Source organism: Tiliqua scincoides, chromosome 2, assembly GCF_035046505.1.
Source record: "Tiliqua scincoides isolate rTilSci1 chromosome 2, rTilSci1.hap2, whole genome shotgun sequence".
NCBI lineage: Eukaryota > Metazoa > Chordata > Lepidosauria > Squamata > Scincidae > Tiliqua > Tiliqua scincoides.
The window spans coordinates 212,249,067-212,321,155 of record NC_089822.1 but is presented as its reverse complement, the minus strand read 5'-3'; the positions used below and the strand labels follow the sequence as shown (position 1 = coordinate 212,321,155).

Here is a 72,089-nt window from a genome sequence, read left to right as displayed (position 1 = left end):
TTTAACAATGATAGTAAATGGGATTTACTCCTGGGTAAGTGTGGGTAGGGTTGCAGCCTAGGATTGTTAAAAATGTTTCTGCTTGATGATATCACTTCTGCTCATGACATCGCTTCTGGTGTGTCCCAACAGATTCTCATTCTAAAAAGTGGGTCCCAGTGCTAAATGTCTGAGAACCACTGCTCTATATGTAAAGAATATTGATTATATTAGTAATCCCTATGAATCTGATGGCCCAGTCCTATCCTTTCCTCCCTGTCCCATCTCACTCTGTTCTGACCCTTCCCTCGCTCCATTTTCCACCCACCCCCTCCTGATCTCTGATCTCTGCAGAAGCGCGCATGGCCTCTGGGAAACCCAGTGCCTCGGGAACAAAGTGCCAGGGAAGGCACAGCGAGTTTAGCATCTGTGCGAGTTCAGCAGCAGGACGAGGAAGCCAGGGCCCCAGATACCGACCTTTCTCTTCCCTTGAGAAGAGGGCTGCTAACCAATGTAGGGCTTTTAAATGCCCCTAAACAAAAACAAACAAAATAAAAAAGATATGCAGTCAGACAGCCAGCAGCAAGGTTGGAGCTATCCAGTGTTTTGCAACATGTATGACTATATGCCTCTGGGGCATAAGTCATGGGTGTGTCCTTGGTGCAAGGAGCTCCAGGGACACAGGGAACACATCCGCTGTCTTGAAGCCTTGGTGGCCGACCTGGAGAAGCAGAGGCAGGCAGAGAAGGGCCATGGGGAGACTTCTGGGGACGATCAGGCTTTGTCCCAACCTTAGGCATGCAGCTCCTCAGCTGCCTGGGTGAAAAGTCTCAGGGCTGGAGGACGTCATCCTGGAGAGGACGGAAACAATTCCCTAGGGGGAACCCCTTCTCCAGGGGATGGGGCCGTATCCGAACACACTCAGGATACTCCTTGGTGGGAGGGGGGTCGGGGGCTTCTTGTAGTGGGGGATTCGATTATTAGAAACATAGAGAGGGGGGTTTGTGACGGATCTGAGGACCGCATGGCAACTTGCCTGCCTGGTGCAATGGTTGTGGGCATCACTTCTTGTCTAGACAGGCTGATAGTGCTGGGGAAGAGGTAGTGGTTGTGGTGCATGTCGGCACCAACGACATGGGCAAGTGTAGTCGGGAGGTCCTGGAGGCCAAATTTAGGCTATTAGGTAGGAAGTTGAAAGCCAGGACCTCAAAGGTAGCGTTCTCTGAAATGCTGCCTGTTCCACGTGTAGGGCCAGCTAGGCAGGCGGAGATCAGGGGTCTCAATGCGTGGATGAGACAGTGGTATAGGGAGAAGGGGTTTAGATTTGTTAGGCACTGGGGAACGTTTTGGGACAAGCGAGGCCTGTACAAGAGGGACGGGCTTCACTTGAACCAGAATGGAACCAGACTGCTGGTGCATAACATTAAAAAGGTGGCAGAGCAGCTTTTAAACTGATCCCTGGGGGAAAGCCGACAGGAGCCGAGGGGCATCCAGTTCGGGACTCCTCATCCCTATGGGATGAAGATGGGGAGGTTAGAGAACAACAAGACAAAGGCAGAGTAGGAGAAGAAATTGGGAATGGTAGCGTGATGGGGTGTGATAGATGGTTTGGCACAATGACAGGATTCAGGGATAGGGATAAAGGAGCAAATAAGCAGCCCATCCTGGGGCATTCCATGTACAAATGCTTTTATGCAAATACCCGAAGTCTCTGAGCAAAGATGGGAGAACTGGAATGTCTGGTGACAAGGGAAAACATTGACATAGTGGGCATAACGGAAACCTGGTGGAATGCAGAGAATCAGTGGGATACCGCAATCCCAGGCTATAAACTCTACAGGAGGGACAGGGAGGGGTGGGTTGGAGGTGGGGTGGCCCTTTATGTTAAGGAAGGGATAGAATCCAGCAAAGTAGAGATTGAAGGTGGGTCTGACTCCATAGAATCTCTATGGGTTAAATTACCAGGCCTGAGGAGTGATGAAATACTGGGGGCGTACTATCGTCCTCCAGATCAGAAACCGGAAGGGGACCTTGAAATGAGGAAACAGATCAGGGAGGTGACAAGCAGGGACAGGGTTGTAATCATGGGGGACTTCAATTATCCTCATATTGACTGGGTCAATTTGTGTTCTGGTCACGAAAAGGAGACCGGATTCCTTGACAGGCTAAATGACTGTGCCTTAGAGTAGCTAGTCATGGAGCCCACCAGAGGACAGGTGACTCCGGATTTAATATTGTGCGGTACGCAGGACCTGGTTAGAGATGTCAATGTTACTGAGCCATTGGGGAACAGTGATCATGCTACAGTCTGTTTCGACATGCATGTCGGGGGAAGAATACCGGGCAAATCTCTCACAAAAACCCTTGACTTCTGACGAGTGGACTTCCCTCAAATGAGGAGACTGGTTAGAAGGAGGTTGAGAGGGAAGGTAAAAAGAGTCCAATCTCTCCAGAGTGCATGGAGGTTGCTCAAATCAACAGTAATAGAGGCCCAGAGGAAGTGTATACCACAAAGGAAGAAGGGCTCGACTAAGTCCAGGAGGGTGCCCGCATGGCTAACCAGCCAAGTTAGAGAGGCCGTAAAGGGCAAGGAAGCTTCCTTCTGTAAATGGAAGTCTTGCCCTAATGAGGAGAATAAAAAGGAACATAAACTGTGGCAAAAGAAATGTAAGAAGATGATACGGGAGGCCAAGAGAGACTATGAGGAATGCATGGCCAGCAGCATTAAGGGGAATAATAAAAGCTTCTACAAATATGTTAGAAACAGGAAACCCGCCAGAGAAGCTGTTGGCCCTCTGGATGGTGAGGGAGGGAAAGGGGAGATAAAAGGAGTCTTAGAGATGGCAGAGATATTAAATGAGTTCTTTGCATCTGTCTTCACTGCAGAAGACCTCAGGCAGATACCGCTGCCCGAATGGCCCCTCCTGACCAAGGAATTAAGTCAGATAGAGGTTAAAAGAGAAGATGTTTCAGACCTCATTGATAAATTAAATAAGTCACCGGGCCCTGATGGCATCCACCCAAGAGTTATTAAGGAATTGAAGAATGAAGTTGCTGATCTCTTGACTAAAATATACAACTTGTCCCTCAAAACGGCCACAGTGCCAGAGGATTGGAGGATAGCAAATGTCACGCCGATCTTTAAAAAGGGAAAGATGGGGGACCCAGGAAACTATAGGCCAGTCAGCCTAACATCTATACTGGGTAAGATGGTGGAATGCCTCATCAAAGATAGAATCTCAAAACACATAGACGAACAAGCCTTGCTGAGGGAGAACCAGCATGGCTTCCGTAAGGGTAAGTCTTGCGTCACAAACCTTTTAGAATTCTTTGGAAAGGTCAACAGGCATGTGGATGCGGGAGAACCTATAGACATATATCTGGACTTTCAGAAGGCGTTTGACACGGTCCCTCACCAAAGGCTACTGAAAAAACTCCACAGTCAGGGAATTAGAGGGCAGATCCTCTCATGGACTGAGATCTGGTTAAAGACCAGGAAACAGAGAGTGGGTGTCAATAGGCAATTTTCACAATGGAGAGATGTGAAAAGCGGTGTGCCCCAAGGATCTGTACCGGGACTGGTGCTTTTCAACCTCTTCATAAATGACCTGGAGACAGGGGTGAGCAGTGAGGTGGCTAAGTTTGCAGACGACACCAAACTTTTCTGAGTGGTTAAGACAGAAGTGGTTGTGAGGAGCTCCAAAAGTATCTCTCCAAACAGGCAGAATGGGCAGCAAAATGACAGATGCATTTCAATGTAAGTTAGTGTAAGGTCATGCACATTGGGGCAAAAAATCAACACATATAGACTAATGGGTTCTGAGCTGTCTGTAACAGATCAGGAGAGAGATCTTGGGGTGGTGGTGGACAAGTCAATGAAAGTGTTGACCCAATGAGCAGCGGCAGTAAAGAAGGCCAATTCTATGCTTGGGATCATTAGAAAAGGTATTGAGAACAAAACAGGAGGGACAGGCAGGGGTGTGTTGGAGGTGGGGTGGCCATTTATGTTAAGGAAGGGGTAGAATCCAGCAAAGTAGAGATTGAAGGTGGGTCTGACTCCACCGTAGAATCTCTGTGGGTTAAATTACCAGGCCTGTGCAGTGATGTAATACTGGGGGCGTACTATCGTCCTCCAGACCAGAAATTGGACAGGGACCTTGAAATGAGAAAACATATCAGGGAGGTGACAAGGAGGGACAGGGTTGTAATCATGGGGGACTTCAATTATCCTCTTATTGACTGAGTCAATTTGTGTTCTGGTCACGAAAAGGAGGCAGGATTCCTTGACATGCTAAATGACTGTGGCTTAGAGCAGCTAGTCATGGAGCCCACCAGTGGACAGGTGACTCTGGATTTAATACTGTGCGGTACACAGGACCTGGTTAGACATGTCAATGTTATGGAGCCATTGGGGAACAGTGATCATGCTGCGATCCGCTTCAACATGCACATCAGGGGAAGAATACCGGGCAAATCTCTCACAAAAACCCTTGACTTCCGACGAGCGGACTTCCCTCAAATGAGGAGGCTGGTTAGAAGGAGGTTGAAAGGGAAGGTTAAAAAGAGTCCAATCTCTCCAGAGTGCATGGAGGTTGCTCAAATCAACAGTAATAGAGGCCCAGAGGAAGTGTATACCGCAAAGGAAGAAGGCTCCACTAAGTCCAGGAGAGTGCCCGCATGGCTAACCAGCCAAGTTAGAGAGGCTGTGAAGGGCAAGGAAGCTTCCTTCAGTAAATGGAAGTCTTGCCCTAATGAGGAGAATAAAAAGGAAGATAAACTGTGGCAAAAGAAATGTAAGGAGGTGATACGGGAGGCCAAGAGAGACTATGAAGAACACATGGCCAGCAGCATTAAGGGGAATAATAAAAGCTTCTTCAAATATGTTAGAAGCAGGAAACCCGCCAGAGAAGCAGTTGGCCCTCTGGATGGTGAGGGAGGGAAAGAGGAGATAAAAGGAGACTTAGAGATGGCAGAGAAATTGAATGAGTTCTTTGCATCTGTCTTCACGGCAGAAGACCTCGGGCAGATACAGCTGCCAGAACGGCCCCTCCTGACCAAGGAATTAAGTCAGACAGAGGTTAAAAGAGAAGATTTTTCAGACCTCATTGATAAATTAAAGATCAATAAGTCACCAGACCCTGATGGCATCCACCCAAGAGTTATTAAGGAATTGAAGAATGGTTGCTGATCTCTTGACTAAAATATGCAACTTGTCCCTCAAAAAGGCCATAGTGCCAGAAGATTGGAGGATAGCAAATGTCATGCCGATCTTTAAAAAGGGAAAGAGGGGGAACCCAGGAAACTATAGGCCGGTCAGCCTAACATCCATACCGGGTAAGATGGTGGAATGCCTCATCAAAGATAGAATCTCAAAACACATAGACGAACAAGCCTTGCTGAGGGAGAACCAGCATGGCTTCTGTAAAGGTCTGTCTTGCCTCACAAAACTTTTAGAATTCTTTGGAAAGGTCAACAGGCATGTGGATGCGGGAGAACCCTTGGACATTATATAACTGGATTTTCAGAAGGCTTTCGACACGGTCCCTCACCAAAGGCTACTGAAAAAACTCCACAGTCAGGGAATTAGAGGGCAGGTCCTCTCCTGGATTGAGACCTAGTTGAAGACCAAGAAACAGGGAGTGGGTGTCAATGGGCAATTTTCACAATGGAGAGATGTGAAAAGCGGTGCGTCCCAAGGATCTGTCCTGGGACTGGTGCTTTTCAACCTCTTCATAAATGACCTGGAGACAGGGTTGAGCAGTGAGGTGGCTAAGTTTGCAGATGACACCAACTTTTCCGAGTGGTGAAGACCAGAAGTGATTGTGAGGAGCTCCAGAAGGATCTCTCCAGACTGACAGAATGGGCAGCAAAATGGCAGATGCGCTTCAATGTCAGTAAGTGTAAAGTCATGCACATTGGGGCAAAAAATCAACACATATAGGCTGATGGGTTCTGAGCTGTCTGTGACAGATTAGGAGAGAGATCTTGGGGTGGTGATGGACAAGTTGATGAATGTGACAACCCAATGTGCGGCGGCAGTAAAGAAGGCCAGTTCTATGCTGGGGATCATTAGAAAAGGTATTGAGAACAAAATGGCTAATATTATAATGCTGTTGTACAAATCGATGGTAAGGCCACACCTGGAGTATTGTGTCCAGTTCTGGTCGCCGCATCTCAAAAAGGACATAGTGGAAATGGAGAAGGTGCAAAAGAGGGCAACTAAGATGATTGCTGGGCTGGGGCACCTTCCTTATGAGGAAAGGCTACAGCGTTTGGGCCTCTTCAGCCTAGAAAAGAGACGCCTGAGGGGGCACATAATTGAGACATACAAAATTATGCATGGGAAGGATAAAGTGGATAGAGAGATGCTGTTTACACTCTCACGTAACACCAGAACCAGGGGACATCCACTAAAATTGAGTGTTGGGAGAGTTAGGACAGAGAAAAGAAAATATTTCTTTACTCAGCGTTTGGTTGGTCTGTGAAACTCCTTGCCACAGGATGTGGTGATGGCATCTGGCCTGGATGCCTTTAAAAGGGGATTGGACAAGTTTCTGGAGAAAAAATCCATTATGGGTTTCAAGCCATGCTGTCTATGTGCAACCTCCTGATTTTAGAAATGGGCTATGTCAGATGCAAGGAAGGGCACCACAATGCAGGTCTCTTGTTATCAGGTGTGCTCCCTGGGGCATTTGGTGAGCTGCTGTGAGATACAGGAAGCTGGACTAGTTGGGCCTATGGCCTGATCCAGTGGGGCTGTTCTTATGTTCTTATGGGTGACCAGATACAATGGCGGAGAGAGTACCTCTACTTTTAAGCATTGTATAGAAGAGGGAATTTTGGCAGGTACCGTTTTGTAAACCCTTCCATGCTGACCTGCACCTTCCAAATTCCCTCCTTTATACAATGGTTAAAGGTAGAGGCACTCTGTCCTTTTTTTATCAGGTTGCCCTGTCTGCTCTGCTTCCCTTTGGCCTCCTGTGTTCTTCCTGGCACTGAGGGATGTATGATTTATTGAACAACAATGAAGTCTGGAAAAGCTGTTATATCTGAATGGACTCAGAAGATACCACATAATGAAAATGTTATATTGTATGATAATGGGGAGCTGACATTTTTCTGAACTTGATAGGATGTAGATTATGATCATCTCCACTTTATCATAATTTTGAAGGCTATCAGCTTATACCACCTGTTCCTATTGCAGTTTTTCTCCAAATGCAACTAATTCTGGTAGTATATGAATATTAAAGTAAAGCAAAGTGCATTGTTTTAAATGGCCATCTATTTAGTATAAATACTATTTATACTATTTAGTATAAGTATGACATAAAAATATCCTGCCAATTAAAAAAAAAAAAATCTGGCTTTCGTTTTTATTATTATTATCATTTTTCAGCAAAAAGGTTCATGTGGTTTACAGAAAGAATCAAATAAATAAATGGTCCTCTGCCCAAAGGGCTCACAATCTAAAAGTGATACAGAAGAAACACCAAGAACAGCCACTAGAAAAGACGCTGTGCTGGGGTGAAGAGGAACAGTTACTCTTCCCCTAGCTCAGCGGTTCTCAAACCCTCTGGGAGAGTTTAAGCTGCAGTAATTCCTTGCAGGGGTAGAAGCAGCGATTGCGTCACTAAGGGGGCTGCAGGAACTGGCATGCACTTACCAGTTCCTTCTGCAGCCTCCTAGGAGTTCAGGGACCCCTGCACGACCATCTGCAGAGCTCCCTGAAGCTTAGAAAGTTAAAGTGGAGCGATCGCGCCCCACCTACGCAAAACCGGAAGTGGAGCACGATCACTTCACTTTCACTTTTTAAGCTTAGGGGAGCCCTGCGGAGGGTTGTGCAGTGCTCCCTGCAGCCCTGGGAGGCTGCTGCAGGGACTGGTAAGTGCATGCCAGTCCCTGCACCCCCCCCCCAGTGACGTGATTCTGGGGATCGCATCGCTGCCTCTCCCCTGCCCCTACCACTTAAGGGGGCAGAGGCCAGGGCCCTCAGGCTGGGGCATCACAATGCCCTAGTTTGAGAAGCCCTGCCCTAACTAAATATACAATTAGCAACACTTGAAAAAGTGCCTCTTTGCCAGTTAGCAGGGAATATCATATGAGAACTAAAATGAGATTGCACTTCAGGTGTGCTAATATAGGACCCAATCCTATCCTACTTTCCAGCACTGGTGCAGCTGTGCCAATGGGGCATGCACTGCATCCTGCGGTAGAGGTGCAGACATGGAGGCCTCCTCCAGGTAAGGGAATGTTTGTTCCCTTTCCTCGGGGCTGCATTGTGGCTGCACCAGCACTGGAAAGCTGGATAGGATTGGACCCATGTTCATTTAAATACAATTTTTTGCTGATATACAGTCATCTGAGTTCTGAAAGTTAATCCAATAATTTAAAAAATGACTATCTATAGAAGGAGATCAGGTGTTCAAAATTTCCTGGCTCCATTATCTTCTTGAATATGTAATTTAATTTTCTAAAATATTCTTAATTCACCATGGATTAGTAAATTCCAAAGAACCCATCAATAATACAGTAATAACTCTAATCTAGAAATCTAACAGTGTACAACTTTTCCTTTATAGTCTTAAAGGAAAGGGTTCTCTTAAAGGCCTAGAGATGAGTCCATGTTGTCTTACAGCCCAATCATATTGACAGGCAGCACCACTGGCCCATGTGCTGCTCCAGCAATGGCAGTTGCGAACATGCTGAAAGGGGAGGGGTCCCCCCTCCCAGGCCTTGGAGCCCAACATGGGTCTCCTTAGTTCAGTGCCAGTGATTGAGCTGGCGTATATCTGAGTAGACCCATCGGAGCTGTTGGGGCCCAGCATGGGGTAAGGGAACTGAAGTTCCTTTACCCCAAGGAGACTTCCAACTGCATCCCTGGCCCCACAGGATACAGCAGTGGCCATTTCTGCACCACTGTATCCATGGGGCAGCCCAATAGGTTTGGGCTGTTTGTTTCCATAGCATTCCCCCTCTATATTTCTGGAAGAGCATTGCTAACTAAATTGATATTGTGAGCATAGGCTGTGAGAAATAAAGTAACACTGTGAGGTTTTGTATTTATGAGAATAGGAGGTTGAGCCCACTATTTAATGTATTGTTAACTGAGCATGGCAATTATTTCTCTCATTTTAGCTACAGCTCTTCATTGGCTTATTACTCAGAAGTCATATTCTGCATTCTTCTGCTCATGTTCTTTTTCTAGCTACTAAAATAAAGACCACTGATTGTAGAAGTTAATGGGATTGTTAACTGATATGTTGGAATGATGGTATCCAATTTTGAAATGGAGGGGTGCTATGTTTTGTATCTGTGCAATTGTTAACAGATAAAACAAAATATTCTAATATATAAAAGTAATGTTACAAAATGAGGTTAGGTTGTCTGATTTCATTTGGCCTGACCACGAACAGGAACTGAAAAGCAATTAAATGAGACTATTACCTTTTCAGCTACCAATTCAAGTTTAACCCAAATTTCGTTTTTCTTTTCTTTTGATCCTCAGACTTCAATCCAAACCTCTGGGTTTAAATGGGATTTCATTTTGAAATGAAAGCAGTTTAAATGGAAACAAGAAATCCCCACCTCCTGCCAAATTGGGAATTTAAAACTGTGTGCAGTTGAAGTGTCTAGCAATCTCTATAAGTTTCTGGCATGAAGTGATAAGGACAAACAATCAGTAAGCTTGCTCTGAAGGTAGGAGATAAACCAAAGAATTGCCTTTCATCTCACTTCAAAAAGTAGGAGCTCAAGATAAGTTTTTTACATTTTGCAAGAGGTCAATAGGTAAAAACCAGCCTTCTTTTGCTTTGCATGCTGATTGAATTTCATTAATATATTGACAAAGCAACATACATTTCTTTTTTCACAAGTTATTTTTAACACACACTGTTTTTCATAGAGCTTACAGCTGCCACAATCTCTGTGAGCTAAGCTTCTGTAATAAAAGGGTAGTTTAAAAAAATTAACATTATTGAATATGGCAGTTCTGAACCTTCTTTCTCCAAAATAGCCTTGATGAAAAGAGCAAATCTAGAGTAAGGACTATTCTTCCATTCAGCTGCCAGTGTGAGTACTAAGACAAGCTCCTAATGTTTGAGAAGCCATGTGTTTAGACTAACTTTAATTAATGCTACTAAAACTAAAAAGTAAGGGTTTGGACAGTGTGGTTAAAAAAATCCAAATGTTGCAGGGAGTTTATTTATAATAATGGCTATCCACCTGGCTAAGCATTTCTATGGTGTATATTTTTAGCTGCCATCATGCCAACGTGATGTCAAGATTATACAGTATTTTGTTATCCAGGTTATTACCATCCTGAGATTTTTACTGGAGGCAGGAGGTGGCTTGTGAAAAAAAAAAATTAGGGTCTATTTGTTGACCATGATTATCTCATGGCATTGGTGCATAGGGCTTTGCCTTAAGAATGCATTTCAAGGTATGGATAAGAAAATGCACTTATTCCAAATGGACAATTGAAATAAGGATAACAATACAAAAATATATAAATTCTGTGATATCCAATTGGCAGCAAATCCTACAAAGGATTTAGCAGCCAACTGGTGTTTGTTTAATTTTTCTTAAATATAATCATGTTAGTAAAACCTAACACACCCCCACACCCACACACACATGTATAAAAGGAAAGACAGGATCCAGTGCATGCCATTGCCACCTGATGCAGCCTCCCTAACCATTTGGCAACTCCCTGCTCACTCTACAGCTTTACCTGCCCCAGAAGCTGTGGATAGATCCAGCAACAGATGGGGAGCACACCTCCTGCAGCAGCACTCCCAAATGGCTGCCAATGGAGTGCTCTGAAGCATGCCTTTGGAACTGCAACGGAAGGCATCTATCTCCGGACCAGATCAGACGGAAAGCTCTTCAACCTCTCCAGACTGAGAGCAAAGTCCAAAGTTCAGCTGAAATGTCTGCGTGACTTCCTCTTTGCTGACGATGCAGCTGTCACTACCCACTCTGCCAAAGATCTCCAGCAGCTCATGGATCATTTTAGCAAGGCCTGCCAAGATTTTGGACTGACAATCAGCCTGAAGAAAACACAGGTCATGGTTCAGGATGTGGACTCACCTCCCTGCATTACAATCTCTGCGCATGAACTGGAGGTTGTCCATGACTTTGTGTACCTTGGCTCAATGATCTCCGACACTCTTTCTCTTGATACCGAGCTAAACAAATGCATCGGTAAAGCAGCTACCATGTTTTCCAGACTCACAAAGAGAGTCTGGTCCAACAAGAAACTGACGGAACATACCAAGATCCAGGTCTACAGAGCTTGCGTCCTGAGTACTCTTCTGTTCTGCAGCAAGTCATGGACTCTGCACACAACAGGAGAGGAAACTGAACGCTTTCCACATGCGCTGCCTCCGACGCATGGCCTTTCCCAGTTTGAAGAGACACTTGGCCAACAGACTGAGGCTAAGAGGCAAAGAAGGAAGGCCCATAGCCAGGGAGACAGACCAGGGACAGACTGCACTTGCTCCCGGTGTGGAAGGGATTGTCACTCCCGGATTGGCCTTTTCAGCCACACTAGACACTGTGCCAGAACGACCATTCAGAGCACGATACCATAGTCTTTCGAGACTGAAGGTTGCCAACTACTAGTGCCTCTCCATGACCAGAATAAGATATCCTGGAACTTCTAAATTCAGGATGTTTTTTGGAAAGAGGGAAATTTGGAAGAACCCTAAAATTATCTCACATGCTCCTTCAATAACAAGTTAGCCCACAGGAGAACATTGTATAGCAGTGGGTCCCAGAAACTTTTAGCACTGGGACTCACTTTTTAGAATGAGAATCTGTCAGGACCCACCAGAAGTGATGTCATGACTGGAAGTGATATCATCAAGCCAGAAAATTTTTAACAATTTTAGGCTGCAATCCTACCCACACTTTCCCAGGAGTAAGTCCCATTTACTATTATTATTAAAAGCATATTCAGAGTAGCCTGTTAAAGTACAGATCTGTAGCATTTCCCCAATGCTGTCATATACCATGATAGCATCAAGTCTAATATATTAAAAATAAAATATTGAAATGGATGGGGACCCACATGAAATTGGCTCATGACCCACCTAGTGGGTCCTGACCCACAGTCTGAGAAACATTGTTTTACAGAATTAGTTCAGATTTGGTCTTCGGCAAGTCTTCAGAAGAATGGCAATTCTGTACTTGTGGGACCATCACCAAAAATGTCTCTCACATGCTGATCAAAGTACATACATGTTACAATTTGAATTGCACTCTGAAAATCTTACAAGTAATCCAAGCACCCACACACAGGCAAGGCTGGGTGCATAACCTGATATGCTACTGAGTAACAAATACAGTGTATAAAATTGATACAGTAGATGCAACAGCAGATTCAATATACCAGCTCCTCAGCAAAGCCTAACTAACGATTTACTTAGACACATTCAATATATAATCCCACTCAGATAGAAGGCACCAGCAATAGAAGTACAATAAAATATTTACAAAGAATCACAGATGAAGCATATCACAGATGAACTCTCAGGCAGCTTGCAATTCTGTTTTGGATAATGTCAACACCTTCCCTGTATATGTCTCTGTGGAAGATCACAATATGAGCAACCTTTCATCTGAGGTTCATCAAATGAAGTAGATTGCTCAAAAGGACCACCTCCTAGCAAAGAAACAGTGGATTCAGGGCCTAATCCTTCCCAGGATCGATGAAGCCACAATGCAGCCCTGAAGTATGAGAATAAATGTTCCCTCACCTTGAGGAAGACCCAGTGACAACCCCTCCACTGCAAGATACAGTGCATGCCTTGTTAGCACAGCTGCATCAGTGCTATAAAGACAAATAGGACTGGGCCCTCAGTGTCCATCTGCAGCTCTGGCGTTGGTATTCTGGCAACTGGAGAAGTTATTTCAACCATTCCTGCTTGGGTTATCCCGGAGATCTGTAGCTGATCAATGTGCCAGGGTCAAATTTCATCAGTGGGCAATATACCTAGACAGTATAAGACAAGGGACCTGACTAGTTCTGGACAACAGCAGGATGCTATTTGTTTAGTTCCCTGCAATCACAGACCAACACCTTCTGGCACACTTGTAGATGCCAAGGCATGCTTCTGCTCATGAACAACATTGCTGGTGACTGACTAGTGGTGGCATGTGTTCCATTATGATATACCAGTTGGAAGCATGCCCATTTTTGTTGCAAGGAGTTTTAGTTGACATTGATTTCAGAGATCACTTTGAAGTTTGCACAAATCTTTCCATCAAGCCATTAGCGGATGTGCAAGTATGGTGCAGACATGATGCCCTGAATGCTGCTGCAGTGCATGAAATCCTGGAATTTGTCAAAGGTACCATTTTTATGATGGTAAACTGTGGACCATTGTCATTGACGACCTGCTTTGGCAAACCTGGGCAAACAAGCTCGAAGAATTGTAATTATTTGGGAAGTAGTAATAGATTTCATGCAAAAAACAAACAAAAAAACCTCAGGGTATTGTGAATGGGCATCCACAACTAATAGGAACTATTAATTATTCCACCACTGTTAGCAACACCCACAACTGTTAGAAACACCTGTTCCAAAAATTGGACCTGCTAAGTAAATGTGAAAACATTGCCAAGGAGAAAATGGCCACTCCAACTGATGTAGACATGCAGCCTTGGGCTGATGCTGTATTTGCTGACACCCAAAATTTGCAAATTGTTCTATTTGCTGATCAAGTCCTGGTCACCACACAAAACTTCTTGCCAGGGTCTTCATTTTTTTTTTACTACCCCAAGATGTCCCAAAGGAAGCTCTTCCAAAATGTAAGAGCAGAATTTGGAAGGTATGGTGACCCGGACACCTCATATTACACAGGTCTGATGTATCATATGCTTACTTTGATGACTGTAAAAAGGGACAAAATGAAGGTCGTCAGTATATTTCCAGCCTTTGAGTGTGACTTCATGTACCTGGGCAAATATTAGACTCTCCCTTGGTTTCCCATTCAGTCTTACTGTACACAGTTAGGACACACTCAAGCTGGAACAGACTGAGAAAGTGAACAGATTCCTGAGCTGCTACAGGTAAATATGTGGCCATCTGCATTTGTATATACCACTATCTTCTTGTGTGTTCAGTGTCAGAAATGTAGCCACCCAGGAGAAGAGCTCAGCACTGCATATGAGCTGCAGCCTGTGTGGACTCGGAATAGAAAGCAGGAGCTTATCAGTGATAAGAGTGAATTTTCTTCCATTCAGATACTAATCAAATTTCTTCACATCCTTCACTAGACAGAACTCTTCCAAATCTATTTGCCAATAATTGCATTCTGCTGCCGACAAGAGATTTGGAAGCAAATGCTATTGGTCTCTCCTAACAGTCAGGCATTATATGAAATAGTGCTGCTCCTATTCCATGTAGGGAAGCATCCCATGCTAACATGACGTGCAAGAATGGATCAAAGTGTGTGAACACACTGTCACATGTTACCAATTTCTTCATAGGCCCTACAGCCAAATCCAGTTTTGACCCTTCTGTAAAAAACTGTTCAGGGGATGCAATACACTTTCCAAGTTGAGCACAAGTCAACTATACTACTTAACAAAAACATGGTTCAGTCCTATCCTCTGCCATCCACTGGTGCAGCCACACCAAAACTGGGCATGCTGTATCCAGTGGGAGGGGGGCAGCAGATTGGGAGTTGAAAGGGGATTTAAATCACCTTACCCTTCCATAAGCCTCCTGCTCTGCAATGGGTCTCCTCCTTTGCAAGTCAAGTCCAAAGAGAGAAAGGGGGTGGAGATAGGATCTGGTGCATGACATTGCCATTGGATCCACCCTCTCCAGCAGCCTTCTTGTTTCTCACCCCTTCCACCCAGTTTCATCCACTCCCCACACCCATTCTGCCCTACCCCTGCCATCTGCAGGTGGCTGGTGCTCTAGTGACACATGCAGGAAGGTTCCTGCCATCACAATGGCAGTGTGCTGAGTAGTGTGCTGTTGGAAGGCACTTTATAGCAGCTTTTCAGAAGCTACCACCAGCGGAGCACATGTTCTACTGGCAGCTTCAGCCCATAGGATTGGGCTGAGAAGGGATGATCTAAGTCAGTGATTCTCAAACTGGTGGGTTGTGAGGGGAACTGGAAGAGAGCTATTCTCCCTTAAGGGAAGTGGCCCAGAAAAGCTGCTACCCCTTCCTAAGGCCTCTGGAAGGACTTAAAACTTCTGATTTTCAGCCAAAAAAGTCACTTCCAGTTTATCGCACAGGCTTCCCTGCCCTTGGAAGACCTTCCAAAGGCCTTTAATCATCACTTCTAGTTTTTGGTCAAAGACCTTCTGAGGGTCACGGAGGCTGCACATGGCCTCTCCGGCCCACAGAATGCCTCCAGGGGAGGCAGTGGACGTCTCTCAGGGTGGCATGGCTGGGGTGGGCTAGTGGCACCCCCCAGCCGTTCCACCTGGGGTCACTTTCACCAGCAGATCTGCTGCTGTAAAGTGACCAATAGAACTGGGCTGTCCATTGCAGCAAAAGTAAAAAATAATCATGAAAAACATTCAAATTTAGCAAATATATTTTGTGTATTCTTTAATAGAATACAGTCAATTTCAGTAGATACTTGACATGAAATTTTCATTAGGCAGGTGTACCTATGTACACACCCATGAACTCCTTAGAGGAAGAGTATAAAAATATGAAAAATGAATAAATATATTTACCTGCCTACTGTGGATTTCACTTTATCCATCTGATGAAGTGGACTGTAGTCCACAAAAGCTTGTGCTGAAATAAATGCACAGTATTAGTCCTTAAGATGCTACAAGACTTTTTGTTATTTTTGGAACAAAGGTACAAAGATCCCAGTGACCTCTCTACCTACTTTCTCATACGTCATCTTATGCTATGGTCCATCTTTGGTATCTCAACTGAAGGCAGGAGACAGCGAAAAACTACAAAAAAAGCCAATAGTTCACTACTCAAGGCCTTGTCTGAAGTTACTCGGTTACTCCAGTATTACTGGCATATAAATCCTTATGTTTGAAGATGCTGCAGGCTTAATATATTTGAAGATTTTATGTTTTGGAAAGTAATGGCAACATTCTTCCCACATTATATGTGTGATATACAATTACTTTGTATACTGTTGCAATGTAGCAATTGTGTCTTTGAGTAAATTTGTGTCTTACAGAAAAGATGAAAAATACAGTACATTATGAAATGATATACAGTTTTTTTAAAAAATCAATTAATTTATTATTTGAAGCATCAAGTACAACATTCTGTAATTAGAACAAAAGGAATCTATTTAAGATGACCATATAAATATGTTCTTCATTTTCCACATTACTCTTTTTTCCAAGTTCAAAAGACATTGGCGCTCCAGCAAAAAAAAACTAATCACTTACTGAAGACCCATTTTTCCCATAAACCCACAAGACTTCCCAAAACATTCAGGAGGACAGGAAGTTTAGTATATATTAACATATCTAAGAACCCAAGTGAAAGGAAATGCCTTGATCTCCTGAGGCAACAATTTTGTATACAATATCATCACCTAAAAAATTAAAGACCAACAATCCAGACCACTTTCCACATCATTCTTCCTATCCAACTCAGCAGTATATGTTAACAAGGGCTGCCATATTTTCATAACGAAATTATATACAGTTGAAACTAATTAGTGCTCCAACTTTTTCCAAGCATGCATTGTCTTCATATAATTACAGAGCAACATACAAACCTATGGAGTAGGCAACCATCCTGGGACAGTGGTTTCAGTCATGAATTTAGCTCTAAAGAAGATATATCAGAAAGTTATAAACTTATCACAGGGAATAGAGGTCCAGGGTAAGAAGATATATGCCAAACATATTGATAAGTATAGGACACAAAAAGAAGTGTACCATCAACAGTGCGATATATAGTAGGTCTTCATTATCTGCAGATTCAGTTTCCACAGATTTGACCCACCAGCAAGAGGACCCACAGAGGATCACCCCAGACATAATCTTTGATCAAGTCTGGGAGATCTTCTGAGTCATGGAGAGGCATAGTGCAGCCATCTCCTTTCCCTAACTTCTGGTGACTAGAAGAGAAAGTGTGAAAGGGCTGTGCATTTGAACTGTAGTCTCAGGACTTTAGATTGCATTGACTCAAGATGGAGGAAAGCAATAGTGAAACTTCTGCAGGGTGGGTGGTGCACCCCCCCCCATGGTGCTCTGGGGTGTTTCTGGGTTCTCCATGAGGGTTCTCAGTGCTTGCTGCTCAAGTATTTGGAGCAGCAAGTGGAGCACAGGTAGGCCCAGAGATGATGCTGGAGCTTTTCCACCCAGGGTTGCCTCCCACTTTGCAGTCTCTCCCCCCCCCGCCCGCCCCTGACCAGGAAGTAATTGCAATGAAGTTATCCCATCACTACAATCACTCCCAGAACAGCGTTGGGAGTTGAAGCTACTCGAGATGCAATTCCGTGTCACTCTGGGCCACCCCTTCCTCCCCTCCAGAGGATAGTTTCAGGATGGCTGAAAGCGGTATGGAACTGCACAGGGAGTGGCTGCAACTCCTGGTGCAACGCCGCTCTGGGACGGGCCTTTTCTGGTTTTATGGGGATAACCCAGAAATGATGTTTTCCGGCCCAGATGGCCATTCTGAGTCCTGCAGAGGCCATGGGCGGACACACTTGGCCTATGCAAGGCTCAGAAGAGCCTCCAGAGGTGAATGCAGTTCCTCTCGTCTGTGGTGGGTGCAGGGCACAGGGTCCCCCGTATCCTTGGATAAGTCAATCTGCAGATACAGGGGGCCCCCTGATCTTTGAGGATTATTGTAAAGACTACAGCATGATAACACATGTGAAGGACACAGCACATTCAGAAAGTGCCATACAAATGCTAAGTATTTTTATTGAAATAGAATCTCACATAATCATTTTTCTAATCTCTCTTTATTCTATGTGCCCTTTTTGGAATTCTAGAGATGTATACAATAAATTACTGAATGTATTTTTCAAAATTACTGAATGTATTTTGCCTTTTCCCTGGAGGAGGATAGATGCCTCTGGCTTTTATGGTGTGGTAATTATGAATGAATTAGAATCATAAATTAGCCCATGAAATATAGTATTTCTTTTAGTCTGAATTGTAAATTAGAACTGCAGCAGGAAACATAGGTTATACTGCTGTATATTAAAAGCCCAATCCTATGGCTTTCCCTGTCATAGTATGCAGCTACACCAAAATGTAAAGCACATACTGCTGCTGGAATACCACTAGTTCCGGCAGGGGTACTATTGCACAGGATTGCAGCCTAAATCTTCTGTGTGTTTTATATAGGCTTTCTTCTGATTAACTGGATGTTGTTTTGATTATTCTATCAGAGGTTAGTGTAAATTATTCTTCTGGATATGAAAGATATCATTTTAGGTTTGTGGACTGGGTTTAACAACCTTCAGGTTCATGTAATAGAAATACTTAAACTCTTGCTCAGGAGTTGCATTGCCAGTGGTGTACAGCTGGCCCTTCTGGCACTCAGAGTCATGACTTGCCATGTCATCGCCCCCCCCCCCCGGTGCTTGACAATGATGTCACTGCCAATTACTTCTGGGTTACAACTTGCCCCTCTAGTAAGATCAGCAGAGTTCTTCACTGATTACACCCAGATCTTCTAAATGCCAAATCTGAGTGGGGGGGGGGGGGGGAGAGAGGCAAGGATAAGAGCTGGGGGTGGGGGTGGGGAGATGCTCCCTTTTCAGTTTAAATCCACAAAATTCAGGCTGTGGATCGAAGAAAACAGGCAATGTAATGAGAGAGAGAGAGCAGCTTGGTTGTGCAGTAGAAGCAGCGGGAGCAGCAGCAGGAGCCCTCCCTGGCCATGGGGCCCTGGCAGCAGCAGCAGCTGAGGCATCCTGTTTGGGCTAGGAAGGCAGATCAGGGTGGCCAGAGCTGCTGCAACTAGGGGGAGAGGCTTTGCTCCTGATGCAGCCAGCAGCTGGTTGGCTCGCAGTCAATCCTCATCACTTGAATGTAAATTTAAATGAAGTGCCAGCCAAATGATTTATGAAGGCTTATGGAGCTCTCCAAAGTCTCTGAAGCTGTTCTGTGTATTTATGGCTTCTGAGACTCTCCAGAGAGCTCTGAAGCCCTTTGTTAATGGTCATTGATCTTCATCGATTTTCATTTACTGCGCATGCACAGTGAGCAAGGAAACCCAGAAGAGATGTTATTGGGGGCAGAGTGGGAGGTCACTCTGGAGCAGAGTGGGAGGAAAGCCCAAAGGATATTATTAAGTTACCTTGCAACTCATGTCCACATGTGGCGAGAGAATGGCACAAATTGGTTCCTCAGTATGTCAAACACACACACCCCAACAGCACGGTACCCAGGGCAATTGACCCTCTACGCCCCTCTTAGTTACACCAATGTTGCCAGAAAGAAAAGGTTCTTTTCATATAGGAAGCAATGAAATAGTTCATTAGGAGAAAGACAGAAACCAAGATTAGCTTTGCACAAGCAACAATCCCCCAAGACAGACAGACAGACAATAAAATATAATGTTCTTACATCCCTCAGAAGTGAAGTAGCACCTCCCCTTAATGGACATATTCCTAATGGGCAGGTTTATGGGGTATATCTGCAGTCATTCCATGCTGAAGTCAGATGCATACCATCTAATGGTACATTTCTAATACCATCTAATGAACATTTCTAAGCCCCCTTTTTATACAGTGGCCTATGTCATATCCAGAGTAGGTGAGATGCAGGCTGGAGGTCTCCTCAGACAAAGGAGGTAAAGATGTAAGGGACAATGTTCTCTTACCCTGTGTCAAGCCCTAGCCTGCTCAATGGGACTGTTCAGATCTGCGCCAGCTGATTGATTGTGCCAGCTGAGCCCTTTGTAAGACCTCCAGGCCTGGGAGGGAAGTTAGGATACAGCAAAGACCTTCTCCACTGATCCCTTGCCCTTTCTGAGCCTGATCTGTCCCGTTCCACCCTCTGCCCAGAAATGCCTCCTCCCTGCCTCAATTCCACCCTCCATTCCGCTGCTCAGTGAAACACTCACCTACACTGACTGCCTACACCTACACCGGCTGCCTTTCCTTAGGATTTAGTGCTGGGAGAATGGTGCAGGCCCTCCCGCCAGCACTGTTTGCATGCTAGTTGTTGCAAACATGCATTCGCGGCTGCTGCACCACCTCTAGCAATAGATATGATTGCACTGTGAAATGCATAGGTCTTCCACAATCTTCAAATATGGGAGTAGACTTGGATGATTTAATCAGTGTTGCACATCCTAATCTGAAGATTAGTTGTGGTAAAGCAAATGGAAAAGTCAGACCTATCTTAGCTCTTTTTTTAATACAGGTAAGTCCCAGCATTCACAATATCAGGATATAAATTTACAAGCCTGAACAGGACAAAGTGCACTACAGGTCAACTGTCCAGGTGCCTGTAATTAAGTTAAAAGTGCAAAGTCATGCTGAGTCACCAAAAGCTGATACATTGGGTTGCTGTACTATAAAATCTGATTGGCTAAATGAAATATAAAGGTGGAGGACCAGGAGCTAGCTTCTGGTACAGTTTTCTTCCTTCATTCTGTCTGTAACGTTTTGGACTGAACCAAGAGACTGCTATGAACTTTTTGCTGCTGTGTGTATATATGTGTAAATAGACTTTCAACTGCGAGGACCAGTGACCTGGAGTGCTGGCATCTCTTTCCAGTCTGCGCACTCTGACACACAATGGGGCAACTTGGACCTGCACAAGCTCTATAGCTGGTGCAAGATCACGTTGCCCCATGTTGACTGATCAAGTCCAGGTAGGGGGTTGGATTTGGCATGCATGGATGCCACTGATCTCGCCCCTTCCTGGGCCTGATCCATCTACCCTCTGTCTCCTTCATTATCCTCTACTGTCCCATTAACCCCTCTCTCCTTCCCATGCCCTATTCTGTCACTGCACTGCAAAGTGCGAAACATGCCTTCCATGGCATGCACTGGTCCTGGTGACCCTTCATGCTGGTCCACCTGATAGCTATGCTGTTGCAAAGTGTTTTACAGCACTTTTGTGATGGTAAGCACCAGCCCACATGCTGCTCAGCATTCTCTTCTAAGGAAAGCCACTCAAGAATTTTACATACAGCCTGAGGACAATTCTGAGAAATTCCTGAGCTTTGAGGAAACCAAACAGTTTTTATGATTCTCTCATTTTTTATGAACTTTTCATGTTTGTACAAAGAGGGGCAACATAATTGCCTATAATTGCTGTTCCAGTTGCAATTAACCATAAGTAGTTGCTTTCCCATGGAAACCTTTTGTGCTGAGACTTAATTAGGATCCTTGATTAAATGGCAATTGCTTATCATTCTTGGCCTTACAGAGCAAAGTTATAACCTGAATGAATAAAGTTAAAGGTATCAACTATGAAGAGATAAGAAGAGAGGCTACTATTAAGGGGTACACAATAAGCTTCTGATATAGTGTATTATAATTTATTAAGGGCCCAATCCTGTCCAACTTTCCAGAGCTGATGCTGCTACAGTGCAACCCTGAGGTAAGGAAATAAACATTCCCTTACCTTGAAGAGACCTCCTACTGCCCCCCCCCCCACTACAGAATGCAGCACATGCCCTGTTGGTAAAGCAGCACAAGCATGGGAAAATTGGATAGAACTGGGCCCTAATTTGAACACACAAATCAATAAAAGGTAACAAAAGTACTTAACAAGTAATTTTTGTATTGTGTATACACACACACACAATCTAAAAACATTCCATTTCTGAATAAAGAATATGTCCAACAATTAAAGTTTTAAAACCTACGTATAACCTATGATGAATGGAGTAACTCAATATTCAGGAATCTGACATACCAATAAGAACACTAACAGCCAAATCCTACCTAACTCCCTGTGAGACGATGCAGCAGCGCCAGTGCGGTATATGCTGCATGGGACTTTTGACCTTCAGAAGCCTCCTTGGGGTAAGGGAACATTTGTTTCCTTCTCCCAGGATAAGCCCTCATTGCCCCATGGGTCAACCTGGTGCAAGTCTATGCATATCCATAAAGGTGGATCAGTTCATTTCCCGCTCCTTGCTAGTGTCAATCTAGTTTTTTCAAGCGTTCAGGCTGCCAGCAGTCTGCCTCTGCATCGCTATAAGCTTGAATGCTTACAGCAGCCTATAAAAGTAAGAAAAATTTTGCCCCAGTAAGGCTCTAAACAATGTTAATGGGCATGTGGGGGGGGGGGGGCACAGAGGCGCCCAGATCAACAGATAATTGAATCTGCAGATATTGAATTCATGGATACGGGAGCCTGTTTGTATTCATTGCTTACTGCAAAGCAATTTCTACATATTATGGGAAGGAAATCCTACTGTCACTGTAGCCCACTTCAGTGTAGCTCCATCCTCTTTCACAATCTCTTCTCTGGATTGTTTTTTTCTTCCTTTCAGTTGTAGCATACAGCTTTCTTCACACTATTTCTCTCTTTTTGTATTAATCACAATTACAGGCGTGCCCCTGTATCCGCAGATATGGGGGAACACCCACCACCCTACTGAGTCACGCTCTGCAAGGGTCTTCTGTGCTGGACTCAGAATGACTGTAGGTAGTGAAAAAACGCTACTTCCAGTTGTTGTTTTGTTTTGTTTTTACTGTTACAGAGGTTTGGGGAACCCTGCGGAGGGCTAAGAAAGTCCCACAGAGGGCTATGCTGTAAGGCTATGAAACTTGCATGGAGATGAGATGATATCTCAGTGTAAGGACTTTACACATACAAGGTTTGAGCTTCAATCCCTAGCATCTTTCAGTAGGATTCAGAATTACCTGTCTGAAATGGGAGGGGGGTAATACAAATCAATGTAGATAAGGCTGAGTTAGATGGACCAATGCTATAATTCAGGTTTTCTCAAACTGTGGGTTGTGACCCACTTGGTGAGTCATGACCTGATTATTGGTGGGTCATTAAAATTTAGCTGATAAGCTGTTAGTTGAAAAGGCAAATGCATGAAACTCGATGGAAAGAGAAACTAAGGACACAATCCTAACCAACTTTCCAGCACTGACTTAGCTGCAAGGCAGCCCCAAGTTAAGGTAACAAACATGCCCTTACCTTGAAGATGTCCCCTAGATTGCCTGCAGGATGCAGTGCATGCCACATTGGTACAACTATGTCAATGCTGGAAAGTTGGTTAGGATTGCGCCCTAAAACCTATAGCACATTTACTCAAGAGTAGGCAAACTTGCCTTAGTTCATTGCAGTGTTTCTTACACTTTTAGCATCAGGACCCACTCTTTAGAATGAGAATCTGTCAGGACCCACCGGAAGTGATGTCATGACCGGAAGTGACATCACCAAGCAGGAACAATTTAGGTAAACTGCTTTGAGTCTACTGAGAAAGGTGTTGTATACATACTGTAATAAAGTAAGTAAAGTTAGTAAGTAAGTAAATAATGGTGTAAGATAGCCTCAGTATAAGGCAACTTCTTTTATTCAAATTCCCCACTTTTTTACTTTCCCTCCATCCTGTCAGCAAGCATTCTGGGCCTTCAAAAGCAAAATTAATTTTCCAAAAAACTTGCATAGTTCCTGAACCTTACAACCAATCCTTTGATCCGATGCCCTGCTGCCAAAAAGCCTATGATCAGACACAAGGATGCTTGTATCAGTGCAACAACAGAACACATTATATCCTGCCAGCAATAGGGGTTAATGCTGACTGGTGTGCCAGGGCTGCAGGTTTTGTTGATAACTGCTGCACAAGCAAGGGCCCCATTTACCCTATGTCCTCAAAAAAGGATCAAGGAAAAGTTTTCCATTCAGATCACACAACACTGTCATATGTGAAGGTGTTTTTGTAGAAAATGCTGCCTTGGCTGGTCATGGATTTGGAGAATTTTTTCCACTTATAAAAATGTTCACTGAAGCTCAGTAGCCTGAGGTAGGCTAATTTTAGATGTACTTTTTTCTTTTTCTTTTTTTAAAAGATAAGCTTCTTTAGCAGGGACTATAATCTTCCAAATGTAAAACCAATGGAATCTATGGGGTCCTGGTCACTGAAGACTTTTAAGAAGGTTGGATGGGTATCTCTCAGGGTCATGTCAGGTACTGACACAGGGGAAAGGTTACATGATCCTGTGTTTCCTCTATCAACTCGGCCTGAAAGCATGAATAACCTAGTAATCAATCACAGTTTCAACTTGTGCAGTTTTAAATCTGGATTTCTGTTGAAACTAAGTACTATAAAATGCTTTAAACAATGGCATTATTGCAACAGCAACATCATTATGTGCACTTATTGATTCAAGAACTGGGCATGATCCAGCATAACTACAAAAGATTGCTTTTGGATTTTTCATTTATTTTACTAGCGGCAGAGTGCATCCCTCCCTCCCTGCTTCCTCCCCCCTGCACGCCTCCTCCCCATCCTCCGCTTGCCACCTCCCTCCCTGAAACTCCTCCTCCCTGCCTCCCCCACGCCCCCACTTGCTCAGTGGTCCGTGTGACCGCCAAGTGGTGGAGGTCGCTGGGCTACCACCAGCACTTGCCCGGTGCGAGGGCCCACAAATGTGCCTTACAGCATGTTTGTGACAGTGTGCACCGGCGGTGAGCCAGCGCACTGAGCTCAGGATTGGGCTCTCAGTTCGTGCAGCTCCATAATTCCTGTTTTTGGTATATACACTGGTGTTACTCAAAGTATACATATTTGCTTCAGCAAACACGAATGTAACCTACACTCATGTAGCTTTCTGGGGACTATGCCCCAGTCAGGATTCCTAGATGTGTGTACACAAATATTTCAAGGTGCGTATATGCATTTCTTGTGAGAAGAAAACTGGTGCGTATGCACAGAAAAAAATTTGGAGCATAAAGTATAGAACTGTTCAGATTTAGTAAATTGCTACAAAATGTTACATTTTTCCTCTGCACTAGCTGTTTTAAGTATGAGGTTTCCAGAAACTAATAAGAAAGATTTTTCAAACTGTCTATAAAATATACAAGTGAATACTGTTCACATCAGTCATCAAATCATCCAAATAACTTTTTGGATTAATTAAAATCTATTCTGCAGATAGACCTTAAATCAACTTTGTCTATTCTATTCCAAGTCATGTTGGGCTGTCCTATATAAACCATAAGTCCAATATGGAACCTCACAGGAACCCTACTGAGTGAGGTTGGAGTGTCAAGACATACTGACCACTTTGTGAACACCCCCCCCCCAGACCACATAAACTACCTGGACTCTCAATAAGAAGTAATTGCATGGTGAGCATGTGCTTTAAAGGAGATATGAGGGGCCTGGAACGAGAGCCAAAAAGTGAGCACTAAAAAAATCCATTCTAAGCCCTATGCAAGCATAAGGTCTGCTGTACAGTGTTTCCATCGTGAAGAAAAACATATAGCTTTGCACCCACAACAACATGCTCCCTAGTCATAATCCCTGGATGTCCCATTTAGCACTTGCCTATGAAGACCAGCATTGATTGCAGGAACACTTAGGGTGTGTAGCTAGGGAAGTGTGTCAGCACAAGCACATGGATAGCTAGTGTGTCCCCTTTTCCCTCATCACAGATTTGCTGCACTTGGCAGGCATAATAGCCTGCATAAGATTATCATGGTGGTCACTTCACTATAAAACAGTAAATGTGAAAAGGTGCAAATTTGTAAACACTAGTCATAAAAAGTGCTTGCTATCTGATGCACTGCCAGAAGTGCCAGTAGAAAGTTCTGTGCCTTCCCATCTGTTCCAGCACTCCTCCTGCCACAATGGAGCGGTAAGTCAGTGGGAGAGGCATGAGGGGGTGGGGAAGGGTGGAATGGGCTGGGGAGGGGGCTAAACGGGGCAGAGGGAGAGTGGTGATGTGGGTGGATCTGGCCTGGAAAGGGACAGTTTAGGCAATGTCAGCGCTGCCAATATCCTAAAACCCCTTCCTGAACTCAATCCCATGGAATGAGTCCAGGTGAACCTGCTCCAGCTGTTTAGCCAGCACAGGTTCAAGTAGACCTCCCCTGTGCCATGGGGGATTCTGCCAGGTAAGAGAACAAATATTCCCATCCACAACTGTATCCCCATAGGATGTAGCAGTCACCATTTTGGCTCTGTTATACTGGAGGAGGGGGAATGAAAGGATTGGGCTGTCAATTTGATACAGGAACTTATTTGAGAACTAACTTGCCTCGTAAAAGTGGTTTGGAGATATGGGACCAATTCAGTTACCATTGTTGATTTCAACTTATTCAGAAATCTCTGGCATTCCACATAGTTACAAGTTTTCTCCTCAAGAATATTTAAGAAATAAATGAAATATATTTCCTGGCTATAGCTTTTTTCCATTGTGGAGAGGACTACCCTTAAATTTTGGTACTCTCAAAACATCCTTTCAAGTTCCAGCTGTAATAGAGATATTAGACTTTTATGTTTGGCCTGCAAACACATTTGTACTCAATGTGATTTTTACAGCATTGTTGTCTTTAAAAAGTATTTTCAAACACCTGGTAGATTTGTTCCTTGATGAATGTAATCAAAAGCCCTGAAAGCCTTTTTTTTCTTGACATTTCAGACAAGCAAGATACATTTTGGGAAAATCGAGTTGCTAAGTGATTCTTGCAAGTGCTCAGCAGTTCTGCACTGTATAATAAGCATTGCCTACTATATATCTACTTGAGGGCAATTAAAATGTAGCAGTGTTAAGGGTCTTAATGCTTTTATTTTATAATATGTTTAAGGATAATAAATAAATGAATATATATATTAATATGGCTGAACTAGACTTATGGCTTTAACTCCAGCATGTATCAAAGTAAGACAATCGAGTGCTAGAAGTGATTAATATATGTTGGGGTACCTTGTGTCTTTATTGCATGTGGGGGCAAAGTATACTTGTTAGGAATAAACAAATTGCCCTTTGAATGCCTGTGGAAGAGAACTGGATTCCACTGCAAGAACTCTATAGAGTCTTTGGAAGGGTAGATGTTCTAAATCAGTGGTTCTCAATCAGTGGTACAGGTATTTGAGGTGGTGTCTGGTGGTACTCACAGGACCCCTGGACTCTTGCTGCTTGACCAAGAACAGCAAGACCAATAACGCAACACATCAAACAGCAGTAGGAGGCTCAGCTCGGTGAGTAGAGTTCCAAAGCATGCTCTCCATTGCTTGAAAAAGCCTTCCTGTACACCCTGAGCCTCTTACTGGTGTTTGTCACATCGTATGTGATCTCTCAACCCAGAAGTAACTGACGATGATGTCATCACCAATTATTTCTGGGGGTACATCAAAATAGTAGACCATGTGAAGTGGTATAGTGGAGGACAAACGCTGAGAAACACTGTTATAAATTAAAAGTGTAGCTGAGATGTAGTCCAGGCACAGCCTACAAACATAGGGAACATAGACAGGAACAGGTTTTTATCAACTTCTCTTTTTGGCTTGTGGGTAAAATCTTGGTCTTACCTCATCCTCTTCTCATGCATAAAACACTACAAGTGGACAGGCTTATGTTATGAAAGGTCAAAACTAAGTCAAAAGCAGGGCACCACTTTTAGATCTCTGTATAGTAGCTCTTCTTTCATACACCAAAAACCCTAAGCTAGCTTCCTAAATGCTTAGAGAGATGCCACTGCATGCCCCTTGTTTACCACACTCTCTGAGGGGGGGACCTTTATTGGGGTAGGTAAAGGGCAACATCATGCATACTGATTAACAGCCCAATACTATTCAACCTCCCCCACACTGCTGCAGTCGCACCAGCGCAGACTCTGCTACATCTGATGGGGGTTGTTAGAATGCTGGCAGGTTCCTTGAGGTAAGGGGACATTTGTTCCCTTACCCAGGGGTAAGCTTCAGCTACTGCAATTGGGCAACACAGACCTGACCCTGCTAAATTGCTGGCAGAAGTCTGTGTTGCCTTGTATTGGCAGATCTGGCCCAGGAAGGGGGATATAATACAGCATGCACCACTGCTACCAATCCTGCCCCGGTCCCAATCTACCCATCCCAACCTCCTCCCGCCCTATTACACCCCTTCCCTGCCCTCCTTCTCCTCTCTCCCTGCCCCTTGGCATGTTTATCTGCTCCAGTGCACATCAAGGCAGTGGAATGATGTAGGCCTTCCTGCCAGTTCTACTAAGTTCTGCACTGTCACAACATGCTTTAAGGCATGTTTGTGACAGCCTGTGCCAGCAGAGTGCAAGCTCCATTGGCGCAGAGAGGGGATAGGATTGGGCCCTAAATTGTCTTTTCAGCATACATTCCTCATTCTTTTTCAAGGTCATAATTATCAACATTACCCTAAAGCAGTGAGGAAAGGCTACGGCGTTTGGGCCTCTTCAGCCTAGAAAAGAGGCACCTGAGGGGGGACATGACTGAGACATACAAAATTATGCAGGGGATGGACAGAGTGGATAGGGAGATGCTCTTTACACTCTCACATAACACCAGAACCAGGGGACATCCACTAAAATTGAGTATTGGGAGAGTTAGAACAGACAAAAGAAAATATTTCTTTACTCAGCGTGTGGTCGATCTGTGGAACTCCTTGCCACAGGATGTGGTGATGGCATCTGGCCTGGACGCCTTTAAAAGGGGATTGGACAAGTTTCTGGAGGAAAAATCCATTACAGGTTACAAGCCATGATGTGCATGTGCAACCTCCTGATTTTAGATATGGGCTATGTCAGAATGCCAATGCAAGGGAGGGCACCAGAATGAGGTCTCTTGTTATCTGGTGTGCTCCCTGGGGCATTTGGTGGGCCGCTGTGAGATACAGGAAGCTGGACTAGATGGGCCTATGGCCTGATCCAGTGGGGCTGTTCTTATGTTCTTAAGGTGGTATCTGGTGGTACTCACGGGACCCAAAGACCCTACTGCCTGGCAGCAAGATCAGCAATGCAATGCGACAAGCAGCAATTGCTCAGCTCCAGGTAGGAGACTTGGCTCAGTGGGCAGAGTTCCAGCGTATGCTTTTCACACACTCAGAAAAGTCCTCCTGTTCACCCTAAGCCTCTTACTCATGTTTTTCATGTTGCATCAGGCTTCTCAATCCAGAAGGAACTGTCAACTACATCACTGCAGTCACTTCCAGTGGTACTTCCAATAGATGGACCATGCAGGGTGGTACAGTGGGGGATAAATGTTGAGAAATGCTGCCCTAAAGTTATATTGTTGAAGCAGTTGCATGCCTGCCATAGACCGGGATGGGGCAAAAGCCTCAGACGCCGGCTGCTGGGACCCCGCGGAAGCCTCTCTGAGGCTCCCAACAGGGGTAGAGACTGTGCTTCCGGTTTGCCGGAAGCACAGTTTATAGCGCAGGGGAACCTCACAGAGGTTTCCCCGGCCTGGGAGGAGGTCACACAAGGCTCCGTGAGCCTCTGGTGAGTGGGGGGGGATTTCTTCCCCAGGGGGCGATAGCCCGCAGGGGGGCACCATCGCGGAGCTTTGCCCGAGGCGTGGGGCTGCGGAGGTCTGTGGCTGCACTGAAGAAACCATTCTAGAATCATGAAAAAACATTTTCATGAGTTTCAAATTTCACATCTAAAACTGCCCTTTAAGTGATGTAGAAGATTTGGTCAAAAAAATAAGATAACTGATATCAAACGCTGATGTTTTGCAGTTGTTCCAATTGGAGTATTTTTCCAGCTTTAGAGATGTTAACCCCTAAAGTGACAAACCCAAGGATGCAGTTAGGGACTTCCAGGCTAGACAAAAGGTTGAAGCTGTCCTTATTTTGTGATCTATGGGAAGCCAATTAGAAAACAGGAAAAAGTGACATTTTAATTTGGGGGTATGGAGATTAATTACTTCATACCACAGGTTAGTTTACAAAGTTGTATTTTGTTTTTTAATGTTTCAAAAAAAATTTCAACCCACCAAAAATTAGCTTGCATCCCACTGGTGGGTCCCAACTCACAGTTTGGGAAACACTGATCTAGGACATTGGGTCACATCCTCCAAGCAATCAAAACTTTTGGATAACAACCATCATGAGTTTTCCAACCATGCATTCAAAACCCATGCAGATGATTCAGAACTCGCAAATCTAAGAAGTAAAAAAGGTACTTGGGTTATTCTTTAGGAAAAACAAATGGATAAGGAAACCCATATGGCTTTCACATCCAAACATGCAATTATTCTCTGGGACATGCAGTTTTCTATGGAATTCACTGCCTCAAGATGCATTAATGGCCGTTAACTTATTATGGCTTTAAAAGAAGACTAGACAATATGGAAGATAGATCTATCAGTGGTTATCAGTCATGATAATACATATTTCCAAGTCCAGAATTAGTAGGTCTCTCAATACCAGATTCAGGAGAGAAGCAGTAAAGGGCTATTTTTGTTGCCTACTTGTTGGTTCCTCAGAGGTATCAACTAGATGGAAATAGAATGTTGGATTACATGTACTTTTGATCTAATCTAGCAGGGATCTTACTTTATTGCTCACTTTCTTCTGTTGTGACCCCTATGTGTGAGTGACTGCACAATGATAACAGCAGGTATCAACAGTACCTTGCTAATGTATTTCAATGAGCAAGTTATCTTTTTTGTAAGGGGAATGGCTGGAAATTTAAGATCAATTTTCCAAATTTTTTAAAAAAGAAATCTCAACTCTACCTTCTTTTTATTTCTCTGAAAAACAGTATTGTTTCAAATGTGCAAAATGGGTATTTAATAAATAGAATGTGTAATAAAGCAAAGCATTTTTGTTGCAGTATTTCCATGGTGGTGGTGGGAACAGATATTGTTTGTATTTCACTACAGTCTGCTAGACATCTTTAAAATGAGATGATTAAAATGTTAATGAAATCTAAAACACATTACACATGAAACATGATTTGTAGATATTAGGAACGGGATGGAATTCTACCCTCACCAAAATCCAGGTGACAACCAGTTTCTGGTATCTATAGAAACTTTCCAGTCATTTATGGAAACAGATAACCCTCCAGGTTACAGGGAAGAGAGACTAAATGGGATTATTTCACTGCCTCTTCCTCTATGCCTGAAAGGCCTTCAGGATTGTAAAGCGGAGGTATATGGAGATATATACAGCACAATTTGGTGATATCAGGCCATTATAATTCCTCCCCATACAAGCCTATGGCTAGACTGGAATGTGGTGTCTTAGAGACATTCCCAGGGCACAATAGGACTCTATACCCTGTTCCTAAATGTCTCCAAAGCAGCAAAGGATCAGTAAAGCCACCACCCCCATTTGCTTAGAGGAACTTCCTCATGCATCTGCTATACAGAAAAGGGACAGTGTTTTTACTTTCTCACTTTTTGGGAAGGCTTTAGGCATGCACAGAGATGCCTGTGGCCAAATTAAGTCTCTGTACATGCCAGAACAAAACTGTGAAAGCCATTCTGAATTCTGCAATCCACTCTCAAAGCACAATGAAAGCACACAAAGCACTCTCAAAGCACACTCTCAGAGCACAATGATTTTCACCAAAACTCAGTGGTGCATTTTGGGCTGCTCTGCCCATCTATCGTAGATGAATTTGTTGAAAGGAAGCGTATTTGCCTAAAACCATATAATCACCATTCAAAATGATATTCTCTGTGTGAATTGTATTCTTCTGGGTTTCAGACCTGTGATTACCCTAGAGTTACAGCTCCCTTTTTTAGACAAACTGTTATTGGTTTACATCTAAAATAAAAAGCTTTATTGTAGCCTGAAGACAGTTCCTTTGGCTAATAAGAGGTTATTTTCTTTAAATTGCCTTGCCCTGCATACATGTCACTGAGAATAAGCAGTCAGAGCTTCCTTTAGCAATAGGTGCTTTATAGCCCGATAAGTAGTCAAATCCATTTTCACTACAGAATTAAAGTTCCAACATGTTATGTCACCTGTATATTAACACATTAGTAGAAAACAATACTAAGGCAAAAGCGCTGGATGCACATTTATTTCAGCGTGCAAGGAATCATTTTGTAAATCTAAATTTGTTCTATTTCATTTTGTATTGTTTTGTTTTTGACATTTAACCACATCCATTCTGAGAGTTTGATGCATGGGCAATAATATACTTTAGAAATAGAATCAAATAAAAACAACCAGCAGCTGATCCCAGTCTACAGAAACCAAACTGAGGGTCAATGTTCCCTTTAAATGAGAAAATATGGGTAAGGCTATAAAACCTAACGTGAAAATAACTGAATTAATGGCTTGTTTTCCTTCTGAAAATGTAACATCACTATTTTCTCCTTGACAGCTAAGTTCATATCATATTGCCTTTAAGGCTAAACTGAAACTACCTACCTTGTTTTTGTGTTCTGTTTTTAAGCCTTTGTAACTTTTTATACATTGTACATAAAAATGTATTTGTCACATCACAAATATATTTGCGTTGTATTGATACAACAGGAGTGTATCTCAGGAGTGTTCTTTTCAGGAGTGTATGATTTTGTGAATGACATCATGAGGCTACATCTGATTAAAAAAATAACATTGGTGGCTAAGCCAATCGCATAACAGTACGATAGGCAAATGAGACCAAGGGCAGTGATGGCAAAGTGCAAGAAGGAAAATGGCACAGAGAAGAAACCTATGGTGAACAAAAGACCTCATAACAGCATATAAATGTTCAATGAGATTGGTAATTTGTTCCATTTCATCAAATTTGTTAATTTCCAGGTTAATTTCCACACCTCTTCAGGTGGCACAGATCCAAGTAGCCCCATTCAGCCCGCTGCTGCATTGCATGGGATATGAGGAATTAATTCCCCTTGCCCTGAGTTACCCTGCAGCTGGCCTGCCAGCGTTCCAAAGCAGGTTAGGATTGGGCTGCCCAAGAATTGCTCTGAGTTTTTTTTTCTTTTAGAAAAACTAGACACAAGCCTAAAAAATAAATGCATTAGCAAACAATCTGTATGGTCTGATCATGGGATCCACTGTATAGCCAAATAAACAAGCAGAACTGGCCACTAAGAACTTTTGTGCATGTCAACACTGCAATTTGTGGCATAGTAAATAAAATCAACCAGGTCAGCAATAATGAGTGAACACTGCTCAATTAATAACATCCATCCAATAGATGCAACACAATGGCAGACCCAAAACTTTATGCGACTCAAAAATTGGCAGAGAGATATGACAAAAGACTTATTTCCCATCTGAAAACCTTTTTGACCACTGCATGGGTAGGTATTTCAGCTGCACCCCTAATATTAGGTAAGCTATTATTACCTAAGCTAATATTACTGATTTGCAACTGATGGATAATATATACGGATGCACTTTCCTGCTTCCCTCACATAGGATGCACCACTAGCTTCACTGGTACAAGCTACTCTCTGCACCATTGCAGCTGTGCACATTCATAAGAGGTGGAAGACAATTAGTGAATTTCCTTTTGCTTTTATGGGTACTTAGCTGTTTTCACCTATTTAGGCTTAGAAATTATTTTCTCAACTTTATTATGTATTACTGATAAACAGCTATGTACAATAAAATAATTATATACTCAAAATATGTAAGTTATCTTTTAAATGAAGTTTGCATTAATACAAACACCTGAGGACTAACCATAGAAAAGATGATAAAAGATTGCAATTGTATACACACTTACCTAAAAATAAGCCCAAATGAACACAGTGGGACTTATTTCTCAGTAAACTTGTATAAGATTTTGCTGTAAGGCTGCAGTTCAATACACACTTTCCTGGGAGTTATTCTCATTGAACTCTATGGGGCTAACATCTACATAGACATGCATAGGATTGCACTGCAGCTCACTTATCAGGTAGCAATCAGAGTTGGGTGCTATCAATATGTGGATGATACCCAGCTCCACCTTTCTTTGAGCATCCTATTCCCCACCATGCTATAGCAGGCAGCCACACCAAAATGGCACACACTGCATACTATGATGGAGTCAATCTGAAGGCAAATGGGAGGTAAGCAAGAAACATATTTACTTACTTTTGCATAATCCTACAGGCCACTTATAGGGCTTCTCAGATGTATGCCAGCCTCATTGATGGCATATGTCTGAGGAGAGAAAGGGATGGGGAGGGTTTAAAACGAGAGGATAAGTTGTAGTGTGCACGACTGCCATCAGATCCATTCCCTCCCTCTCCAACATGCCCTCTGGTTGCCCCGTCAACATGCCCTGTTAGTCCCCCTCCCTTGCCAATAAACCATTCCCCATGCTGTCTTACCTGCACCAAAGCAGGCCATGACAGTGGGTAGCTACTGCTGCCACTGAGGTGGTGGCTCAAAAATGTTTGCCAGTAAAGCCTTTCAACACGATGCCTTATTAACTAAGCAACAGAACTGAATGGGAGCACTTTCATCACAGTATTTTCCCCCTTTGACTTTTGTTTGTCCCTTAATATACAGATATCACAGTTCCCGTTTCTACCTGATTTCTCCTCCTGGAATTTCAGGGTCAGATTTGCTTTTCCTTAATATAGGCTTACCTTGGTACAATTACATCTCTGGTCATATTTGCACTCTATCCATTTTATTGGAATTATTGAGCCAAAAAAAACATGCATGAGACAATCTTAAAACCAGACCATGTAATAGTCAAATTTCAGGTTCTTTAAGTAGCCTGATTTAGCTTCTACTGGAAAAAAAAAATCATCAGATTAAATTAGTAAGGTGAACAGTTACTCTACTGACTCCCACCTCACCCACTAGCATCCTGCCTGAGGTGACTACTTCATCTCACGTGCTGCTGGACTATGAGTGTCATCTACAATTATTAAAAGAGGTGTGCTTTTGGTGTTATTTTTTCGCAAATTTTGACAAATAAATTGAAAGGCAAAAAGGGGCGTTATGTGCTTTTATTCTAAGAACATTTCTAAAAAATTTTACTTGCTGTTAAAGTGTTCAGATAGAGCAGTGTTTCTCAAACTGTGGGCCAGGACCCACTAGGTGGGTCACAAGCCAATTTCAGGTGGGTCCCCATTTCAATATTTTATTTTTAATATATTAGACTTGATGCTTCCATGGCATGTGACTGCATTTGGGGAAATGTTACAGACCTGTACTTTAAACAGGCTACTATGTATACGCTTTGAACAATGATAGCCAATGGGACTTACTCCTGGGTAGGATTGCAGCCTAGGATTGTCAAAAATTTCCCACCTGATGTCATTTCTGACCAGTACATCACTTCTATGTTAATGACATCACTTCCAGTGGGTCCTGACAGATTCTCATTCTAAAAAGTGGATCCCGGTGCTAAAAGTTTGAGAATCACTGAGACAGAGTATATGTGCACTAGGAAAATGATATAGGCAATAGAGCAGGAGTCTCCAAACTCCAGCTTGGGGGCCTGATGCGGTCCATGGCAAGCTTCTGTCCAGCCTGCAACAAGCCTCTGGTCCCCTACAAGCCTCTGGCCCACTTGACCAAATGTGATGAAACTGTGCTCCAGTCAAGACTGGAGAGTGTTCTAAGGGCCAGGGAGGCCACGCCTCAGAAGTTACATTTTTGTATCCTCTGAAGGCCTTAGATTTTCTGAAGGACGGATAGGCCTCCATGCTCTGGGTGTTTCCTGTGATCTGCTGGTTCTGAGTTATTTACTCCTCTATGTGTAAGTAAGCTGCAAGTACTGGAATGGGATTCTATTTGAGTGTATGCTTTATTACTGTAGTGTGTATTTATGCTTGGAGAAATCCTGGAACTTAGAGCCCATTTATTTAGTCATTCATCTAAGTTCCATATCTAATGTATTTATTTAAATTTTATATTTAAAATGCATTTATTTTTCTGGCCCTTGAGACTGGCCCTCTGCCCAAAAAGTTTGGAGACCCCTACAATAAAGCAGGTGAAACCCACAGGCATTCTGGAGCTTCTGGTAGGGTGTTGGAGGAAGCAAAGGGCTACTCTGGAAGACAGCACAGAAAAAAATGCAAACGGATGCTTCAGTGGGGGGGGGCATGCAAAGTAGCAAAAAAAAAAAAAACACAACCAAATAAAAAACTGCATGCAAAATCATACAAATGTAGAACATCCAGGCAGACTGCAGAACAGAGGCATAGTCCAATATTTACAGGGGGGAATTCATAGCATTCATTAGACAATTTTATCTGAACAGCCCAAAATCATTTTACCACAAAGTGGTCAGAGCAACCTTTATTCACACATCCACAGCCTGTGTGCTTCCTTGCAATGCCCAGCACCTTACCTTCTTGCAGTGGGATAATGGAACTATGAGAATAAGCCCCTTCTGAAAGCCATGGTTTCCTTGCCTGAGGTGGATATTGCTGAATGAAAGCTGAAGCCATCTAGCAGTGGAACCTGCACCAATAAGATAAATGAACCCATGATGCCTTACTGGAGCTTCCTGGCCTTTAGAGGCCTCTGTCACTCATTTTGAAAGAAAACAGGACCATGAGGCGCTGAGGGGAGTAATTGGGGTAATTTCATTTTATTAGTAAAAATAGTTTTATTTCATTTTTAATGCAAATTTTGCATTATACTGCAGTAGTTCGCAGTTACAAAAAAACCACCTCTATTAGTTTCACTAGCTATGAGAACCTCATACTGTGATCCTCTATCATTCATTACGATGGTGAAAATATGACTTCAAAATTATAACTAGTGAAATCACAATGTTTATGATGACATTGAGTGCATAAAGAAACTTGCAGATTGCTGCCTGAAGGAAGAATGGCTTGAGTGTTTGTTGATTTTTGTAATCTACCCATATGAGCTCTGTGCACAGAATCATATTGCTGCCTATGGAGACCCTGTCAGTAGATACTTATAGCCCAATACTATTCAGAGCTGGTCTATGCAATGCAGCAGCCCCAAAACAGCACCACAGCGTCCTGGGACCCAGATAGGTAAAGAAAATTTTTACTTACCTACTCTGTCACTCCCTGGCCACAAAGGGCCTACCTGGGCACATGGCCAAAGTATGGGCATGTCGGGCCCAGGCCAGGAGCAGAAGATCTTGTGAATGCCACAGCAGCTGAGATCTGTCTCCAGCCTATCCCAATCCCTGCCCCCACCATCCCTCAATCATCCCCTCTGCTGACCTACTTGCCTGCTCTGGTGGAGGTTTGGCAGCCCATCGTGGTGGTGTGGGGCTTCCCAGTTCTGTTGCCATCTGTAGTGAGTCACCCACTGTCAGAGCGACTTGTGGGCCTGGCCCTAAGCTGATGGATTCCCAGACCCATCAGTGTAAGGCCATGACCAGATTAGGATGTTAGCCACTCTATCTTCAGTAATGGGGAGGGGTGCACAGGTACAATCTTTCCCATTCTGCAACACTGTCCTCAAGGCAATGTTTCTGTTTTTGTTTTCATGTAGGAGTGAATGGCAGTCACTCATTTATATGTCAGAAAATAAGAACACAATTTGAATGGGCTAAGCTTATGCCCAACAGCAGGTTAAACAGTGCCTGGGATGAAAATGTTGTCTGACCCATATCAACTGTGTCCTTGATTGTAGCCTATTATTTTGTTCCTTAGAATAGTGCCAGCCATTCTTGATGTAGTCAGCATTTTGTTCCATTCCCTCATGGCACTGAAGAAGCAATAAGGGTGCAGCTAAGTCGTCCTGCTACAGCAACACAACAGGAGTCTCGGTAGCATTAATGGCCACTCCCTCCACACGCACACATAAATCTTAGGCCCAGGTCTTATCAACCCAAAGTTAAGCTAAATTGGGGACTTTATAAAGTGAGAGGTTAAGATGTAGTGCATGATAGTTTTGGCTCATTGACTGGATGGCAGAACAAGCAACCTTCAAGTGCCTCCAGTTAGGCCACCAGTAACAACGAGACAGGGTTTTTCAAAATAATATAGATTTTATTAAGAGAGATATAGAGAAACAAGGAAAAGACAGTGTTTACTTGTAAGATCAGATACATAGGGATTTAAGTGGTTGTCGTCAAAAGAATATCGTAAATAGCTATATGCCCAAATAGGTGTCCAATAGCACAGGTTAAGCAAAAGAGGGTAAGAACAAGAGTGAAAGTCAGGCTGCCAGCTGGACCAAGTTTCCTCCACAAAAGATCACCTAGCGAGAGAAAAGGAAAAAGTTAATAGCAGGTTTAAGATAAGTAATGGGGAATGGAGGATTTTAGAGGAAGGAGGAGTTAGAGAGTAAAAGAAGAACAGAAATTACCTATACTTCATCTGTTGGGTAGGTGGGTTCAATGTCCTTCTGCGATGTGAGACCAGGTTGCACAGCTTCAAACTCCAGAGAAAAAGGAAAACGGCCAAAAAAGTGCCCTTTGTTGGGCAGAGAAAGTAACACTTCTGAAGATGAGGGCTGCTACTGAAGCAAGAGGCCATCCAAGTAAGAAAAATCTTACCAAAAGTAGAGAGAGAGAGCTCATTCAGTGGGGAAGAAAAATACCACAAAATGATGATGATGATGATGATAATAATAATACAGGTATTTATATACTGCCTTTTTCTTGGTCGTCAGATTTCTCCTCAGACTTTATTCAAGGTGGTTTACATAGGCAGGCTATTTAAATCCCCATAGGGATTTTTACAATTGAAAGAAGGTTCTATCTTTCAAGAACCACAACATTCAGATGTTTCTTTCTGATCTGGTCGCACATTCTGGCCTCCATCCTCCCACTCTCAGAGCAGATGGAATAACTCGGCTCAGCTTGTCAGCTGCTTCAAGGTCGCATGGTGCCGGTGGCCTCGAACTGGCAACCTGTGGATGTTATCTTCAGGCAAACGGAGGCTCTACCCTCTAGACCAGACCTCCTGATAGAAGTCTCTATGGAGGGAAGAGTCTACCAAACAAACAGTGTGGATACCTTCAGGGATTGAGAAAATGCCAAGATTCTGATCTCAGAGTAGGGGAAGTTAAAGGATTTTGGACAAAGACATTCCTGGATTAATAATAGTATATTTCCTGGGTGTGCAGCTAGGAGTTTCCTGGGCTTGATTGTATTAAGATGTGTCCTTCCAGGTGGGCACTAAGAATTGTACCCCATTCAGGGCTCAATCCTGTCCAACTTTCCAGCACCAATGCAGCCCCAAGGCAAGGAAACAAACGTTCACCTATCTTGAGGAGGCCTATGTGATTGCCCCCAGAACTACAGGACGCAGCCCAAGGTCCGTTGCACAGCTGTGTCAGTGCTGGAAAGTTGGATAGGACTGGGCCCTCAGAGAGGTTTCCAGGGGACAATAGGTACGGCAGGGTATGGGTTGCACTCACGTTTAGGTTGTTGGTGGGAGAGGCTTCCAGGACACGTAAGCTGAAAAGACTGTCCAGGAATTCATTATGCATGAGCTTGCAAGCAAAATTGTGTCAGTGGAAACTGAATTTGCATGACCTTAGGAAGGTGGGATGCAGATGCCCTGCAGTGCTGCAGCTTTCCACTCAATCAATGGCCCTTTATTAGCACTGTTTTGCCTAGTGCAGGGGTGCCCAAAGCCCAGCCCGGGGGCCAATTGCGGTCCTCGGGGACTCCCAATCTGGCCTGCAGGGAGCCCCCAGTCTCCAATGAGCCCCTGGCCCTCCAGAGACTTGCTGGAGCCCATGCTGTCCCGATGCAACTGTTCTCAGCATGAGGGTGATTGTTCAACCTCTCACATGAGCTGTGGGACGAGGGCACCCTCCACTGCCTGCTGTTTCACATCTGTGATACATCAGTGGCAGTGAAGGAAAGGTTGACCTTGCTTTATGCAAGGCCTTAAGCTATTGTAAATCCTTCATTCATTCATATAAGTTCCATCTCTAATATATTCATTTATGTAAATTTATTCAAATTTGAAATGTAAATTAATTTTTTTTTCCTGGCCCCAACACAGTGTCAGAGAGATGATGTGGCCCTCCTGCCAAAAACTGTGGACACACCTGGCCTAGAGCAAGCCTTACTGCATCCCCTCCAGGGCAAAGGCCTGGCTTAGGAATGTTGGCTAAAGAACAGGCATGGAGTTATGAGAGACTGTGCATACTTTTGAAGGTGAGGTCATGGCAATAACCTAATTGGCCTGGGCAAGGGAATTTTTCTGCCTATTTCAGACTGGTCAAGTTGATCAGTTAAATTTTAGGAAGGTGGTCACAATTGGCAGGTATGGTAGGGGTTGAGATTAGGAGTAGGGATCATTGTGCATCCTGAGAAAGAGGAGTGGACAAAGGGGAGCTAGAACCAGTCCAAGGAGGCTGCTTGGTTCAGGGATGCTGGTTAGGAACCCCTTGTTATCAAGTTTGGTTGACTTGAGGAGGGCAGTACAATCTAGATCAGGGGTGCTCAGTAAGTCGATCGTGATCTACCAGTCGATCGCCAGGCAAAATGAGTAGATCAAAGGCTTCTCTCCCGTCCACGCATTCCTGCGAGTGAGTCCCGCCCTGGGAGTGAGCCCCTCCCTGGGAGTGATGCATTCCTGCAAGTGAGCCCCGCCCTGGGAGTGAACTCCTGTCCACACATCCCTGTGAGTGAGCCACATTGACTCTACTGGGGCTGACTCGTGAGTAGTCCTGGAGAGGAGCCACTAGCAGGCTTCTCTCCTGTCCACGCACCCCTGGGAGTGAGCCCCGTTGACTCTCCTGGGGATGACTTACCTTTCCCCTGTTTTTGCACTGATATGTATGGAGATCTGCCCCCCCCACTTCCATCTGTTGGTTCTGTGTGCAAGGGGTTTTGCACTGGTCTTGCTGTGATGTCTATATAGAGATCTTCCCTCCCCCACACCTTTCCCCTGTTTTTGCACTGGTCTGTATGGAGATCTGCTCCCCCCCACTTGTATTGGAATCCAGGAAGATCTGGTGAGGAGGTAGATGTGGTGTCAGCAGTGGCCCCTTTAAGGGTAAGGCCTGGGCATCCAGCAGAGTGTGCTGCACAGCTGCAGCCACTGGAAGGCAATAGGGCCCTCAGGGATATAAGAGCACCTGAGGCAGGAAGGGCTCCACTTATTTATGTGAGTCAGCCTTTTCCTACAGGAAGATCATTAAGTCCAAGTACCATTCCACCATGACTGATGAACATTTGGAAGTGTGCTTGAGGCTGGCTGTCAGCAGCTACTATCTGGACTATGCATCCTTGGCTGATTCACTTCAGTGCAAGTCATCAAAGTAAACTCAAGTAATTACAAAAAATGTTTATAGTTAATTACGTTGTGTTGTGCAATATTGGCTCATGCGGTTATGCAAGGTACACCAACATACATTGTACACATAAATGTTATATGTTATGATGGCGTGAACACTGTAAAAAACTCTGGTAGATCTCCAGGCCTTGCTGGGTTTCAAAGTAGCTCTCGAGCCAAAAAAGTGTGAGCACCCCTGATCTAGATCTTCCTTAAGCCCCCTTTAAAGAGCTTGGTGTTGACAAGCAATGTTTACTAATATGCTGATTGTTGGCTTACAGCCCACTCCTATACTTCCCACCCCACCAACATAGCTATGCCAAAACAGCTTGTGCTGCAACCTGTGGGGGGTAGTCCCGGAGGTCTCCTCTGGGTAACATTTCTTCCCTGTACCTGAGGGCAAGTCTCCAAGGCAAAGAAGGATCTACTCAAAATTGCTGGCGCAGGTCTGAGTGGACACTGGCTGTGGGATTGGGTCCAAGAAGGGGGTTTGGATTTAGGACCCAAACTGTCTTCCTGCAGCCATTCTACCCTCCCCCACCAACATACCTGGGTTGGCAGGCCTTCATGATGCCAATGCCACTCCAGAGCTGCTCCAGCCTCCCTACCAGCACCCCAACAGCATGCAGCTTTGCTAGTTCCAACAGTGGAATTGTCCATTAGGATTAGGCTGATTAAGCCTGGATGGGATGTTCACTGGGAGAATAGGTAGTAGCTGGCTATCTCCCCCAATAGGCATTCTTTTGGTGCAGGATGACACAATTTGACACTAAGAGCAATGGTTGGCAACCTTCAGTCTCGAAAGACTATGGTATAAGCGTACAGCACCCGGTATTCCCAGGCGGTCTCCCATCCAAATACTAACCAGGCCTGACCCTGCTTAGCTTCCAAGATCAGACGAGATTGGGCATGTGCAGGGTAACTGCCTTGTTCAATAAAATGATATTTAACTTTTGGGAGACATTTCCTAACATCTAATATTTTACAAAAATGGTATAACTTTTATATGTAAATTCTTACATATTAGACGTGAAATGATAAAAATTCCGAGATTCTTCACAAATAATTACAGAAAAATTCAGCAGAACCTCTGTATAATAATTGGCTACTACCATAAAACATAGCTACTACCAAAGTTCATGATCTTCATTAACATTCAACTTTCAACTGAAATATTTTAGCCTGTTTTTCTTATTGCACAATAATGTTCCATCTTGTGCTCTTAAAACTTGAGAATGCATTAAAGAGACTATTGCTAACCAGAAAGAGTTTTATTAGCAATTAAACATTATGAATCTTTTAAATTGTACTATATGATTAAACAGTGTTTAGCTGGCCCAAGAAAAACAGATAAAGGATTCAACTGCTTGCCTACTTGCCCTAATGAAGAGAATAATAAGGAACATAAACTGTGGCAAAAGAAATGTAAGAAGGTGATAGGGGAGGCCAAGCGAGACTATGAGGAACGCATGGCCAGCAACATTAAGGGGAATAATAAAAGCTTCTTCAAATATGTTAGAAGCAGGAAACTCGCCAGAGAAGCGGTTGGCCCTCTGGATGGTGAGGGAGGGAAAGGGGAGATAAAAGGAGACTTAGAGATGGCAGAGAAATTAAATGAGTTCTTTGCATCTGTCTTCACGGCAGAAGACCTCGGGCAGATACCGCTGCCCGAACGGCCCCTCCTAACCGAGGAGTTAAGTCAGATAGAGGTTAAAAGAGAAGATGTTTCAGACCTCATTGATAAATTAAAGATCAATAAGTCACCGGGCCCTGATGGCATACACCCAAGGGTTATTAAGGAATTGAAGAATGAAGTTGCAGATCTCTTGACTAAGGTATGCAACTTGTCCCTCAAAACGGCCACAGTGCCAGAAGATTGGAGGATAGCAAATGTCACGCCTATTTTTAAAAAGGGAAAGAGGGGGGACCCGGGAAACTATAGGCCGGTCAGCCTAACATCCATACCGGGTAAGATGGTGGAATGCCTCATCAAAGATAGGATCTCAAAACACATAGACGAACAGGCCTTGCTGAGGGAGAGTCAGCATGGCTTCTGTAAGGGTAAGTCTTGCCTCACAAACCTTATAGAATTCTTTGAAAAGGTCAACAGGCACTTGGATGCGGGAGAACCCGTGGACATTATATATCTGGACTTTCAGAAGGCGTTTGACACGGTCCCTCACCAAAGGCTACTGAAAAAACTCCACAGTCAGGGAATTAGAGGACAGGTCCTCTCGTGGATTGAGAACTGGTTGGAGGCCAGGAAGCAGAGAGTGGGTGTCAATGGGCAATTTTCACAATGGAGAGAGGTGAAAAGCGGTGTGCCCCAAGGATCTGTCTTGGGACTGGTGCTTTTCAACCTCTTCATAAATGACCTGGAGACAGGGTTGAGCAGTGAAGTGGCTAAGTTTGCAGACGACACCAAACTTTTCCGAGTGGTAAAGACCAGAAGTGATTGTGAGGAGCTCCAGAAGGATCTCTCCAGACTGGCAGAATGGGCAGCAAAATGGCAGATGCGCTTCAATGTCAGTAAGTGTAAAGTCATGCACATTGGGGCAAAAAATCAAAACTTCACATATAGGCTGATGGGTTCTGAGCTGTCTGTGACAGATCAGGAGAGAGATCTTGGGGTGGTGGTGGACAGGTCGATGAAAGTGTCGACCCAATGTGCGGTGGCAGTGAAGAAGGCCAATTCTATGCTTGGGATCATTAGGAAGGGTATTGAGAACAAAACGGTTAGTATTATAATGCCGCTGTACAAATTGATGGTAAGGCCACACCTGGAGTATTGTGTCCAGTTCTGGTCGCCACATCTCAAAAAGGACATAGTGGAAATGGAAAAGGTGCAAAAGAGAGCGACTAAGATGATTACGGGGCTGGGGCACCTTCCTTATGAGGAAAGGCTACGGCGTTTGGGCCTCTTCAGCCTAGAAAAGAGACGCCTGAGGGGGGACATGATTGAGACATACAAAATTATGCAGGGGATGGACAGAGTGGATAGGGAGATGCTCTTTACACTCTCACATAATACCAGAACCAGGGGACATCCACTAAAATTGAGTGTTGGGCGGGTTAGGACAGACAAAAGAAAATATTTCTTTACTCAGCGCGTGGTCGGTCTGTGGAACTCCTTGCCACAGGATGTGGTGCTGGCATCTAGCCTAGACGCCTTTAAAAGGGGATTGGACGAGTTTCTGGAGGAAAAATCCATTATGGGGTACAAGCCATGATGTGTATGCGCAACCTCCTGATTTTAGGAATGGGTTAAGTCAGAATGCCAGATGTAGGGGAGAGCACCAGGATGAGGTCTCTTGTTATCTGGTGTGCTCCCTGGGGCATTTGGTGGGCCACTGTGAGATACAGGAAGCTGGACTAGATGGGCCTATGGCCTGATCCAGTGGGGCTGTTCTTATGTTCTTATGTACTTATGCACATTGCATCCCACTTAAGCTAATAGGCTTAAATACATGTTAACAGGATGTGAAACTGTAACCATGGACCATACTGGCTTCAACAGAAATAATCAAAGGTAAAATAATTACATGTTGCCATCACAGTACTGAATGACAGAGGCAGAAACATGGAGTATGGATTGTCTGAAAAAACTGGCTATTTGGAATGTGACTGTTAATGTTTAATTATGTAGTGGAACTCTCTCTATACTACTATAAAACCTTTGACTGTAGCAGAAAGTTCTTGCAGTATAGAAAGAATGGTGACACTCTTGCTACCAAGATGAACACTCTGAATAACTGGGTCTCTGCTGCTAATCATTTTGGACTGGGATATCTACGTGTACCAATGAACATAAGAACAGCCCCACTGCATCAGGCCATAGGCCCATCTACCCAGGGAGCACACCAGATAACAAGAGACCTGCATCCTGGTGCCCTCCTTTGCGTCTGGCATTCTGATATAGCCCATTTCTACAATCAGGAGGTTGCACATACACATCATGGCTTGTAACCCATAATGGATTTTTCCTCCAGAAACTTGTCCAATTCCCTTTTAAAGGCATCCAGGCCAAATGCCATCACCACATCCTGCGGCAAGGAGTTCCACAGACCAACCACACGCTGAGTAAAGAAATATTTTCTTTTGTCTGTCGTAACCCTCCCAACACTCAATTTTAGTGGATGTCCCCTGGTTCTGGTGTTATGTGAGAGTGTAAAGAGCATCTCTCTATCCACTTTATCCTTCCCATGCATAATTTTGTATGTCTCAATCATGTCCCCCCTCAGGCGTCTCTTTTCAAGGCTGAAGAGGCCCAAACGCCGTAGCCTTTCCTCATAAGGAAGGTGTCGCAGCCCAGTAATAATCTTTTGCACCTTTTCCATTTCCACTATGTCCTTTTTGAGATGTTTTGAGATGGTTTAATATTCCTAGAGCACCACTGTAATATTGTATTTGGTGGCTCTGTTGATGTAACTGTTGGAAAATCCAGTCCTAAGTGGCACAGAAAGCCTTAGGATAGGCCAGTTAGCCTTTTTTGATAAAAGGTATTTGCACCCTATCCCCACAGTCCACTAAAACCAATGGAACTTATGTTCACATAATATGTTAATCGCCACATCCTTAAAATTGTACCCAGTGTAAAAGCAGCATATCAAATCAGCACAAATACCAGGTTGGATCCTTAATGCTCTTTGATTACTATCGTTGTAAATTCTATCAGAAGACTAATGAAATTAATTACTACATCTACCATGATAGATTCTTCTAGGCCCCAAAAGAATTTCTTCTAGGATTCCTCATAAAATTTAAAAACATGCTTTAACCTCATACAGCAAACAACAAGGTGCAAAATGGTAAATATATGAATTGTTTTTGAAAATCAGTTAGGAGGAGAGTCTACCACTCTTTTCTTTCTAGATTTTCTTTTCTGGATCCTACCCCAAATCAATCACTTTAAATGGCCAGGATTATCTCACTTTTCAAGTCTGCAGACAAATAAATGATCTCAAGGGATAGGCAGGCGAAAGAAATTTAGAATATGAGGGGGTCATATATTAGCAGCTAAATTAACGAGTTGCCTTTCTGACTGGCAACAAGAGGATTTAAGGGCAGGGGTAATAAACTGAAGGGGAATTGAATTTACTGGGAATGTGAAATTGGCATTCTAAATTACTGAAAGCTCATGATGTAAAGTTGAATAGCCCTGCAGGTAATTACAGAAGATAATAATGTTAGCAACTAGCATTTCCACTTTTTTTTTTTTTTTTTTAAGAGCTTCTCTTCAGGAGCAGTTTCTTATAAACAAGCCATACCATACACTAACCAATACCAGATTGAGACTTTATGAAATTACACAAATTCCATTGCAGACTTTATCTAGAAACACAGGGTCAAAAATGCCCTAAGCATGGTAGAAGCCTCCAAAATAGTAAGCAGTTGTCTCCTCCAAAGAACTGGCAAGGGTGAGTATTTCTTTTATCCCCCTCATCATGGTTTGCAATGCATTGTAAAGCACGATGTGAACTGGACAGTGGCCTGCTTCCTACTTCCTGCTCGACCAGTGGCTGCCCTGGGAAACCATGCACCCCAGAACAGAATGGGGATAAACAGGCGCTTTGTAAGACTGTGACACTCCCTCAGTGAAGAGTTTTATTCACAGGGCCATTTTCCATGTTACTGTTCCCAACTCTTGTTCTTGAGATGCAAGTGGAAAAAAGTGGCCTAAAGATATGTGAAAACTGAACTTGAAAAGCATCCAAGGCATGTCTGTTTCTATTTAACAACATTCAGATCTGCTGAACACATGGCTAGGAAGCTAAGCAGATACATCACCTGATTTACAGATTGCCTTTTTTGTTCCTCTTTGAGCTCCTTCACCAAATGTGACCACGTGGGAAATGTACCATGAACCAAGGAGTGCCCCTACTTTGCGTGTAATGCACGAATACAATTTGCATAAAAGTTTAAATGGAGTAAATGCATACCTGACGTACATATATTGCCTCTACTGTACTGTCAAATGAGCAATGTATTTTTCAAGGGTGACAGATGCGAGGCTGTCTGTGCGATAGCTATGTACACAGCTTTGGAGGAAGGACAGGACAGAAATATAAATATAATAATACAGTCTAAAATTAATTAGTAGCAAAAAGGAATAATTTAATCCAGTGTTTGCAAATCAACTCACTGCAAGTGATGACACCTCAGCATCAACTCACTCAATCTGTACAGATTCCAGCCTTGGAGGATCACTTTAAGTCAACTTTCTTAAGGGGAGTATCTGGATGCGGAGGGGGCACAAGTGGTGAGCAGCCATAGCTGAGCACCGGCAACCTGCCAATGACCCCCAATGCTGGTAAGTCAGCATGGGGGTGTGTGGAATAGGGCAGAGAGGGAGAGGAACAAGGTGGAGGCCAGTCCAGGGAGGGGGACAACTCAAGGCTGGGAGGGGGGTGATAGCAGCAGCAGCTTCAATATCTTACCCCCCTCCCTTCCTGGCCTCGATCTGCCTTCCCAGGTTCACTCAGACTTGTGCTAGCAAAATTGCTAGTGCAGATCTGAGTAGATCCAGTGGGGCAGCAAGGGCTTACCCCAAGTAATAGATGTTCTCGTATGTGGAGGAAACCTCCAAGAATGCCTACATACACATAAGGATGCAGCATTCCCTCCAATGCCTAGCTGCATCAGTGAAGAGGGGAATTCATTCATTCATTCGATTTATATTCTGCCTTTCTCCCCGAAGGGCACCCAAGGCGGCTAACAATCAGGTTAAAATACAAGACAACAGATAAACATTAAAAATACAAAACATTTAAAAACACTTAAAAACAAGATAAAATACATAGATAAAATACATAGATAAAATACATAGCAGCAGATTGAAAACACGCAGTAAAAGAGAAATTTATAAAACAGCCCTTATAGTATCTTGAAGGCTTTCCTGAATAAAAAAGTCTTCAGGCCCTGCCAGAACGTTAATAATGAGGAAGCTGCTCTCAATTCAAAGGGGAGGGAATTCATTAGTGTAGGTGCCACCACCAAAAAGGCCCTGTTTCTGACCGCCATTCCCTTCACCACTCTCAATGACGGCACAACCAACAGGGCCCCTTCTGATGACCTAAGAGAACGGACCGGATTATATGGAAGAAGGCGGTCTCTCAAATATGCTGGTCCCAAGCCATTTAGGGCTTTAAAGGTCATAACCAGCACCTTGAATTCAGCCCGGAAACGAATGGGCAGCCAGTGCAGTCGCCGGAGTAGCAGCGTGACAGAGTCAAACTGCCAACCCCCAGCAACTATGTGAGCCGCCGCATTCTGCACTAGCTGTAACTTCCGAACCATCTTCAGGGGCAGCCCCGTGTAGAGCACGTTACAATAATCTAATCTTGATGTCACTATGGCATGGACCACCATGGCCAGATCCACCTGAGACAGGTACGGCCGCAGCTGGTGCACCAGCCGAAGCTGGGCAAAGGCACCCCTGGCCACAGCTGACACCTGGACATCCAGGAGGAGCTGCGAGTCCAGGAGAACCCCCAAGCTGCCTAAGGATTGAGGACTGAGGAAAGGAAAGTTAGGATTGAGCTGCCTGTTTTCCACTGTTGTTAAGAGCAGAAGAATTACTGAAATAAACACTTTGAACACTCAGAAAGTGCTAAAAATATTACAGATTATTATTTAAATGGAGAAACCTTAATTTTTTATCATTTATGGTACATAAAATATTTTATAATGCTGTTTGTCTTTATGCTCTTTCTTCACATGTGAATATTATCAGGTTTTACTGAGCCATTTTTCTTACAACTGTAATTACACACAGATATGAAAATCTCAGATGCCCCTGATTGACATAAATGAAAGGATTAAAATCAGCAGAATTGTTTATTTGGATTAAGAAATATATTACAGTATTTAGTAAAGTATTATGGAAAATATCCCCTTGGTATTTATATAAAATGTTCATCGATGATGACCCCACAAGAAAGACTACATTGGGCAGGAGGTCTGGTCTAGAGGGTAGAGCCTCCGTCTGCCTGAAGATAACATCCACAAGGTCGCCAGTTCGAGGCCACCGGCACCGTTCAACCTTGGAGCAGCTGACAAGCTGAAGCCGAGCAATTCCATCTGCTCTGAGCGTGGGAGGATGGAGGCCAGAATGTGAAGCCAGATCGGAATGAAACACCTTGAATGTAGTGGTTCTTGAAAGAAAGAACCTTCTATGAAATTGTAAAAATCCCTATTTAATAAGGGATTTAAATAAAGCCTGCCTATGTAAACCGCCTTGAATAAAGTCTTGAATAAAGACCAAGAAAGGCGGTATATAAATACCTGTTGTTGTTGTTGTTATTAATAATAATATTATTATTATTATTACATGGTCTTTATTGACAGTAAGTTTCACAGAAATCAATGGAACTTAGAAGTCACAATCTAGCAAGATTCATTTATATGTACACAGAAATTATGCACCATACTTAAAAACATTTACTTTTTTTTAGCACAACAGCCTGCACACTCTTTCCATGCCAAATAGTAAAAAATCCTTCTTGTTGGGTGGATTGGGCAGCAGTGCTGTGATGAAAAAGAAACATCTCCAACAGTGCAATCCTACTGGCTTATTCAGAAGTAAATCATGTTGTGTTCAATGGGATTTACTCTCAGGAAAGCATGCATAGGATTGCACCCTGACTGCATTAACAGATTTATGTGCACTATGGGCTATTGAACTATGCCACCAAACAATAAACAAATGAACACATGAAAAGACCAGTCTTCTTGTTTATGTATAGAAAGAATCTATTAGCTTACATTATTTACCTGGTCAAAATTTTAGGATGACATGTAAAACACAGCATGGCAGAAAACTCTTGGAATCTATATGCAGTGCAGATCTCGCTACCAGAGCAGTTACATTATCTTGTATGGCACGTGCACAGTTGCCAAGGCAACCAGTATCCTTCAACCAACTCTATTATTATGGCTATTAGAGGCTTTTAGACTCTCTGGTGTCCAAGCCATCACTCTGAGCTGGTTTGTGCTAATAACCCTGCAGCACAGATGCAAGAAAAAAAACATAAAATAGAGGAAAAAATACTCTTTTGCTTTGCAGATAGATCAACAGCATTCTAATCCAGTGGCAGCTTGGGAAATTAAAGAGGGAAGGAACTCTTACTATCTTTATTAAACCAGATAAATGTAGTGGCAGATCTTTGCAGACCTTGAATCCCTGTGATGAATATGTGTCTGAATGAATCTAATGGTACAGCAATGCTATGTTACTTACTAATTATTTGAAAGACAAAATCTCAGTGCGCATCTATTGCGGTGAAAAATTAATTACCAACTGCTGCAGCTATCAGATGTTATTTTCTGATATGTAAATGATGAATATATTCATAAAACACATCCAGGAAATAACAGATTCAACCTTTTAATGTTATCACTCAAATTTAGAGAGCAGATATGACATTATCAAATTTAAAATCATTACACTCTGATCTGAATTTGGCTTCCAGAAACCATCTTTCAACATTCTTGGAAAGCTTTCAGTTGTTGTGTCTAGCATTTACACATCAAACACTACAGCAACCTCACTGTGCTCCATATGGAATAAACATTGTTTTTTTAGCCACCAACTAGGAAATTTATCATCAAAAATAGAATCTCAAAACACATAGACAAACAGGCCTTGCTGAGGGAGAATCAGCATGGCTTCTGTAAGGGTAAGTCTTGCCTCACAAACCTTTTAGAATCCTTTGAAAAGGTCAACAGGCACTTGGATGCGGGAGAACCCGCAGACATTATCTATCTGGACTTTCAGAAGGCGTTCGACACGGTCCCTCACCAAAGGCTACTGAAAAAACTCCACAGTCAGGGAAATAGAGGGCAGGTCCTCTCCTGGACTGAGACCTGGTTGAAGACCAGGAAACAGAGAGTGGGTGTCAATGGGCAATTTTCACAATGGAGAGAAGTGAAAAGCAGTGTGCCCCAAGGATCTGTCCTGGGACCGGTGCTTTTCAATCTCTTCATAAATGACCTGGAGACGGGTGAGCAATAAGGTGACAAAGTTTGCAGGCAACACAAAACTTTTCCAAGTGGTGAAGACCAGACATGACTGTGAGGAACTCCAGAAGGATCTCTCCAAACTGGCAGAATGGGCAGCAAAATGGCAGATGCATTTCAATGTAAGTTAGTGTAAAGTCATGCACATTGGGGCAAAAAATCAAAACTTCACATATAGGCTAATGGGTTCTGAGCTATCTGGGACAGATTAGGAGAGAGATCTTGGGGTGGTGGTGGACAAGTCAATGAAAGTGTTGACCCAATGTGCGGCAGCAGTAAAGAAGACCAATTCTATGCTTACGGCCATTAGAAAAGGTATTGAGAAGAAAACAGCTAATATTATAATGCCGTTGTTCAAATCGATGGTAAGGCCACACCTGGAGTACTGTGTCCAGTTCTGGTAGCCGCATCTCAAAAAAGACATAGTGGAAATGGAAAAGGTGCAAAAGAGAGTGACTAAGATGATTACTGGGCTGGGGCACCTTCCTTATGAGGAAAGGCTATGGCGTTTGGGCCTCTTCAGCCTAGAAAAGAGACGCCTGAGGGGGGACATGATTGAGACATACAAAATTATGCATGGGAAGGATAAAGTGGATAGAGAGATGCTCTTTACACTCTCACATAACACCAGAACCAGGGGATATCCACTAAAATTGAGTGTTGGGAGGGTTACTACAGACAAAAGAAAATATTTCTTTACTCAGCGTGTGGTTGGTGTGTGGAACTCCTTGCCACAGGATGTGGTGATGGTATCTGGCCTGAATGCCTTTAAAAGGGATTGGACAAGTTTCTGGAGGAAAAATCCATTATGGGTTACAAGCCATGATGTGCATGTGCAACCTCCTGATTGTAGAAATGGACTATGTCAGAATGCCAATGCTAAGGAGGGCACCAGGATGCAGGTTATCTGGTGGCTCCCTGGGCATTTGGTGGGCCACTGTGAGATACAGGAAGCTGGACTAGATGGGCCTATGGCCTGATCCAGTGGGGCTGTTCTTATGTTCTTAAATTTCAAGTAGAAAATAATTTATGAAAGTGTCTCTTGACAAATCATCTAGTAGTTTCTCAGCTAGAAGATTTACCCTAGAACATGAAGTGGACTCAGTCTTGGGGAAGGCAGAATGATGGATGCTTTCATACTAAATATATGGAATACTGTGTGTGTACACTAAACATGATTTAGGGCCCAATCCTAAAGAGTGCATGCTGGCTTACCGCCAGCACACACTGTTGCAAACGTGTTGTAAGGCATGTTTGTGGGCTCTAGCACCAGTGGAGCACTGGTGATAGCCCAGTGCTGGCTTGTGCTGGGCTAGCACCAGTGGAGCACTGGAGCTCCACTGCTCATGGATCACTGGGTAGTGGACAGGAAAATGGGGGCGTGAGGGGAGGTGGCGTTCTGGGGCGGGGGGGGAGGTGTGCTGGGGGAGAGAGTGGGGCGGGAGGGAGGTGGGACCAATGGAGCTTTGCTCCACCAAATTCTGAACCTTCGTGTCGGGCCGCTTGCCCAACACAGAGGCTCTTCATTCTGTGCCGATCTTTGGGTCGGCAGAGAATCGAGTAGCCTCACTGCAGAGCTACTCACTTTACCCGGGAGGGAGGGGACAAAATTCCCCTACTTCCAAGGAGGCAGTGGTAGCTTCCTAGGGTCTGCTGGATGCAGCAGCAGCCATTTTTGGTGCCGCTACAGCACCACACACCAGGCAGCACAGAATTGGGCTATAAGAAATCTATTGTACTTTTCCTATAACTTCCCGCAACTGTGCTGCAACTAAGCATGGCATAAATGGAGGCTGACAGTGGTAGCAGCTGCCATACTATGTATAATCTTCTACAAGAAAAACAAAACAGAGTTCGACAGATCCACCTGACTTACATGTGAAAGGGGAAATCCCCTTGCTGCAGTTCTCATCTGGTACAAAGTGCTGAATCAACTGTAGAACTTTTCTGCCCTCTCAGTGAGCTTTGGGATGGGGGCATAATATTTTCCCAACATTTGAAATACCATCTTTCTCTCTAATCTTTCTTCATCAAACAAAGTACCTTGCATGGTGCTTGTGCTGTGTAAGGGTTATGGGCCAGATTCAAGCAGAACAGTCAATGGCATAGGTGCTGAACTCACTGCTGATATTGTGTCCTACTATCTTCACCTATAGAAAATTATCTGAACATCACTGTTTTTTCTCCTAAGAGTGGACAATGCCACAACATTGAATCCATATTTCTAAATGAATTCAGTAAGGCCATGTTGTTGCACTCACAGCAACAGGGAAGCTTTACAGACCAGTATTTAGCATCTCTTGGCTTAGTCACAGACTATTCATCTTATAATTGATATAAGGCTGGTGGAGCAAGGATAATTCAAATGATTCCACAAACAATCACTTTGTGGCCATCTGCAGAGAAAGAACCTCAATATTTTGTTTAGACCTTCCGCATACCTAGTCACATTTTTAAGAGTACCTGGAACTCCGCTGTACCAGGAAGACTTTATGATACTATGAGGCAATCCTTTGCATGTCTACTTAGAAGCAAGTCCCATTATAGTCAGTGGGGCTTATTCCCATGTAACAGCCCAGTCCTGAGCTGCCCAGGGCGTGTGGTTGCATCAGCGCCAAGAACAGCTGCCGCCGCATCCTGCACACCTCAGCCTGCTGGGGGCAGCGCCTCGTCCCCTTCTCCCAGGTAAGGGAAGTTTCAAATACGATTTTCATCCTTTCATCCTGTAGGCCTCAAGTACTATGTAACCTCTGCAAAGAGGAGGTTAAATATAGATCTGATCATGGAAAGGTAGATTCACATGATAGTATCATCAGAGAAATATGATGAGGAAAAGTCATTCTGTGGCAAATTTTTCCTGTCAAATGCTTATGCAAACTCAACCTCAGGGCTGTTTCACATGGTACAGCTAAGATGTGAAGGCAGTAGCTCCAAGCAGGATGCTATTTCAGATATACATTGACTTACCATGTGCTCTTGAACACATATCCCTCCCTACCCCTAGTTATCTTCATGTCTTAAGCAAGATGACAACAGAAAAATTTGGCAATAACCTCAAGTGAAAACACATAGTCCATAAGGCTATGTGGATCAGCCATCAGATACTGAGACAATTCTGTGTGCAGACACAGCCATACTGTGTGAAACCTCGGTGTTTCTTATGAGTTTTACCCTCGTGCTATTCTGCACCTGTCAGTAATTGTAGACATTACCTTTCTCTAAAAGACACCCCTGTGCTGTCATAATTTGACACTATTTTCAGTTGCAAGTACTAATACTGTGTACTTCCACTGTCCTTATTTTATGGTATCAGCCCATGATAATTTTGTCTCTATTTTGCTTTGGGGGGAAAGTTAGAGATGCGTTTTAAAATAGTGTATCCACACATGCACTAAAGTTCTACAGGTTTCAGTTCTCATCCCTCACCTTTAAGTTATATCTCTATAGATGAGTGAATGCATCCTAGAAAGCAAGCATAAGGCTAGATCTCGATGTGCAGCAAAATGAGGTGGAAATGAGGTAGAGTTCTGAAGTGGTAGAATGCACAATGCCATTTCATACTGCAGCAAAGGATTGTTTTTGAATACTCACCTATGTAAGAAAAAATTATTCCTTGCAAGAAGAAAACTAATGCTGTAAACTGGCAAACTAGAGTATTTCTTCCTGGTATGCTTCTTTTCTTCATGCAGGAAGTGTTTATGGGGCAGAGCATTAGAAAAATGACATTCTCCCATCTGGAGTTGAAGTAGCACAGTCCATTCTAACAGCTGAGGATTCTGACATCTCATTTTGGTGCATGCAACACTATCATGGCCTACCTAGTTAGTAAAAGTTACTGTTACATAAATCAGAATTATGTAATAAATAATGCTCTACAATTATGCTCTATAATAAATACAATGTCATCCATATTGAGATTAAGCATTCTATGATCTGGCCAAAGCACTGAAGTAGCTAGAGGGGGGGAGGCGCACTAGGTTTAGGTTTTGTGACTCCTCCCCCCCTGCCCACATGGCTCCAAAGGGGCGAGGAGGCCCTGCAAAACTTAGTGTGCCACCCCCCCCAGCTATGCCAGTGGGCCAAAGTGAAGTACTTCCATGTTCCTTAATTTCAGCAAGAAAATTAAGCATGTGCTTAAAACTTTCCAACATAAGTAAATAGAATTTAAACACTTCAGTTTTGGTTGATTCATGTCCCCAGTCTTAAGAAAGGAACATTGACACACCCATTTCAGAATGGTCAGGGAGTACATGTACAAAGTGCAGCAGGTGGAGAAAAAATCCTCAGCAATGGGTAAGGAAGGTGGGACAGTCATAGACAGTAATCCCTGATGTGAGAACAGGGCATTGATGCAACAATGTTCATATCTCTATCACTGAAATTGAGAGTACAGCATATGGGACAACAATTAACTATATAACATATTAATTTATCTATTTAAATCATTTTTATACCTGTTTTCCTTAAAAATAAGCAGAGCCATAATCAAAAGATTTTATTACTTATCTCACATGCATTTAAATGATTTAAAAATAGATGAAGCAAGTTCCTTCAGATTACGCCCTGTTTTTCTGCATTGGTTTTGCCAAGGTTCTCTCTCACTTTAAATCAATATATCTAGAACTGTGTCTCATGAACATTTGGATACACATGCTTGATCTTTATATGAAATAACAGAGAAAGACAGAAAGTGAAGGAGAAAATCCAGTCTTTGAGCACGAGGAAACACTTTGAGCAGTCTCCTCTGTTTTGACCCTGTTCCCAGTTGAGGCTGAGAATCCCACTAAAGATTTTGAAGAAACGAGCTACACCTCCACTTCCTTTATCTGCCAAACAAATCAGACTAGAATGAGCAATGCAGAATGGGGCATTAATCTGTATTCCTAGAAAGGACAGATTGTGTCCAGAAACCACCTTTAAGGGAGAATTGCATCTGGGTCAAACCAATTCCTTCTTGGTTGTATGTTGCTTATAATACTAAACCTTTTAGAAATTATCCATTATATGTATCTATCTCATGGGCTTTATATATATATTTTGTATATACAATTATTTGTTGTTCATTGCCAAGATCACCCACTGTTTAACAGTGTCAGAATGTATTGTAGGCTCACTGTATACTTTGAGTGGAACACAGCTAAACACACTTTTATGTGTATTGTGTATTATATAAAAGTATTGCGTAATCTATAAAAAGGTCAAAATGTACAAGACATATACAAGATTATCAAAGCACACTACTATTCTAAATCTCAAACAATTAAACATTCTTTGGCCTGAAGATTATAAACATTTCACCCAGCAATATATTCATCCTAGCAAACTCTAAGCTTTTTTCCCCAAAATACTGAAATAATAATTTAATTAATTCTAATTTTATCTACCATTAAATAAAATTTCTCACCATATCCAGTGGAAAAGACTTAGCATTCAATCCATAATGCTTCCATAGATTACTGAATATGTGACTTTAAAATGTTTCAGAGTGTCTGAAACTCTGGTAAAGCAGAAACACTGAAATGTTCCGTTTCTATAAATCAAGGAGCATAGCAAGTAACTAGCATTGTATTTTCAGTTTCACTAATTGTGTCAGGATGCAAGAATGAAGCTGCCATCCTATGCATACTTGCATAAGAGAAAATCCCATTGAACACAGTGGGATTTAATTTTGAATACACATGCATAGGAATGTGCTGCAGTCACTTTGTGGCCAAGTAATGTTAAATCAGACAGAGATCATTTTCCAGTAATAAGTACAATCATATCTCCTGATTAGAAGCTTATTAGTGTATTATAATGAAACATGCTGTATTGGTAATGAAATGTCATTGAATGCCTGCGATTCCTTCAATATCTTTTTCTTAACCAATGTTTACATTTTGACATTCAAGTTGCAACAGACTTAAAACTTCACAAAGTACCAAAATCAGTTCATTTTCAAGTGGCAAACTATGAAAGAGATAGTTTTGGAAAAAGCTCAGCTTCATTTTACCAAGCAATGAAGAGTTTGCAAGCTTTGCCAGTGTTAAAGCATAATTATTAGCTATTTTGAAAAGACAACTCTTATGAACCCATTAAATGTACTAATACGCACACGCGCACACACACAGAATGCAAAATGTTTATTATTTTCACGTATCCTTCCTCTAGAAAGTAGAACTCTATTAACACAGAATATGTTGGAATCTGGGGCCAAACCTTGTGTAACCTTTGTTGTACCCTACCCAAAGTTAAACCTATTTCCTTTCCTGTATCTGTAATGAATAAATAAAATATATTAAAAAAAGAAAAAAAGTAGAACTCTAAACACTGTACTGATATTTTGTACCTCAATGACTCTCTAGTCCATCAGTTGTTATTATGATATATTATATTCATAATTTGAAGTAAAAGGCATGCATTTCAACATTTATTTTGAAGAAAACATGAAATAAATGGAATAATAGCTATCACTTTTTCCAACACATAAAACTACTATAAAACTACTATATAAACTATATAAAACTATAAAACATAAAACTGCTACAGCCCTCGGTTTGGCTGTACTTGTTGTAAGAGGCAACTAAACAGCCACCAGGTAGAAGGGGCTCATTAGCCTGGGAAGGCAGCTCATCTGTGAGAAGGAAAACTCTGATCCCAAACCTCCACTGCCTTGTGGCTACATCCAGTTATGGCTACAGTTACTGGCTACATCCAGTTATGGAAAAGGCTTCAGGAGTCAACCTCAAGGCAAAATCCGGAGCCGGAGTCCCTGAGGCAGTTCATGGCTGAACACAGTCACGTTCTGGCAACTCCTGTGACGCCACTGGAACCAACCGTACTGGCTTCTGCCTTTCCATTGGACCATTTCAGCAACATGGAGAGGGGGGATTTGCTGCATGGGTAACAGTCTATCCTCCATATCTACCTTACCCAGGCTTTGTGCACTGGAGAGGACACTGTTCCGGAACCACTATTCAGAGCGCGATACCATAGTCTTTCGAGACTGAAGGATGCCAACAACTGTCCATTATTTTTGTTTTATATTGAAATTAGTAAACCCCATCATATTAAAGATAACTAAAGAATAAGTACAAATACTAGACTTGGATTCCCATGCACGAAGCCGTGCCACCAAGCACAGGATTGGGCTCTAAAATGTATAAATCATTTTAAAATATACTAGAGAAACGTTTCTCAAACTGTGGGTCGGGACCCACTAGATGGGTCGCAAGCTAATTTCAGGTGGGTCCCCTTTATTACAATATTTTATTTTTAATACATTAGACTTGATGCTATCATGGTATGTGACTGCATTTGAGGAAATGTTATACATCTGAACTTTTAACAGACTACTCTGTATATCAGGGGTGCTCAATAGGTGGATCGCGATCTACCGGTAGATCGCGAGGCAAAATGAGTAGATCGCGGAGTGCCGACCCCCCCCTTCAGGTGCCTCTGGGAGGAAACGCCAGGAGTAAGGCCCACTGTACTCAATGGGGCTTACTCCCAGGTAAGTGTGGCTAGGATTGCAGCTTCACAGCCTAATCCTAGGCATGTCTACTCAGGAGTAAGTGCTGTTATACTCAGTGGGGCTCAAGGTACACCAACATACATTGTACACATAAATGTTATATGTTATGATGGTGCGAACATTGTAAAAAAAAACTCTGGTAGATCTCCGGGGCTTGCTGGGTTTCAAAGTAGCTCTCGAGCCAAAAAAGTGTGAGCACCCCTGCTGTATATGCTTTTAACAAAGATAGTAAATGAGACTTACTCCTGGGTAAGTGTGGGTAGGATTACAACCTAGGATTGTTAATTTTCCTGCTTGATGATGTCACTTCCGATCATGACATCACTTCCGGAATCACTTTAGATTCTTATTCTAAAATGTGGGTCCCTGTGCTAAAAATTTGAGATCCACTGTACTGGAGTCATTTCTTTTGTTCGAAGACTGCAAATCTACAAGTTAATTAAATTTCAGAATGATAGCATGCATTTGCAGCTTCAAATTATTTTGCATTGAAACATTCAAAATCAAATTCAGGTGAAAACCCTAACAATCTTAATAAATGTTCAAGTCAATATTAAATAATAAAGCTTTAGTGCTTCACATCTACCCTAAATGTAAATGATAGCCTTCTGAGCATTGTTAGGAGAAACAGAAATATTCCACTCAAAAGATACTGCTAGTATAATTGCCTAAGAAAACAATAAATACCATTTGCTTTCAAAGGTCCATAACTGTACTATTTTGGTATTTTGAAGTTTCCTAATGAGTGTTTGTATAGTACATACTGACCATGAAATATTAAAAAAAATTCGTTAACACAGATCACGTAAAATTAAGAATGAATTACAGTGCACTCTTTGCATTTCTACTCAGAAGTACAGGTTGAGCCTCATTATTCGCGTGGGTCCCATTCCAAGCACTCATATGGATGGCAAAAAACGTGCTATAGCAAATCAATTTTAAAAACAAAGTTTCTTTGCTCTGGGGATTTTAAAACAGCCTTGCTGACCTTTGTGATGTAAGATAAGAGTCATTAAGAAGACAATCCATAGATCAGTCACTTAGAAAGGTGCTTCACTCAGCCCCTCCCTTCACCAATGCAAAGTGATCACCTTCCTTTCATGTGCTCAGGGGGAAGAGAGGGGTCACCTGGAGAGAGAAGGATTGATGGATTGTCAGCCAGCTGCCCTCTCTCTCTCATTAAAGAGGTTATTGTTAAAGGACTGTTCAGTTTTTAAATCTGATTTTAAAGGGATGCATTTTTCCCCTTCTCCAGGGATCCTTCTAATTTGCAATGGTCATTTGTGTTGAGACTGACCCCGAACGAACACACACACGGTTCTTTGGATTTTGGAGAGGCAATCAAACAGGCGACAGGAGAATTCAAAGAACTTCTTAACGTTTACTGTTTGCAAACGGGACCTCCACACACTTGGAGGACCCAGAAGGATTGCAATCATGCAGGTTTTATAGGGAAAAATAACATACAGGCAGACGCCTAAAACATTTGGCATGTTATCAGTACAGGATGTTGATCTGAGGATGGCAATTCAATACACATCAGCAGTTTGTTTACAGAGATATCCGTTAGAGGGGGTCTGGCACTCTGACTCATCCCTTTTACCCTAACCTTTTTATCCTCGTTTGTTGATTGCCCTTGTCTAGAACCTTTCTGTTCACCCTTGGAGGCGTAATATCACAGTTAACTGGTTCTCTGAGAGGGATAGCTTTTTGGTCAGGGAAGAGCCTTATGGGTGAACTGGGCATCTTGGGATATTTCCATATTGTGAGCTGGGCACATTGTTATCAAGTCAAATCTGTGCATAAGAAATTCATGTATAACAAGGCTGGACCTGTAAATTACATTCTTCAATACGCCTAGTTCCCTGTGAATGTATGCATAGAAATTCAGCCCAAGATTTGTAAAATAAATAAAATTCAACTAACAACCTGAACCAAAACATGTTTTTCATGATGTCCTTTTGATTTCAATGGGACTGATATCTCAAAAAATGTGCAGCATGCTTCTAGATAAGTTTACTAAAAAGTAAATCGTATTAATGGCCCCTAGTATATATGCATAATATTGCAGTTTCAACTATACAGTATAAAAAAGAATAAATACTTACAATTAATCCATAGAGTTTGTACTGAGCTGTCAAAACACTATTCAACTATTGCCATTACACTCCACAGTAGCTATTGACAGCACTGGTTTTTATTGTTGTAGGTTATTACAGGTTGAGCATGCCTTATCCGAAAATCCAAAATTCAAAATGCTCCAAAATCCAATACATTTATTTATTCCATTATTTTTTCCCCACTGTATTGATGGCATGCATATTTTTTACTGTTAAGTAATGATGTGTGAATAAGGGCCTAAATCTATCCAACTTTCCAGAGCTGATGCAGCTGTGCCAATGGGGCATGTGCAGCATCTGGAAGGGCAGTCATGGAGGCCTCACCTCAAGGTAAGGAAATGTTTGTTCTCTTACATTGGGGCTGCATCAGCACTGGAAGTTGGATAGGATTGGGCCCTAAGTGTATGGAAATGATTACTTATTGGTAGCATATAAATTCAGAGTCAGGATGGTGATGCCAAACTAACACAGACTGTCCACAAGGGTGGCTGTGATAGTAACCACCTTTGCTTTCTGATGGTGAATTGTACACAAACTTTGTATTATTCATAAAATCATTACAAAATACTGTATAAAATTACTTTAAGACTCTGTGTAAAAGGTCTATATGAAACATAAATGAATTTCATGTTAAGGTTTGGGTGCAATCCCAAAGATCTCATTATGTATTTGCAAATATTCCAAAATGAAAATAAAAAATCCAAAATCCGAACCATTTCTGGTCCCAAATATTTCAGATAAAGGATACAACAAGATTTACTTCTGAATAGATTTGCATAGAATTGTGCTGTTATTAACTTATAATTAATTCAAATTTCAATTTTTTCCTGACATGGGCAGCCCAATCGTCTGCCCCGGGCAGCACCACTTACAGACACGCTACCCAGGCAATGGCAGTTGCAAATGTGCCACAAGGCATGTTGGGTGGCCAGGAAGGGAGAGGCACTGGAAGGAGGGCTAGCACCAATCAGTGCTGGGCCTCCATACTGGCAAAAGTAAGCTGGGCACCTGCAAGCGGTGAATGCTCTGCCACTTGGCAGGAAAGCATTCCTGGGCAGGGGAGAATGGGAGAAGGCAGAGAGGGAGAAGAACTGGGAGGGAGGCTGGGCAGAGGCTGCCAATGGATCCTATCCCTCCTCCCATACCTGAAAGCCCTACATGGGCTACTCAGATCTGCACCAGCAATTTCCTAGTAGAATTTTTCCAGTAGAATATTTCCAGAGTAGAACCGATATTCCCTTACCCCGAGGAGACCTCCAGCTGTTTCTCCTGCCCCACAGGCTGCAGTGACGGCCATTTTAGTACTGCTGTACCACAGAGAGAGTGAGCAGCAAAGGATTGGGTCCTCAGTCTACTGAACTAGACTTCAATTAGATGTATAGTCTTTCTTAAGTAAAACATCGTTGAAGAGACTATTTTAGGCAGTACAAATATTTTCCTTTTAGAATGCACTAATATAGATTGTAATCTGTCAGTTACAAAAACTTATAGATGCTGCAGTTTTGCATGTATGTCTTCCTTAGAAAATTTAGAGGTTTACATAAGTGCACCATGTCTACCACTATTAGATCACTATAGTGCCACAAGACATTATTACCTCAGGTTTCATCTTAACCATAGCTACAGCTGACCTTGTACTTCCACAATGAATTCTGTCACAATAATGACTTTTTTCATCGTCATTCTCTATACGACCAACAACACAGTCATCTCCAGCTGAAGAAGCCATTACTGAATTAACCTATTTTTGCCTGGCCCACAGGTGTACACATTTAGTCCCTGTTGTGTATATGAAACATTGGGCAGAATTGGCTTAAAGATCACCAATCATGCCTTGAACTGTTATACTAAGCATTTTAAAAAGACTCTTGTTCATTTCTCTAACCAAATACGTAATGACATTGAGGTACAGCATGTGAATTGATGTTTCCAAAAAATTCATGAAAAGGCACAAGTGTATTCCAGTGCTCAAACTCATCTTTTGCTCCCAGGTTGTATTTAAAAAAATTTTTTTTGCAAACAGGAGCCAGAAAAATGATGCTATGTATTAAATCAGTAACTGAACTAATGCCATTACACATTATCATTTGAGTATTTTAATTAGATGTGCATGTGAGACTTATTGAAGAATGTGTATGGACCAATACAATAATATGATGGCATGCAATTGTTACTGCAGAAGGTTACCACCCAAGTCTTACTGAACACTATGGGCTTACTTCCAAGTAAAATAAATAACGCCATTTCAAACAGCTCTATCCACAAATAACCTAATCAGATTGACAAAATATAAAATCCCATACCAAAAAACTATGCTATTGATTAAATTTTTAAAAGGCAAAATATTAACCCTGATCATTTATCTAAGACTGCAATCCTATACACACTTACCTGGAAGTAAGCCCCATTGAATTCAATGAGACTTACTTTTGAGTAGATATGCATAGGATTCTAATGTCAGGCTTACTCCATAGGCGCGCTCTTCTCTTGCAAACCACAAATGAAAGAGCTGCAAACTACACTATCTTGAGTCTCTTACCTCTAGCAATCTTGAATGAATCAAATGAAATGTTACAAGTCTTAACAATGTAATTTATTTACAGCAGAAGCCTATCTACTCAGAAGTAAGTCCTGTTGTTTTGGGGCTTCCTTCCTGGAAGGTGTGCACAGGATTACAACCTTAAGCAATCAAACTAAAATACAGTTTAAATAATGTTAATTTTTCTAGTATTATTAATCATAATGTAATAATAATTTTTAATGGCCTCATAAAATTTATTTTCTTTTATGATTTGTAAGTGTTTACAAATCTATGCAAATATACCCAAACAAACCAGGTTAACTAAGGCAGGATACTATTCAAATACAGTATACAAATAATCATAATTTTTTAAAAATACAAATTAACACGGAAATAATACTGAGAAATGATGGGTTTGTTACTCTGCTCTGAAATACAGAGGACTTTTGCTACCAGTTCAAAGGAAAAAAATGTTACAAAGATTCATGTAATCAGAACTGCATTCTGCATCTTCCAGTGCACAGGACTTTGGAACTATATACTAATTTTCATCATGTTTCACTGTTAAAGCAGAACTTGCTTCAACACAAGCACTAGTGAAGTGGTATTGGACTAAAGTCTGAGGAACACAGCCTAAGATCATATCTGTATTAGTTGTTTACTGTGTGTCAATTCCAATTTAAAGCACATGTTACTCAATCTAATCTGCTATCTTCATCTATATAATATCAAGGAATCTTTGTGGACATGACATAGCACAACAACTTGTGATGAAAACTGTGTCATGTTGAAGATAAGCATGTTTGTTTGCTCCAACATTCCTCTCAAGAAAAATTGTGTTTTGGTCATTGTGACTGTTGCCTGTGGGAGGAGCCTGTAGCGCCTTGATTGCTCTGTTTCTCCCACATCGCACTGACATACTTCAAGTTCAAAAGGTGATATTTACTATCTTTCTTCAGACTTTAATTTTTGTAGATTTTTTTTCAGATTTAGCCACAGAGCTGCCCCTTTTCTCTACATCAACACGTGATAGTCTTCTATTGTTGTACTCCAGTAGCATAATGCTCATACAGTATGAAAAAAATCCAATATAAAATATAAAAAATGCATGCTGAAACAAATGTACAAATGACAAAAGTCAAATAAATCATAAGTAAACCTTCCCCCAAGACCATTACCAGGCATTCTACAGACAGTTGAGGGCCCAATCCTATCCAATTTTCCAGCACCAATGTAGACTTGCCAACAGGGCATGTGCTGCATCATGTGGTGGGGGACAATCACGGAGGCCTCCTCAAGGTAAGGGAACGTTTGTCCCCTTACCTTGGGGTTACATTGTGGCTGCATCAGCACTGGAAAGCTGGAAAGGATTGGGCCCTGAGTTGTTTCAGCATAGTCCAACATGTGGAGGCAGTGAGCACCGCTTATAATATAGGAGCACTGAAATATCAGATCAACCAGTTACAGTGATCTGCAAACTAAGCAGGTTAACATAGTTAGTGAAACTATGAAAGCTAATATTGCATCCAATAGAAGTAAACCAGTGAAATATGACCTACATTTAATACTTAGTGTATATAACATTTACTACATTATCACAGCAGCACAAAAGAAGTTTATATGGAATACTACAGATTTACTGAAACCATCTTTCATGTAAGAAGGTTTAAGAGCACTGCATAAAGAACTATTTTAAAAGTACAGCTGTCATAATTACGTCTTTCCAGCATAGACAACTGCCCAAATAACTCTTATAATTATATGCGTTTATAGCCATAGTTCATTCAACTTACATTTAATTATTAAATATTTTCAGGACTGTTCAGTGGTACATAACCATTTCTTAAACACATTTGTACATCTCAATAACAAAATCTGTCATTTCCAGAAATACTCTTGTACTTAAACAACATAATGAGAAAATAGCTTAGAATGCGTGAAGTCAGATCATTTTGATGTTTAAAGATTTAGGATATTTAGTTCTAAAACATAATCAATCTAATTAATGTATACTATCAAATAAGGCTTGAAATTTATTATTAATTATTATTAATATATCTCATATATATATATATATATATATATATATATATATATATATATATATATATATATATATATATATATGAATGAGATGAAGTTCATGTCATTTTTATCCCTTTCGATACCACTTTGTCTTCAGTTTTTGCCAATGTCCGAATTATGTATTTATTTACACATTGCATTCAGCCTTTTCCTTGAAATTTAGCCTTATAGGACAGGCAGTCCCCTCAAGGAAAGAGCAATTTTAAGAAGATGGGGCATGTACTTCAGAACCCATTATTGTCCTATTTTGATGATCAATCAAGTGGAAGAATGTGGTGACATCATTGTCTTTGAGATTAGTAATTCATTGCTTCTAGCTATAAAAAAAAAATCACCCAATAAGAAGCAAAGGAGGCAGTGGAAAAAAGTGTCTAATTAACTATAGGAAGAGGATGTCTCTCATTTTGGGACTTTGAAGGACATATCAGGGTCTACTTCAAAATTTTCTATAAATATCTTGTAAAAGTCACAGATATTTATTCTGCAAATTGTTTCAGTCCACAAGCAAGTTGGTGTGCAATCTTTTACAAAAAGAGCAGATTTATTTTCAATCATTTAAGGCTGCAATTGTATATACATGCTTACCTGACAGTAAATCCCACTGAATCCAGTGAGACTTACTTCTAAGTAGTACGCATAGGATTGCAATGTGAGCCACTTAAATGTTTAGTTGTAATGTAATCTTACACACAGTCTGCTCAAATCCAACTGAAGTCAATAAATAATTAGCAACTAACCTCCAGGATTATATCTTCATTTACATAAGAACCCTGTCTTGGAAATAAATCTACTAAAATTAGTAATCTGCTGGCATAATCTAGCCAGAGGTAAGCACTTTACAGTTTCATTCATTTCAATAGGAAAAATAAGCACAGCCTTAAACCTCTGGTATGGAAATGAGACTCAAAAGTGCTTAACTCTTAATTGGATTGTTCTCCGTCTTAAAAGAGTGATATAAACTCTTATAAAATAAACCGAAATCATATTCCTGGGCTCTTGTAACAGAAAAATACTAGTATATATTTTCCCTTAAGAAAACTGATTTGCACATGAAAAAGAAGTTTGTCATGCTTTATCTAGTAGCTATTTCTGGACATCATAAATTGCATAGATTGTATGCCCGCAATCTGTTCCTGACCTGATTTATTTTAAAGTTCACTCACTTCTGTTGAGAATGTTTAAATATATTCAGTGCAGCAGAGTAAAGAGGATAAGTGAGCAGAAATTATAGCTTCAAATGGATTATGAAGTAGTTATAAATGCATTTTCAGGTTGTCAAATTATAATTTGAATCCTAACTCAGTTTTGGACTTCAATTGTGTCGTTCTGAAACATCTCCACTCTGTGTAAAAGTTATTTTTAAGACATCATCCTATCTGAATGCTCATTGGCAAAGATGTGAAATGCTTAGATGGAATCCATCAGAAAATACGTGAACATAAGTCTTTCCGATCTCCAGAACCTTTGTTTATTTGTGTGTGTACACAAACACTTATATGTATGCACATATACACTTGTCTATTGACCATGAAATATTTTACCTGTTAACTACAAAATTTTGCATTGCATTTGAAAATCCAAGGTACCTATTTTAATAAGGTTTGTTTCATTAGCCTTGTTTCATAAGACAACCAATGTGCATGTTCTGCAACAACATACTACAACACTCATAGGACATGCAATTTTTTTTAAAGACCTAAATTTGACTGCTTTTCTGCAAACCCATGCCTTGAAAATTTCATTAACTTTCGAATGCTGGTAATATCAATCAAAAGTCAAAAATATATTACTCTGAATGAACAATTTTCACTCAAAACATATACTGCTCTGTGACAGCAATTCATAAATCATCACTGTTTCAACTGTAATTTCTGAATCATCAATTGAAATGTTTAATTTTCCTCAATCCATTAGGAATTACATTTTCATTGACTTCCTATCTCCTTCCTCCATTCCAAATTCAAACAGAAATTATGATGATGTGAATGTGTCTGAATCATCACTAAAAAAATCATTAAAAAAATGAACTGACAAAGTTCATTAAGATCTCTTTAACAAATTATAGGTATCTAGTTAATGGTTCAAGTTAACACTGTCCTTTTTATTCATGTTGATTGTCTTTTGATTGCTCAGACTTCCTAGTTCAACAGAATGAAAACATTTCAAGCTGACAAGAAATAATTTTTTTTAATGCTTTGTTTCACTGACCAAAAAAAGAGGGAGCACAGTGTACCAGTCCAGTCTTTGCTGAAGGCTTATATGGGCATGTCCTTAGTTATTTCTGCAACTCAAAAATCTACAGGTAAATTTAGGTTGGGCTAGAGTTCAATACCTTCAAGAATTCTGCCTCTGGGGAGACGTGGGAGACAAGAATGACTCTGCTGGCATTAGGCAAATGCTTGTTCAGTGACCTTCATTATCAAAGCTCTTGGCTTTCAGGAGCATCTCAAGCATTCTGTGTCATTGTTGATATTGTTATGCAGAAGACAACATGACAGGGTGCAAATAGGGAGAAAATAGAAAGTGGCCAACAACCAGCACAGAGTATAAGCACATTTTTGTGTGTGGCTGCTGCATAATATTCTCAACACATACCTGATAATTTTTTACACCAAAGCAAACAATTGATCTCAACATAACAAAAAAGAGTAAACTAGGATCACAACCGAACATTCTAGTCTTCATTAAACCAAAGAAGAGCCCTTGAAATCGATATGAAATACCAGCTTTGACTAACTGTTTTTTCATTGTTAACCGGATCTAGTTTACAAGGATCTGAGTGTGTTGTATTATCCTGCATTTGCAATTACAGCAGCAGCAGCAGCAGCAATTACCCCTTTCTCTGGACCACACAGCATCTTACACCAATACCTGCACAGTAAAATCAAACCTTTCTTTCTGTCAAAAGGACAAGCAATTGTACACTGCCGCAAAAGTCTTCACAATCTTCGTGCAAGTCAAATGTATTTTTAAAATACCTGTTTCGGAAACCCCTGTCCCGCTACTCGCATCTTCCAGTGTGCACAGGCTGGTCAACTATGCTGGTGAGCAAAGGGGATTCTCCACACACATTTCCACAAGGGCTGCTACCTAGTTCAGGTTTCAGTGCGTCGCACCGAAACAGGAGACGCGGTGCCCGTGCAGGACAGGTAGATGCCACAGGTCGCCAAGTCAGGCTGGAGGAGAAGCCTGAGCTCCCAACAGGACCCCTTCTTCTCTCTCTACCAAGTGTCAACGGCGATTGGCTTTACCTGTCCAAGAGGGTGATCAGCACCCGCCAACCTCGCCTTGTGCTCTCTTCCTCACCCCCCACTCCACCTCCCAGCAGCCGCCCCCAGAGGTATATTTCCTCAGCGCTGGAAGTGGAGCCAGCACACACAGTGGCACTGGAGCAGGAAGGTCGCTGTGCAACTAGCGGCACCCAGGTGGAGGGGGCTGAGCGACAGCAAGCAGTGGCCAGGCACGAGGACCCTGTCCCTCTCCCTGCACCCAGTCCACGAACCCCCCCAAGACCGCCCGCCAGCAGCCTCTCCTGTCGCCCCGCCGCCTGCCCGCGCTCGCCCTCCTCGCCACTCCGGCTCCGCAGAGGGCTCCCCGGAGCGCCAGGCAGCCAGGCAGGCACCCTCCTCCGCCTCCCTCTCGAGCGGCGCCAGACCTACCTGCCGCCGGAGTGGCCGGGAAGCGCCCGCTGCCTCCGCGCGCGCCCCGTCCGAGCCAGCCCGCGCCGCTCTCCGCGCTCATTTAAAGCTCGGCGCCCGCCGCTCAGTGGCTGCTCCGCCGGAGACTCTCCCGCCGCCGCACAAAGGACGAAGGCGCCCGCTCGCAGGAGCAGCCCCGCCCCGCCCCGCCAGCTGAGACCCACACCTGCGGGTGGCTCGCCCCACTTCGCCCCTCGCCGAGCAGCCAGAGCCCGCCCCGCGCGCGCCGGGCACAGGAAGGCGCAGCCTCGCCGGGCTCGTGCAGTGGCTGCGGCTGCCCTGCCAGGCGCGGGAAGGGCTGGGCGTGCGACTGCCCGAGTCCGCGTCCCCAGCCTCCAGGCGCGGCCAATCGGAGCGGGCGCTTTAGGCGGGAGCTCCGCTGAAAAGGCCAGGTGCCCACTGGCCTGCTCTGCAGGGCCGGCAGCTAAGTGGACCCCTCGGGGGGCAGGGCTGCCACCACGCTCCTCCCCCTCGTTTGAGGAGGGCTGCTGCCTTTTCATCTCCCCTCCAGACGGCGGCTCTGGCAAGGGGGCAGAGTGGTGGTGGTAAGCGAGGCCCAGGGCTGACGGGGGAGCAAGGGGCACTCATCCACGAGGCCAGGTGGGTTGCCTTGAGTGGAGGGCAAGCACAGGCACACCTTATGCCACTGGCCGCCTCACCTCGCCTCTGTTTCTGTCCTCCACAGTCTCCAAAGACAGCAGCAGAGGAGGTTGGAATTCACTTCTGAGAAAGGGGAAGAAGTCTTTTTGGAGGACCTGCCTTCAGTGCTGCTGCCAAAGACTATGGTGGAGGAGGTGGGAAGAAGTTGCTGCTGCTGCCACTGCCGCAGGTGTTTCCTCCCGCCATCTTTGCCTGCTCTCCTCCTGGCTGGTGCAACCAACCACTGGCTCCTCCTCCTGGCCAGGCCAAGAGGATCCAACCATCCAAATGCCATCTCCTCCCCCTTTCTTTTGCTGCACTGACTGGGATCCAGGCAGCAAGGAGAAGAGGAGGAGGCAGCAGAGGATGTGTGCTAACATGTGTGCCAAAAAACAAAAAAAGATGAATTTTGTGTGACGGGCTGTGGGGAAGGGATGTTTTGGACACACACATACACAGTGGCAGGGGGTGGCAGATTATCTGGGGTCACCTCTGTAAGGGAGCTGAGAGGTGGGCAAATGGGAAGACGGATGGGCCAGGAAGTGTGATCTGAGAGTGGATGCAGGTTGAGATCTGGAGTCTGGCAGGAGTCTGGAGGGCATGATGGAGGGGATGGTGGGGTAATCCAGGAACTGGTAGAGGCAGGAGGAAAAAGTCTGGTCACTTGCTCACCATTGCTCTCTGATCAGAGCATGAGGAAGGATGGGGGCCACTAGACCCAATTCCCACCACCACCATAGGAAGAGCACAGGTGTGCAAGTGGGCAGAGGCATCTGCTTGCACAAAATGCCTGCTCTTTTCATTTTCTCACCTGTGCTTTTTCTCTGTTGCAGCAGTGCTGGAGCAGAAACTGGTCTCAACAAGAGCAAGCGAGAGGAGAATTGGGTCAGCGGCAACTCTTAGTCTAGCACTGCTGCCCCAAGCTACTGTGGTGATGGTGCTGGAGAAAGAAGGAGGTGAAGTTCTGACCACTTCTTCCCCACCTCTAGCAAGAAGGAGGCTGAGGCAAAATAACCCCTCCATTTCTCTAAGCTTCTCCTGGTTCCCACCCTGCTGCTTCTGCAAGTATACAAGCCAGGTGGAGCAGGAGGGAGCAGAGTCCTCTTCCACTTTCAGCATGCGGTCTACCCAGATTGTGTTTGAAGAAGTGGCTGGGTGGGAACTAGCAGGCAGCACAGCTCCTGGAAGGATTGCAGTGCCCCTCCACTTCTCCTTTCCCAGCCTGATTTAAATAACTGAACATAACATAAGAACAGCCCCACTGGATCAGGCCATAGGCCCATCTAGTCCAGCTTCCTGTATCTCACAGCTGCCCACCAAATGCCCCAGGGAGCACACCAGATAACAAGAGACCTCATCCTGGTGCCCTCCCTTAATAACTGGGCTATTTAAAGGAGCAAGGAGGATGTGGACAACAAAAGGGGGGACAGAAAATTTGGGTGCAACTACCATTCTCATTTCCTCTGCTGAACCTAAGAAGGAAGAGGCAGTGGGGGCTCATGGGGGAAGGCAGGCAGCAGCAGGGGGCACAACTTCAGGCTCCAATTCCCTGTGGGCTGGACTTCTACTGTACCACACAGTGGAGGAGCAAGCAAGCATAGCATGATAGAGGGGTTATGCACTTATTATTAATAATAATAATACAGGTATTTCTATACCGCCTTTCTAGGTCCTCAGATTTCTCCTCAGACTTTATTCAAGGCGGTTTACATAGGCAGGCTAATTTAAATCCCTGTAGGGGTTTTTACAATTGAAAGAAGGCTGTATCTTTCAAGAGCTACAACAATTCAGATGTTTCGTTCTGATCTGGCCTCCATCCTGGCCTCCATCCTCCCACGCTCAGAGCAGATGGAATAACTCGGCTCAGCTTGTCAGCTGCTTCAAGGTCGCACGGTGCCGGTGTGTACCCAGGTACCCTGTAATCATTCTGTAGCTGGATACAGATACTCACATATTCTATTCAATGCAGGTACAATTTGTATATAATGATGCGAATTGTTGATTTGTAAAAATAAGCTAGGTGCAGTCATTCGTACAGAAATGTATATGTGAGTCCAGGCAACTATACCCTGGTACAGTATATGTGAACAGCCCTAGAGAGGGAAAGCAATGGAACAGAGACCACAAGTCTTTTTGCTTCTCTCCTTACTCATTGGCATTTTCCCTCTCTGTGTCAGTTCTTCACCTGCTCTATTCATTCACAGATTGAACAAGTAACTGAGCAAGAGAAAGCTGCTTCTCGCACAAACAGCTTTCTTTATTGTTCACCCTCGTTCTGGGCAGTAAAGTATGGAAGTCTGGGTTTGCTGGGCATGATCCCCACCACTGTTGTTATCCAGAGGGAAAGTGCAGGTACATGAGCAAGAGGATGAGACATCTGTTCCTTGCTGGACCAACAATTTTGCACAATGCTTTTCCATTGAACATCATGGTGGTTAGGATCTGTACCACCCAAAGAAAAAGATGAAGGAAGAGCAATGAGAGATGATGCTGTAGCCCCAAGGAGCATTTGCC

The 72,089-nt window shown here is 43.0% G+C and overlaps 1 pseudogene; it reads right to left on the bottom strand.

Moving 5' to 3' along the window:
- Positions 1-41,798: 41,798 nt before the first annotated feature.
- On the bottom strand, positions 41,799-41,917 carry LOC136642597 (5S ribosomal RNA; annotated as a pseudogene).
- Between the last annotated feature and the right edge of the window lie 30,172 nt (positions 41,918-72,089).